General features: G+C 52.0%; 24 protein-coding genes across 24 annotated transcripts; 5 read left to right on the top strand and 19 right to left on the bottom strand.

The window, feature by feature from the left end:
• Window positions 1-2: 2 nt before the first annotated feature.
• BU25DRAFT_66644 (uncharacterized protein) lies at window positions 3-827 on the bottom strand. The gene is made up of 3 exons (XM_033712004.1): window positions 616-827; window positions 458-568; window positions 3-403 (listed from the first exon to the last, which is right to left on the bottom strand). Exons 1-3 carry the CDS (start codon window positions 714-716, stop codon window positions 13-15), a joined length of 603 nt encoding a protein of 200 aa, XP_033561191.1. The 5' UTR covers window positions 717-827; the 3' UTR covers window positions 3-12.
• Window positions 828-2,137: 1,310 nt separating this feature from the next.
• BU25DRAFT_421917 (uncharacterized protein) lies at window positions 2,138-2,893 on the bottom strand (the record flags this gene model as incomplete). The annotated part of the gene is made up of 1 exon (XM_033708124.1): window positions 2,138-2,893. One exon carries the CDS (start codon window positions 2,891-2,893, stop codon window positions 2,138-2,140), a length of 756 nt encoding a protein of 251 aa, XP_033561190.1.
• Window positions 2,894-3,014: 121 nt separating this feature from the next.
• Window positions 3,015-4,417, bottom strand: BU25DRAFT_66592 (uncharacterized protein). Its single transcript, XM_033712003.1, has 2 exons — window positions 3,758-4,417; window positions 3,015-3,708 (listed from the first exon to the last, which is right to left on the bottom strand). Exons 1-2 carry the CDS (start codon window positions 3,984-3,986, stop codon window positions 3,137-3,139), a joined length of 801 nt encoding a protein of 266 aa, XP_033561189.1. The 5' UTR covers window positions 3,987-4,417; the 3' UTR covers window positions 3,015-3,136.
• Window positions 4,418-4,826: 409 nt separating this feature from the next.
• Window positions 4,827-6,217, top strand: BU25DRAFT_411101 (Bicupin, oxalate decarboxylase/oxidase). The gene is made up of 2 exons (XM_033706461.1): window positions 4,827-5,629; window positions 5,681-6,217. Exons 1-2 carry the CDS (start codon window positions 4,849-4,851, stop codon window positions 6,049-6,051), a joined length of 1,152 nt encoding a protein of 383 aa, XP_033561188.1. The 5' UTR covers window positions 4,827-4,848; the 3' UTR covers window positions 6,052-6,217.
• Window positions 6,151-8,713, bottom strand: BU25DRAFT_411100 (uncharacterized protein). The gene is made up of 3 exons (XM_033706460.1): window positions 8,515-8,713; window positions 6,900-8,447; window positions 6,151-6,849 (listed from the first exon to the last, which is right to left on the bottom strand). Exons 1-3 carry the CDS (start codon window positions 8,566-8,568, stop codon window positions 6,271-6,273), a joined length of 2,181 nt encoding a protein of 726 aa, XP_033561187.1. The 5' UTR covers window positions 8,569-8,713; the 3' UTR covers window positions 6,151-6,270.
• A 289-nt stretch (window positions 8,714-9,002) lies between these two features.
• Window positions 9,003-10,184, bottom strand: BU25DRAFT_431633 (mitochondrial DNA replication protein YHM2; the record flags this gene model as incomplete). The annotated part of the gene is made up of 5 exons (XM_033708668.1): window positions 9,003-9,057; window positions 9,109-9,781; window positions 9,842-9,938; window positions 10,001-10,044; window positions 10,094-10,184. The coding sequence occupies 5 exons, from the start codon at window positions 10,182-10,184 to the stop codon at window positions 9,003-9,005; spliced, it is 960 nt and encodes a 319-aa protein (XP_033561186.1).
• A 905-nt stretch (window positions 10,185-11,089) lies between these two features.
• BU25DRAFT_458821 (mitochondrial citrate synthase-like protein precursor) lies at window positions 11,090-12,681 on the bottom strand (the record flags this gene model as incomplete). Its single annotated transcript, XM_033710237.1, has 4 exons — window positions 11,090-12,244; window positions 12,300-12,384; window positions 12,453-12,517; window positions 12,580-12,681. 4 exons carry the CDS (start codon window positions 12,679-12,681, stop codon window positions 11,090-11,092), a joined length of 1,407 nt encoding a protein of 468 aa, XP_033561185.1.
• Window positions 12,682-13,694: 1,013 nt separating this feature from the next.
• On the top strand, window positions 13,695-16,238 carry BU25DRAFT_66408 (uncharacterized protein). Its single transcript, XM_033712000.1, has 5 exons — window positions 13,695-13,953; window positions 14,038-14,383; window positions 14,436-15,496; window positions 15,544-15,748; window positions 15,800-16,238. The coding sequence occupies exons 1-5, from the start codon at window positions 13,837-13,839 to the stop codon at window positions 16,012-16,014; spliced, it is 1,944 nt and encodes a 647-aa protein (XP_033561184.1). The 5' UTR covers window positions 13,695-13,836; the 3' UTR covers window positions 16,015-16,238.
• A 224-nt stretch (window positions 16,239-16,462) lies between these two features.
• BU25DRAFT_440235 (cleft lip and palate associated transmembrane protein 1) lies at window positions 16,463-19,969 on the top strand (the record flags this gene model as incomplete). Its single annotated transcript, XM_033709161.1, has 2 exons — window positions 16,463-16,496; window positions 17,994-19,969. The coding sequence occupies 2 exons, from the start codon at window positions 16,463-16,465 to the stop codon at window positions 19,967-19,969; spliced, it is 2,010 nt and encodes a 669-aa protein (XP_033561183.1).
• A 213-nt stretch (window positions 19,970-20,182) lies between these two features.
• BU25DRAFT_66447 (alpha/beta-hydrolase) lies at window positions 20,183-21,515 on the bottom strand. Its single transcript, XM_033712001.1, has one exon. The coding sequence runs from the start codon at window positions 21,392-21,394 to the stop codon at window positions 20,396-20,398; it is 999 nt and encodes a 332-aa protein (XP_033561182.1). The 5' UTR covers window positions 21,395-21,515; the 3' UTR covers window positions 20,183-20,395.
• A 120-nt stretch (window positions 21,516-21,635) lies between these two features.
• BU25DRAFT_431627 (mitochondrial carrier) lies at window positions 21,636-22,619 on the bottom strand (the record flags this gene model as incomplete). The annotated part of the gene is made up of 2 exons (XM_033708667.1): window positions 21,636-22,531; window positions 22,604-22,619. 2 exons carry the CDS (start codon window positions 22,617-22,619, stop codon window positions 21,636-21,638), a joined length of 912 nt encoding a protein of 303 aa, XP_033561181.1.
• A 165-nt stretch (window positions 22,620-22,784) lies between these two features.
• BU25DRAFT_66509 (uncharacterized protein) lies at window positions 22,785-25,439 on the top strand. The gene is made up of 4 exons (XM_033712002.1): window positions 22,785-23,041; window positions 23,089-24,016; window positions 24,066-24,456; window positions 24,499-25,439. The coding sequence occupies exons 1-4, from the start codon at window positions 22,949-22,951 to the stop codon at window positions 25,325-25,327; spliced, it is 2,241 nt and encodes a 746-aa protein (XP_033561180.1). The 5' UTR covers window positions 22,785-22,948; the 3' UTR covers window positions 25,328-25,439.
• A 546-nt stretch (window positions 25,440-25,985) lies between these two features.
• On the bottom strand, window positions 25,986-26,918 carry BU25DRAFT_421906 (uncharacterized protein; the record flags this gene model as incomplete). Its single annotated transcript, XM_033708123.1, has 3 exons — window positions 25,986-26,106; window positions 26,191-26,393; window positions 26,655-26,918. The coding sequence occupies 3 exons, from the start codon at window positions 26,916-26,918 to the stop codon at window positions 25,986-25,988; spliced, it is 588 nt and encodes a 195-aa protein (XP_033561179.1).
• A 3,326-nt stretch (window positions 26,919-30,244) lies between these two features.
• Window positions 30,245-31,127, bottom strand: BU25DRAFT_66377 (uncharacterized protein). The gene is made up of 4 exons (XM_033711999.1): window positions 30,859-31,127; window positions 30,750-30,809; window positions 30,448-30,703; window positions 30,245-30,394 (listed from the first exon to the last, which is right to left on the bottom strand). Exons 1-4 carry the CDS (start codon window positions 30,989-30,991, stop codon window positions 30,304-30,306), a joined length of 540 nt encoding a protein of 179 aa, XP_033561178.1. The 5' UTR covers window positions 30,992-31,127; the 3' UTR covers window positions 30,245-30,303.
• Window positions 31,128-31,658: 531 nt separating this feature from the next.
• Window positions 31,659-34,867, top strand: BU25DRAFT_411092 (multicopper oxidase). The gene is made up of 5 exons (XM_033706459.1): window positions 31,659-32,833; window positions 32,898-33,002; window positions 33,059-33,190; window positions 33,246-34,334; window positions 34,382-34,867. The coding sequence occupies exons 1-5, from the start codon at window positions 32,087-32,089 to the stop codon at window positions 34,553-34,555; spliced, it is 2,247 nt and encodes a 748-aa protein (XP_033561177.1). The 5' UTR covers window positions 31,659-32,086; the 3' UTR covers window positions 34,556-34,867.
• A 107-nt stretch (window positions 34,868-34,974) lies between these two features.
• Window positions 34,975-35,973, bottom strand: BU25DRAFT_421903 (uncharacterized protein; the record flags this gene model as incomplete). Its single annotated transcript, XM_033708122.1, has 2 exons — window positions 34,975-35,497; window positions 35,786-35,973. The coding sequence occupies 2 exons, from the start codon at window positions 35,971-35,973 to the stop codon at window positions 34,975-34,977; spliced, it is 711 nt and encodes a 236-aa protein (XP_033561176.1).
• A 4,116-nt stretch (window positions 35,974-40,089) lies between these two features.
• On the bottom strand, window positions 40,090-42,737 carry BU25DRAFT_440232 (uncharacterized protein; the record flags this gene model as incomplete). Its single annotated transcript, XM_033709160.1, has 5 exons — window positions 42,632-42,737; window positions 41,964-42,505; window positions 41,343-41,927; window positions 40,455-41,312; window positions 40,090-40,119 (listed from the first exon to the last, which is right to left on the bottom strand). Exons 1-5 carry the CDS (start codon window positions 42,678-42,680, stop codon window positions 40,090-40,092), a joined length of 2,064 nt encoding a protein of 687 aa, XP_033561175.1. The 5' UTR covers window positions 42,681-42,737.
• Window positions 42,738-43,110: 373 nt separating this feature from the next.
• BU25DRAFT_342193 (uncharacterized protein) lies at window positions 43,111-43,281 on the bottom strand (the record flags this gene model as incomplete). Its single annotated transcript, XM_033702898.1, has 1 exon — window positions 43,111-43,281. The coding sequence occupies one exon, from the start codon at window positions 43,279-43,281 to the stop codon at window positions 43,111-43,113; it is 171 nt and encodes a 56-aa protein (XP_033561174.1).
• Window positions 43,282-47,138: 3,857 nt separating this feature from the next.
• Window positions 47,139-48,313, bottom strand: BU25DRAFT_421901 (ankyrin; the record flags this gene model as incomplete). Its single annotated transcript, XM_033708121.1, has 2 exons — window positions 47,139-48,124; window positions 48,232-48,313. 2 exons carry the CDS (start codon window positions 48,311-48,313, stop codon window positions 47,139-47,141), a joined length of 1,068 nt encoding a protein of 355 aa, XP_033561173.1.
• A 561-nt stretch (window positions 48,314-48,874) lies between these two features.
• BU25DRAFT_313863 (ankyrin) lies at window positions 48,875-49,801 on the bottom strand (the record flags this gene model as incomplete). Its single annotated transcript, XM_033702173.1, has 2 exons — window positions 48,875-49,311; window positions 49,378-49,801. Coding segments are annotated over 2 exons (861 nt in total), but the record flags the coding sequence as incomplete, so codon positions are not given.
• Window positions 49,802-52,840: 3,039 nt separating this feature from the next.
• BU25DRAFT_393499 (S-adenosyl-L-methionine-dependent methyltransferase) lies at window positions 52,841-54,460 on the bottom strand. The gene is made up of 2 exons (XM_033704700.1): window positions 53,814-54,460; window positions 52,841-53,757 (listed from the first exon to the last, which is right to left on the bottom strand). The coding sequence occupies exons 1-2, from the start codon at window positions 54,100-54,102 to the stop codon at window positions 52,868-52,870; spliced, it is 1,179 nt and encodes a 392-aa protein (XP_033561171.1). The 5' UTR covers window positions 54,103-54,460; the 3' UTR covers window positions 52,841-52,867.
• A 432-nt stretch (window positions 54,461-54,892) lies between these two features.
• Window positions 54,893-56,115, bottom strand: BU25DRAFT_393498 (uncharacterized protein; the record flags this gene model as incomplete). The annotated part of the gene is made up of 3 exons (XM_033704699.1): window positions 54,893-55,287; window positions 55,337-55,974; window positions 56,036-56,115. The coding sequence occupies 3 exons, from the start codon at window positions 56,113-56,115 to the stop codon at window positions 54,893-54,895; spliced, it is 1,113 nt and encodes a 370-aa protein (XP_033561170.1).
• Window positions 56,116-58,220: 2,105 nt separating this feature from the next.
• Window positions 58,221-59,436, bottom strand: BU25DRAFT_469294 (uncharacterized protein; the record flags this gene model as incomplete). Its single annotated transcript, XM_033710751.1, has 3 exons — window positions 58,221-58,892; window positions 59,027-59,306; window positions 59,405-59,436. The coding sequence occupies 3 exons, from the start codon at window positions 59,434-59,436 to the stop codon at window positions 58,221-58,223; spliced, it is 984 nt and encodes a 327-aa protein (XP_033561169.1).
• Window positions 59,437-59,565: 129 nt separating this feature from the next.
• BU25DRAFT_342016 (uncharacterized protein) lies at window positions 59,566-61,710 on the bottom strand (the record flags this gene model as incomplete). Its single annotated transcript, XM_033702891.1, has 2 exons — window positions 59,566-60,229; window positions 61,193-61,710. The coding sequence occupies 2 exons, from the start codon at window positions 61,708-61,710 to the stop codon at window positions 59,566-59,568; spliced, it is 1,182 nt and encodes a 393-aa protein (XP_033561168.1).
• Between the last annotated feature and the right edge of the window lie 357 nt (window positions 61,711-62,067).

Below are 62,067 nucleotides of genomic sequence, written 5' to 3'. Positions count from 1 at the left end.
AAAGCTGGTTATCTACAAGAAGAAAGCACCAACAGCGCCCAAAACAACAGCCACGAAGCCCTGCTGGCTCGCGCCAACAGCAGATCCGGCGCCGGCGAACTGGGAAGTAGAAGCGCTCGCGGACCCAGACGCACCAGCGCCGCTCGCTGTGGAAGCCCTGGAGGTGGAACGAGTCTGAGCAGGGGCGGTAGTAGGCTCGGCGACGCCAGAGGGACAGTGCCAGTGATCGTTGTGAGGCTCGCAAGTAGCAGCAGTGACCGCATGGGAGTGGTCGTCCTCGTCATTGTGGCTGTGAGATGCAGATGCAGCGGGAGCGGATGTGATGCTACCAGAGATGGCAGATGTGACGGCGGGAGCGGCTGAAGGAGCATAGGTGGGCTCAGCTACACCGGAAGGACAGTGCCTGGTCGGTGTTAAGGTTTTGCTCTTAATCATTCATCGTAGTACGGAACCTTACCAATGGTCATTGTGGGGCTCGCACACACCGCTGACAGTAGCGGAGACAGTGTCTACGGATGCCTCAGCAGCGGGTGCGGTGGTAGGCTCAGCAACACCAGCTGGGCAGTGCCTGCTCATGATCAGCTTGGCTCAATCGCTGATCCGTGAATGACTTACCAATGGTCATTGTGAGGCTCACAGCCGGCACCAGTAGCAGTGTAGGTATCCTGGGCGGCAACGGCCGCAGCGATAGTGAGGATGACAGTGGAAACCCTCATGCTGATATATTATTGTATGGTATGTCGTAGCGACTGTAGTTGTTCTGGAGTGTGCAACGAGGGACAAAACCGATCGAGTGTTTCGTGTGATGTAGAAACAAGATGTTTCCAACGGTTTAAATGTTTATACTCGTCTTCACACGCATGTGGTAGTACCGCAGAACGCTAAGCTGGACCCATAGCCAAGTCCGCGGGATGCCTTGGCAGTGGACATTAGGGTACTCATATTGCTACAAATCCCAAAGAAAACCAGCTAGTTGGCGAATTGAGGCGCAAACGGTTGACTTTCGTTGGCGAGGATGGCGGGATAGTCGAGCTTGACGTTCGACGGCGTGGGAAAGGATTGTTGGGCGCAAAGATTTGTCCTTGGCAGGTGAATGTCGTTGGTGGGATAGTCGGACAAGGCCGCATGTGGCTGGAGGGCTTTACATGGAGGCAAATGCTTCGCTAGAATACAGATGCAAGGCAATTATTCGTCTGGCGTGAGGTGTCGTGGCAAAACGGTACGCAGTATTCAGATGCTGACGCTAAAGGTTCCCAGCGAATTGAAGGTCTATATTGCTCTTAACGAAGCAATAGGTCGCATGACGCCCTGAAATACCATCTATCTGTTTATCTCAGTGAGCAGAAAAGCCAATGCAGGTACGAACATCTGCTCATCATGGTACTCGCTACGCGACATGAGGAAAGGTTTGATCATGCGAACAGGTACCGACCGCCAGGGTTGAAAATCAGTCCGGTAACTTAGCACGTTTACAGTCAATCGTCTCCTACAAGGCTGTCAGTATAACCGGTATGAAGGGGCATCGTTCGTCCTTTAAGATTGTGTGTAGGTAGAATCGGTATGGGAAGTGTAGGGCAAGGTTGAAAAGCCACCGATGCGCGAACAGAGCGTAGAGCTTCACCTTTGCTAAATCAGGAGACCTAAAGTCATGTCTTGATATCAAGAAAGCTGCATCTCGCCGTCGCCCTATAAATGCTATATCAGCAGAGCCTTGCGTAAGCAGAGAGATGCTCAAGGCTTTGACGTCAACGCTTTATGAGGTTCACAGCGCGGGAAGCGTTCACTAGCTGGTAGGGTGTCCATAACTGGGATAAGCATTTTGGGATGGATGCTGAAAGCCATCTTGTCGCTGATTGAGATGGTCGTTCCGTGGGCCGATGAGAAGAAGAGGTCTGGTGCCTCCATGCCAGTTGTTGTCGCGTGTGCACGGATGTTCCCCGCTTCTTCTAGCTCTCATCCCTATCACTCGTTCCATCACAACGGGCTTCAAAACGGAGTCGACAAGAACAGCATGCTGCTCCTGAACACGCACCGGTGGACAACGAATGGAAGGCGAGAACAAGCTGAATGTCAAACGACTTGTGTACATTGGCTGTGGCCTGAACGTATTCACGGCATACTTGATTTTCTGATCAGGTCAGACTCGATTTTCTGGCTCATCAAGCCTCAATTCACACTCCAGCACCCTCCTCTTCCTCCTAATCTCCATCCTTTCCTCGATCTCCTCCCTACTCTCCTCCTCATCCTCCGTCTCCTCGCCCTCCGCAATCCTCATCTCCGCCTCAATCTTCCACATCACATACCCCACTATCGGCCTTCCCCTCCTCAAGCGCATCTTTACACTCCTCTCGCTCCACCAATCGCACATGGCAACATACAGCGTCTCCAGCCCCACATAATCTAGCAACACCTTCCCAACTGCAGCGTAATCATCGAGGCTGGAGTACGTTACGACTATCTTGCACACGCGCGAGAGAAACGATGGTTTGAGCAATGAAGAAAGTTTTCGGAGCCGGGATGTTTCGGTGCTTTTCCCTGACGGCGTGAAGCGCGAGCTGAGGAAGATGATGTCCTGCGAGAAGTTGACGTAGAATTTCTTGTCCTCCTTCTCCGTCGCGAAGAAGTGAACCAGCGTACCGCCTTCGTGGGTGATGCTGAAATTGCGCGTTTCGCGCGAGGTGTGAAAGAGTGGAGGTAGTCGAGGGATGTAGCGGATCTTTGGGGTGTAGGTAGGTGCAGAGTAACCGTAAAGCTCGACAAAGCGCGTCCGTGGCGCTGGCGCGGCAAGATTTGATATGAGAGCGCGGAGGTTGGCAGGGAGCTTTGGGAAGGGATGAAATGTTGTGAGGGGACAGCCTGTGCTGTAGAGAAACTCGTTGTTTAGCGCGGCCATGACGGGAATTTTCTCTGAGCTGTGGGGTGGATGCGGCCAACTTTGAAGGAAGCGTGGAGGTAGTCGCGTCAGCGTGGTTGAGAGTTTGTAATGGAGTGGGAACGAGACGATGATGGAAAGATAGCAATACAAAATTGTCTGAGATCCATTGTGCGTGCGGTGCCTAACCGTCGGGAGGTCAAGTGAAAGAAAGGGATTTCCGCACCAGGAAACCAGGCCATCACCAATGACAAAGGCTCCTGACTATTCCTCATCCTTCTCCCCTGTCCAGAACATCCACGCAATAACAATCAGCATTTTCAACCCTACCGCAGTCCAAAGCGCTCCCGCGAGACCAACGCCACTGTGTGCCCACAGACCTCCCAGACAAGCACCAAAAAGAAGCAACAAGGGCGCGCCGATCCTCCTGTTTCTCTCCACGTTATCCCAAGTAAACAGCTTTGGATCAGAGAACAAATCGCAGTAGTTGCTCGTAAGGACAACACTCGTCAGACCATTGAACTGTAATGCGCGTGACGTTACAGCCTGTCCACTCGACTGGAACGCGACAGAAGCTAAGGGAACCAGAACCTGCCAATGCAGCTGGTCCTTCGCGTCGTCGCCGACCGTGACGATGACCGCAGCCACGACAATGAGAAGCAGCTGCGCAGAGTAGCTCGCAATGAGCACCCAGCGCTTCTTGGGCGAGAAGTAGCGGTGAAAGCGCGCAAAGAAGAACGAACCGACACAGAACGAGACAATCGAAGTGAGCGCCTTGACCCATCTGATGCCTTCAAAGGGCGCGATTAGTCCCAGACCGAGATACACAGTGTTTCCTGAGAATTTTGTCAGCGGTGTACTGCTTGCTCTAAAGTGCTTATTGACCCGTCTGCATGCTCACGAAGCTGCCCCAGATGAAGACGGCCGAGCTATCCAGTAGTCCCGTGATGATGTAGCCAAATAGCAACACGGCATCCGCCCAATTACGGCTGACATCCTGCCTGAGATGCCTGCTGAGGTGCGACGATTCCGAACTTTTTGCGACTCGGCCGAGCAGCGGGGTTTCCTCGTCGACGCCTTGCGCAGACGCGCCGCGTGGTGTGTTGTCGGGCATGGTATTGGAAGGTGTGTGTGAGACGTCTCGGAGTGTGGTGCAGGATGACCAGAGGTCACATATGTACAGTGACTAGCGGGCCGGACGGCGCGGGTCCAGACACTAAACAGCACGACCAAAGACGGTCAAACAGGTTCAAGCAAGGTTCTCCCACTTCTTCATCGGCTACACGGTAGATCTACAGGCACACGTCAGCTCAAGCTTTGGAGTAAGCTTCTCTGCCGCGGATGCCGGCAATTGCAGGATAACGCTGGGAGGCTGCTCTGCACCTTCTCGAAGAGGTTATACAGCTAAAGATGTGATGCTTTGGTGAGAATTGATAAGAGCGGAATTCATTAATCGAGTGCGGGGATGTTGGCGATGCGATGGATGCTGATAGCGGGCAGCCACAAGAGCCCATGTCAGAAAGCCTGAAGTGTCGTCATTGCATGTTAACCCCGGATCAGACGGGATGGAGCCATGCAACGGGCGGTAATCAAGAGGCACATAATTGCCGGCCGTGCGATCAAATAGCGAGAGCGCCCGCTTCTTGCTTCATACCACCAATTGAGTCCAATTGAGGAGCCATCATGCATCTGTCAAGCTTCATCGTTGCGCTGGGCGCCTGCGGTGCATTGGCGGCGCCTGTCGAACAACAGCCATTGCCGGGCAATGTGCGACACCACGCAGGCCCGCGAAAGGTCGTAGATCCGTATAAGCCTGAGAATCGCAATCCATATGACAAGAAGGTCGATGCGCAGGGCGACAAGTTACATCCTTTGCCATGGGTGAGTTGAGCAATTGCGAGGGACCCACAACAACACCAAAGCATTGAGGTGGAGCCGTAGCTAACATTGTCCAGCGAAACGGCGATGGTGCAGACATGCTGGGTCCTCGTAACAGGGACCGGGAGAGGCAGAATCCAGATCTTGTCCGCCCACCCAGCACCGACCATGGCAACATGCCCAACATGCGCTGGTCGTTCGCTGACTCTCATATTCGCATTGAGGAGGGTGGATGGACGCGCCAAACCACTGTCCGTGAGCTCCCCACCAGCAAAGAGCTAGCCGGTGTCAACATGCGCCTGGACGAAGGCGTCATCCGCGAACTCCACTGGCACAAGGAAGCCGAATGGGCCTACGTCCTCGAAGGTAGCGTGCGCATCACCGCTCTCGACACAGAAGGCGGCAGCTTCGTCGACGACCTCGAGAAAGGCGACCTCTGGTATTTCCCCTCGGGTCACCCGCACTCACTCCAAGGCCTCTCGCCCAACGGCACAGAATTCCTGCTCGTCTTCGACGACGGCAACTTCTCCGAGGACTCGACCTTCCTGCTCACCGACTGGGTCGCGCGCACACCCAAGTCCGTTCTTGCTGAGAACTTCCGCGTTGCGCCCGAGGTCTTCAGAGCGATTCCTGAGAAGGAGAAGTACATCTTCCAAGGCTCAAACCCGGACTCCATCGAGAAGGAGATCCCGAGCAACAGCCCGGGCTACAAGAAATCCAAGCTGCAGTTCACACACAAAATGCTCGCTCAAGAGCCGCTGAATACGACAGGAGGTCAAGTTCGCATCACCGACTCGACAAACTTCCCTCTCTCCAAGACGGTCGCCGCAGCTCACCTCACGATCCAGCCCGGCGCGCTGAGGGAAATGCACTGGCACCGTAAGTCCCTCTCTCACCACTACGATAATGAGATATACTAACCCCTCTTAGCCAACGCAGACGAATGGTCCTTCTTCATCAAAGGGCGCGCCCGCGTAACCATCTTCGCTGCCGAAGGCACAGCGCGAACCTTCGACTACCAAGCAGGCGATGTAGGCATCGTGCCGCGCAACATGGGGCACTTCATCGAGAACCTTTCCGACGACGAGGAGATCGAGGTCCTGGAGATTTTCCGCGCGGATAAGTTCCAGGACTTCAGTTTGTTTCAGTGGATGGGTGAGACGCCGCAACGATTGGTGAAAGAGCACCTCTTCGCTACTGATAAGAAGAGCGGAGAGAAATTCGTCAAAGCGATTGAGAATGCTGAGAAGGACCCGATCAAAGATACGCTTGGTGGTGATGACGATAAGGAGGAGTTGTAGATACCCAATATTGGAGAAACGAGACATGGTGTGCAGAAGGCGAGACACGATAAGGTCGTCATGGCGGGGTTCTTTAGAGAAGGACGTCGAGCCCAGAGACTGGTTGGTGCTGAACGAGAAGGGGAAATGTAATGATAGAATACAGCAGAATACAAACCAATACAACCTTTCAACGCACTCCAAGTCTGCAAATGTACCCCGAACGCGTCTCCATAGAACCTATACAACCAATTCGCCAACCTCCGGTGTCTCGCTCACCCTCCGCTTCCCCAGCTCAAACGCCAAAACGGTGTGATCCGTGAAATACATCATTACTCTCCACCTCCGCGTGCCAAGCTTTGTATCCTCTCGAACAACATCCTCATCGTCATCATTAAGCTCGTCTGACCTATCCAGCATACATTGGACCGGCCCAGCCGCAACACCGATTAGCCTCGCGCCTTCGACATCCCAAACTTTGTTCTCGTCATCATTCACAAATGGTAAGACGTATTCGAGGTGGAAGCTATACAAAGGCCGAGCCTGATTCTTGGAGTTCGTTCTCGTCAGAGCAAAGATGCCGGCGCGGCCGTTTGGTGAGGCAATGATGAAGACGCCCAGTTCGGGTATGTGAGTTGTGTAGCAATGTCTATCATGAGATCCGGGGATGAATGGGAACGGCTTCTCTCGCTCAGATGGGTGTAGGGGTCGGCGAATGGTGACGATAGGATCTGAGTGGTCACCAACATAGTCGAGGGGCCTTTGATAGAGGTATATGTCCTCTTTCGTGACTATCAGAAGCGGTGAAGTGATTTGAGACTGCAGCTATCAGTCAGACATGACCTTGAGGTAGGGGTGATTTCACAGACCTGTCTTGCCAAGGTGAAGGCTGTCGTAACTTCGCAGTACGCCCGGGTCGGTCGAATCGCGTTCGCAAAGGCCATGTGAGCTTGCGCAGTTGACGGTATGAACAGTTCATCATCTGTCCCACTGCCATCATCGTCCCACACGATGGTCGCGGTACTTTGATTCGGAGGCTGGAACCACACACCGAGAGTATTGATGACAGTACTGGGTATTTGAGGAGGTGGTGAGAATGGCGCAGGTGTATTGTGGGACGTGCCTCCATCGTCAGCAGGGGCACCAAGAGTGTTTTCTAATGATTGAATTGGCTCTTGAGGCAGCTGATCCGCATCCGATTCCCCAGTGAGTGCATCTGGTGCTGCCTCCGCTTCGTTTGACTGCTGGGATTGTTCAATGCCGGTAGGTTGTGGTGACGACGGTTGAGATTCGCTGTCATCGGAAGCGACCGACTCGGTCCCTGACACGTCCATTTCACTCGATCCAACACCTGACAAGCCGTCGTTGGGAAGGGCTATCACCGCAGGAGGAGTCTTACGCGGTTTGACGGAAAATCGATTCTTACACCCACTAACGTCCTCGATATAGGGAAGAGGGTGATCAGAGGGTAACGTCGAGTCTTGCAATGACGGGTCTTCGTACGCAGTGCTCGCCTGTAGAAACATGGTACTCCAGATTGCGTGTGGAAAATTGCTGGGTCTTAAACATGCGCAGCTGCCGGGACTGAGCTTCGGTGCCTTGGTGGGGTCCTTGACACTCGCGCAGAAGCCGAGCTGAATGGTTCGAACAGGCTTGGCTGGGTTGTACAGGTCCCATAGCAAGGTTTCGCCGTTGATCGAGCAACTTGAGAGCCACCGCCCTGACGGGTCATCACCGCTGTCGTTGAACGAGACTGAAGGGATGTTGTGTCGTGCAGAGAGTGTTATGACATGGTCTTGCCGTCGTGGGGAGGGAAAGTCTGCTGGATCTTCTTCACCGGAACAGTCTTCGAGCTCCGAGTCAGATGAATCAACAGAGGAGCCGTCTGGGGTCTTGTTTGGTTGCGCCAATGCATAAGCGATAACGGTGATTTTGTGGGTGTTTGCGCTGATCGCGATCATCCGTGCTTCCCGGTGGATGGCCAAGCCCCAGGCGCTGGCACCAACGTTACGGTGGAGGAAAGTTCTCACGGTCTCTTCGATCTGGAAATCGCTTTCGTCGTCTGATATCTCCGTCCGCTTGTCGAGCACACGCTGAATTTCCTCGGTGCGGTACCCGATCACATCGCCATCATCGCAGGTGATGAGAATGATCTCGTCTTGGCCAAGGTAGTCTACATGAAGTCTTGTAATCGAATGTGAGTCTTCGTAGTCGATCCCAGGCTGTAGAAATGGCGATGATGTGGGTGGGTGTAGTAACAACTCTGGTTCGCCTCGTATCGACTGATCCGGGAACTTGGGTTGGTAGACATGGATAGTGTCGTTACAGGCTACGAAGTAGAGGTTGTGACTTCGAGACAAAGCAGTCAAATCACATCGCCATGCTTTGATTTGTGGTCGTTCATGACTGTCGGGGAACTGTGAAAGTTAGTGCCTGTGTTGCGCGCAAGCAAACAACAGATGCAAGCTTGGATGATAGCCTAACCCTTTTGGAACCGAGCTGTACGCTCGTCGCCATACACGATATGTATTTCGACATCTTGCACCCACATTGCTGTGGCCCCGGAGTGGCCGCGATTTGATCGGTTGTCTTGCAAGAGGTGCGGTACGGTGAGCTTGGTGAGGGGTGGAGTGCGACGTTGTTAGCGTCAAATGTTACTTCCTGATTGGGTATGCCCACGCGCAGTCCAAATGTACAGTGAGTGTATATCTCAAATAAGGTGACTGTGTTGTGCATCGCCGAGACGTTTTTTTTTTTTCGCGAAGACAGACTCGAGGCAACAGTAATGTCGATTGAGCCATTCATGCATTATATCGGTCTATAGTAATGATCCCGTAATTCTATATTCAGGGATAAGCTAGGACGCTTCAGCGGTAATCCAACGCGTTTGCAGATGTGCAGACACATTGCCTCAGATCCTGTATATGATCCCAGCAGATGTGTGTTCGCTAGATCAAGCGACCGAACGCCGTCTAGTGCTTCGCAGTAACCTTGTCGCCGGTGAGCTTCTCGACAGCCTCCTTCGCCCTGTGCGCAAGTTAGTCAGGTCCATAAGTAAATCTATAAAGGGGAACGTACACATCGCCAAGAGCAACCATGCAGACTGTCTGCCAGATACCGAGACCGATCCTGGGGGTGACGCCGCGGTAAAGGCCCTTGATACCGTTGTTGGAGTAGATGTACTTCGCTGCCGATGCAACATTCAGGTTCTTTGGGCGGTTGGGGTCGACAGTCTTGGACTGGAGCTCAACGCGAATAACCTCGATGGGCTGGTTCCACGCGCTCAAACCACCACCAAGGGCAGAAGCGGTGATCTTCTCGATAACGCTCAGCTTCTCGCCGCCCTCCTTACCAGTAACCCTTCGGATACCGGTCTCAGCAACACGGGACAGACCAAAGCGCGAACCCCAGTTGGTGACCTGGCGCACAGCGACGGCGTTGACACCGCGGTTGATACCACGGATACCCTCGGTGCGCCAGATTTGCATGAATGTCTCCATGGTCGTCGGGGGCTTGCCGCCGGCAGCTGCGACCTTGTGCTTTGTGATCTCGACCGTCTTCATGCAGGTACAGAAACCCATGGTAGCGTAGGCCTGCGCAAGACCACCGGTCATACCACCAGAGATACCAGCCAGGAAGTCGGGCGCGCCGAACGACTTGGCGTAGTACTCGGCCTCAGACGCGACGAACAGGAGAACGGCACCCTTGGTGGAGGCTTCGATCCAGGCCCACGGAATGAGACCCTGGTAGACTGTTCACAACGGCGTCAGCCCGTGACCTCGAGCATTAGCAGCAGCGCAGCGCAACTCACAGCCATAAACTCCACCGCGGCCCCAGACGCGGGCGATGGCACCCGACATGCCCTCAGACCTATTGGCAGCCATGGTGGTCTTGACAACCTCCAAGGGCTATTCGTGGCATCGTTAGCTTTTGCGCTCCTCTTGCGAATGTTTGTTGCTTGCTATCGTACCTGTCCCAGAGTCGTTACTTCGAACAAGTTGAGACCAGCACCGACTGCGCGCACATTAGCTTCTGATAGACTGCTGCAATCGCCCGCACTCACGCAACAAGTTGCTGAACTTCACCGGCTTCTTCTCGAGCCTGGGTGGCCCATCGGCCATGGTGGGCACGCCGGTGGGAGGTGTGGAGCTCATCTCTGGGGTTGTCTTATCGAAGGAATGAGCCGGACCAAGGCAGGAGGGTGCTTCGTCGCGAAAGTGAGTGTGTGAGCGATGGAGAGAATGGAGAGGCAGAAAAGTGATGGGGACTGCTGCTCAAGCTCTCGGGTGGTCAAAGTGTCAGCAGCGCGTAGGCCGGCGCAGTATCGGGCCAGTTATTCTAGGTGTCCCTGAAGCTGTCGGGGATCTTGGCTGACTTCCGAGCTGCGGCTCGAAACGGTGAGGCTTGCGACGAATCAATTTGCGCGCATTCGAAGTTTATGTGACAGTATGCGCTCTTTGTATAGCGATGTGCATTTGGCCTTATGTCCACACGCTCGAGCACACCGTAACTTTCTTTTGCACACCCATCAAGGGCCACGTTGTGCTCCTGTCTGCTGCTGGAGCTCCCCGACGATCGATTGAAGGGACCTCGGGCACCAGCCCGTTCATGCGGGTCTGATTCTCAACAAACCCGCGGGCTTGCCTCAGCTCCCCCAACACTCCATTATTGCTTCGTACCACGCTCAACACTGATACACTGATGGTCCATGTCTTATCGTTGCTTTTACGCGCATTACCCGTGCCGACGGTCTCTCGGCCAGCAGGTGCAGCCCGCATTAGATGTTGTTGACATGCTGTTGCTGGAAACTAGTGCTTTCGTCAGTAGCCGCGGCGCTTCAAGTTACTAGTCGAACGTTAAGACATGATATTGTAGCAAGTCGTTTACTAAAAGGTATACTGAAGCAGAGACATCCAAGGCTATGATGCTTGCTAAGACACCGAATGCACCCAATCCTTATCCCTACAATCCCAATCTAGATAGTACACAGGCGTCTCTTTGATATCTCAAAAACTCCTCATATCGCTCCTCAACGGCCGCGCAGATCCTGACAATATATTTACAACTTGGCGCCGACCAGCTTGGCGTAGGCCTCGGTGGAGAAGGACTTGGGGCGCTCGATGGGGGCACCGACGGCACGGTCGATGATGAGCTGGGGAAGCACACCGAGAGCACGCGAGACACCGAAGAGGACGGTGTAGTAGTTCTGCTCGGTGAGGCCGTAGTACTGGAGGAGGACACCGGAGTGGGCGTCGACGTTGGGGTAGGGGTTCTTGGTCTTGCCGTGCTCGGTGAGGACACCGGGGGCGATCTTGTAGACCTGGCTGACGAGCTTGAACATTGGGTCGTCGGGCAGGTGCTTCTGGGCGAACTCGCGCTGGGAGACGTAACGGGGGTCAGTCTTGCGGAGAACGGCGTGGCCGTAACCGGGAACGACCTGGCCGGCCTTGAGGGTGGACCAGAGGTAGTCCTTGATGGCCTCGTCGCTGAGGTCGTTGCCAATGGCCTTCTTCATCTTCTGGAGCCAGACGAGGACCTCCTGGTTAGCCAGTCCGTGGAGAGGACCAGCGAGGCCGTTCAGACCAGCAGCCAGGGAGAGGTAGGGGGAGGAGAGAGCGGAGCCGACCAGGTGGGTGGTGTGGGCAGAGACGTTGCCACCCTCGTGGTCAGTGTGGATGGTCAGGTACAGACGCATGAGCTCGACGAAGTCAGCGTTGTCGGCGAAACCGAGCTGGTTGGCCAAGTTGTAGGAGTAGTCCTTGTCCTTCTGGACAGGGGCGACCTTGCCGTCCTTGTAGACGTTGCGGAAGATCTTGGCGGCAATGGTGGGGAGCCTGGCAATGAGGTTCATCGAGTCCTCGAAGGTGTGCTCCCAGTACTGCGACTTGTGGATGCCCTTAGCGTAGGCCTTGGCGAACTCGGACTCGTGCTCGAGAGCAGTGACGGCGAGCGAGAACTGGGCCATGGGGTGGAGGTCGCTGGGGCAGCGGTCGATGAGCTCCTCGACGAACTTGGGGACGTCGGAGCGGGCAGCCCACTCGGCGGACAGGTCGCGGACCTGCTGCTCAGAGGGGACCTCGCCAGTGAGGAGAAGCCAGAAGAGACCCTCGGGAAGAGGCTCCTGGCCGCCGGGGGCCTTGGGGAGCAGCTGCTGGCACTCGGGGATGGTCTTGCCGCGGAAACGGATACCCTCCTCAGAGTCGAGGACGGAGCCCTGCGTGCTGTCAGTCTGTCGTCATCCTGCTGATAACGGAGTGTTGCGCGCGTACCTCCCAGACGAGGGACTTGATGCCACGGGCACCGCCGTAGACCTGGTCGAGAGTGACCTCGCCGATGACCTTGTTGCCATGCTCCCTGTGATGCAATGTCAATGGCTGTTGCTGCTGTGTGCAGATCCATCCGCGGAGGGGCTGGCGACGTACTTGCGGAGCTTCTTGATCTTCTCGATCTCGCCGGGCAGCTTGGCGGCGAAGGTCTCCTTCAGCGACTGCAATTGGTGCTGTTAGTCATGGAACCAGGACGAGCAGCGGATGTTGGGCCGGCGCATACCTGGGTCTTGCTGGAGTAGGCGCGGAGGCCGGTGAAGGCGGAGGACCGCATGGGGGCGGCGGCGCGGAGAGCGCTCTGGCTCAGACGGAGTGCGGAGGCCATTGTTGGTGATGAGGTGTGGAGGATGGGCTACACGTCAAGATGGCGGAGGATGGCGGGTGGGAGCGAGCTTAAGAGGCTTGCGAAAAGTTGTCGGTGGAGCATGGGATCGAGCTCATCAAAACCGCCCGAGCGCTCTAACCCGTACCGGATGCGTTGCTACGCCGGGTCATCCCTCGGCACTCCGCCGTGCGAAGGGAACGGTAGAGATTACAATCTATGTTCTCATGTTCCAGTATTGTGTTCGTTTGTTTTCTTACTGCTCAGTTATCCATAGCCATCGAGCGCCTCAGATGTGCAAAGGCGGCTCTTGAACAGCAGGACATGACGGTCCTACGTAATGCGCGTAATGCGCCCAACAATGTGACTCGAGCTCGTTTCGCACAGCATTCTGCACCAACATGCAAGCATGCTTGCTGCTTGCAGCTCTGGCGCCCCAAGATGAGCTGTGGCAGAGCTTCAACAGTGAAACCACGTGTTTGGCACAGCATACCTGGCCATAGGAATCTCTCCGTTGTACCATTCTGTATAATCTGAATGGCGTACTGGGCTGCTATGATGACTGCATGAAACTATTACCATGTCAGAACCGCGATGCCGGACCCCAGTCAAGTGAAGAGCTCTCGAGCGCGGGTGAAAGCTGCCCAGCTGTTGCAGACGTCACGTGGGATGGCTAGCGCGGCTTCTTCAAACTCGGCACGACAGGGCCATTCCACACCTGCTTCCAAAAACGCCTGCGCGCTTCACATAGACCAGCAACCGCTCCTGCGACTCTCCACTGCTTATCTTGATACTCTGGAGGTAGCTGCGACTGTCCTACTGTCGCACGTGAAAGATCGCGCAACCAACTGCTCTCACCGCGTTGTCGCGTAGAAGCATAGTACCTACAGCATTTCTCCTTAGCTCGGCTCAACCACAGCGCACACCCACCGGACTCTGAACCAGTTGCTATATTGCGCCTTGCTCGATCAACTGCTTGTTCGTCTTACACTCTTCGTACAACCTAGACTGTTCCACCACGGCTCTTGACCTGCAGTTTCGAGTACAGTCTGCGTGTCTTGCTATATCGGCTCTTCAACACACTCTGCATTTACCTGCACACACCCGTCGAGACTTTCCTTTTCTTTATCAGTCTGATCTGATACACTAAATATAAGCATGGCAGCGATGGATGAGTTGGAGTCGCTGTTGCAGTCGCTCCAGGCTCTGAAGGCACCCGGCGTAACTCCCACCAAGGTCAAGGCCATTACTGCGATATGCGTAGAGAACATTCAGGTATGCCGGCTGCTGAGTCCTTTCTGGCGCATGTCGTCCTCCCCTTCCCTAGGGTCTTTACTAAGTTTTCGTTCTCACCTCTAGTCCGATTCGACCATCATCCAGAGGATCCTCCAGCAGTTTCAGAACAGTCCCGCGACACACAAGCTCGGTGTACTATACGTCGTAGATTCGGTCACCCGCCAGTGGGTAGAGAAGGCTAAGGCGGCCGGACAAGCAGTGTCTAGGAATGCAGCTCCCGGAACATATGCTGCAGGAGTGCAGAGGATGACAGATGTCTTGCCAGCTGTGATGAACGACCTTGTTCAACATGCACCTGACAACCAGAAGGAGAAGATCATAAAGCTTTTGGATATTTGGCAACGAGGACAGACGTTTCCTCTGAACATGCTTGCGACTTTCAAGCAGCAGGTGAACGGTGGCCCGCAGAGTAAGTGCTCTGCTTCTTCACATCTGGTGTGTGCGCCTGACAGATTGTCCAGATGCACAAACAGCGCCGAGAAGTCCACCAAAGGGTAACAGCTCTGCGCCAGCTCCCCATGCTCAGACTAATACGCAGCACACAGCCGCTCCCGTGCCGCCTCCATCAATCGCGCAGAACCCACAGGATCCCGGTGCCTTACTTGCAGCCCTCTCTGGCTTCGGACAGCAGAATGGTCATACTAACGCAGCGCCACCTGGTCTCCCCTTCCTACAGAACATGGTTCCGCCACCCCCTCCTCCCGGATTTATGCCTCCACCACCCCCGGCAGCAAGTGCACAGCCTGCTATGCCGCCTCCTCCACCCGCTGGCATGAATGATTTGGCCCACCAGATATTACAAGCTATGAGTGCAGGTTCAATTGCGCCAGATCAAGCCATACAAGTACTAAACGCTCTGGCGGTAGCACAGAATGGGGGAGCATCGTTGCCAACTGCGCAGCCTCCGGTAGCACCTCAGGCGCAATCACCGGCACAGCCTGCTGCGCAGAACGGTGGTTCACAGCAACGTTTTGAGCAAAACGATACCAAGATGCGAGATCGTAGCAGATCGCCTGACTTTCAACGTCGTGCTTCCCCCAACCGTAGATCACCACCGAACCGCCGCGAGAGCCCTGTCTATGGTGCTTACGATCCTAACGCAGCTGCTGATGGTAGTGCGGCGAATCGTGCTGACCGCAACGATCGAGGCCGCGGTCGTGGTAAGGCCCGAGGCGGTCGTAATGATCGTAATGAGTATCGCCAACGTACACCGCCGGCGCAACGGCGACAGCCAAGCCCATCTAGAAACGTATATGGTCAGTCGCGCTACATCGAATGGGACCAGAGTCTGCCACGCGACAATATCAGGGTACTGAGTCGCACATTGTTCGTAGGCGGTGCAGGCGGGACAGAAGGTGAGATCCGAGCCATCTTCAGCCGCTTTGGTAGGGTCCAGACATGTATCGTGAACCAGGACAAGCGACATGCATTCGTCAAGATGTTGACTCGACCTGATGCTGTTGCGGCCAAGGAAGGCATGGACAGTCTACAAGATCCTGTTGCCCAGTCAAAGGCTCGCCAAGTAGGTCGCCCTTTGGTCCCACGAAGCGTGATTGCTGACGCTTGCAGACACGGTGGGGAGTTGGTTTCGGACCACGAGACTGTAGCGACTACAACAGTGGCATTAGCGTCATTCCAATCTCACGACTCACCGATGCTGACCGCAAGTGGGCTCTGACAGCAGAGCACGGTGGGACAGGCGGCCGGCCACTGGAAGGTGGCATGGTTCTTGAAGAACCTGACATCGAGATTGGAGCAGGGGTTTCATCGAAAGGTGCGTTGCTGTCCAAACTTGGGAACATATATGCCGGTTAACATCACCTAGCGATTAGCAGACGTGTGCCGACAGATGGTGGACGCGGCGGCCGTGGTGGCTTCGGCGGTCGTGGCGGTTTCGACAACGGGCCCAAGCTCCGCAAGCAAGAGCAACGCCCAGCCCACGACCCTCGCCATGTCTCCCCACGGGCAGAGCAGGGCGTTGCGGTTCCACCAGCAGTTCCTGGCTTTGGCTTCCAGCTACCTGGCTTCCAAGCCCGGTAATAGTACAATCCGCTTGACAGCTCAGCATCGGTAACATGGCATCTGGAGTCGACCATCTCGATCTGCCAAGTCATGATCACAGCGGATATGTCTTCCCATATACGTTTCATACCTCGTCTTTAGACACTCGTGTGTAGTGGCCCCAGGCGACAGGTATATTTCAAGCTCAGCTGCATAGCGCTGGCGTTGCGGAGTAACGGCACCCCTGATGGAGGTGAGATATTATAGCATGCTTCATGGCTCCGGCTTTCTATTCGAGTTCATGCATTGTACGATTACGGTGGTCCACGATTCTTGTGGCATTCGAGCCTCTTCAACGAGGTTTCAGCGTGGAAATCAAAAGTGTTATTATGCTCGACTCTTGGGACGTATCATTTTTCAATTGTTTTGTGCGTATTCATGTTTTGCTAACTTCTAGGTCTAGTATGCGTTTTGATATATCATCGTCATGCCCCAACACCAGGCTCGATTGACCGCGCCTCGTACGCACCAACACCACAACCTAGTTGTCATCCCAAGTCAGCTTGAACCTCCCCGGCGCATTCTGATAATCCTTCAGGGTCTGCAACACCTCCTCAGCCGTCAACGCCTCCTTGATGATCCCCGCGTTCGTGGCGCCGACAAACCCACTGCTCACCGCATTCTTCACCCACTCAATCAACCCCGTCCAGTAGTTGTCCACGTTAAAGACGATTACAGGCATGCTGTGGATTCCCAACTGGTTCCACGTCGTAACCTCCATCAGCTCCTCAAACGTGCCATATCCGCCGCTCAGCGCAACGAAACCGCCCCCTGGTCCGCCCTCGATGACTTCCCGCGCCATCATCTGCTTGCGCGTGTGCATGTCCTTGACGACGGTTGTGCGGCCGTAGATTGCCTCGTCGATGGTGTGCTGGCCCGGGTTCGCGGGGTCGTGGTTTTGCTCGAATTCGACCAGAGGCGCGGGGATGATGCCGTGCACGCTGCTGGGGCCGGAGAGAGAGACGAGGGCGCGGGCTACTTGGCCCATCAGGCCGACTGTGCCGCCGCCGTAGACGAGCTTCGTGCCCGACGTGTGCAGGGCGCGGGCGAGGGCGCGCGCGGATTCCATGTGGACGGGCGATGTGCCGTCGGAGGCGCCGCAGCTGGGGAAATGTTAGCGAGAGTGGGGTGTTGGGGGGGAGGGGGGAGGGGGGAGGGGAGAGGGGAGAGGGAGGAGTGTACAAGACGCAGACTACGGGCTTCTTGGTGAGAGAGGTGCCATTGACATTGCCCGCGGGTGTGATTGTAGCCGCCATGTTGGAGTTGCTGCAATGGTGTTGTAGCGCGAGGTTGTGAATGACAGTCTTATATAGCAAGAGGATTGGAGTCTGGAGGTGACAGCGAGGGGTGCCCTTGCGGCCGCGTTCTAGTTGCACAATGTCAAGTGAGATGCGCGAGACGACGTGAATGGTGGAGGGCTAAAGGAGGGTTGGTGTGTATGTGTAGTATGTGCCTGTCAGCACAGAGTCACTGCATGTTGGGTTTTCCTGTCGGACGCATAGCTTCGACCGTAGTTTTGATAGCTGCGGCCACAACAGGCACTCGTTTCGTCACCTGCCGTCAGCCGCGGCCTCGTTGGCTGGACCCTGGGACGCGACGAGCTACCGCAGAGCTACCGAGGCGCTACCGAGGCGCTACCGCGGAGCTACCGCGGAGCTACCGCAGAGCTAGCCCGCTGTGGGACGACGAGCGGGCCCTTGGCATGGCACGATGCTCCGACGGCCGATGGGATTCTGGACGGCTTTGGGGACACTGTGACCTCTCTCCTGTAACCTCTCTCCGCAGCGCCATCGAGACGTTGTGCTTGACGTTGACTGGAACCGCTGATTCCGCACACAGAGCAACCATGCCGGAAGTACAGCAGGCAGAGGGCCAGCAGGAGGCGGGGCCAAATGTACGTACTCGCGAAGCTTCAGCCAGCAGTCCGCGACCCCTCCACGCGCTGCCTAGCTAACAAGACGTCGGTCTGCAGTTCCTCAAGACGGCCGCGCAGAGTATCGGCATGTTCCTGCTGATCCAGGGCGGCATGAAGTATTTCCTCAAGGCCCCCGCCCCCGCGGCACCCCAAGCAGGCCAGCCGCATCAAGGCGCTACCGTCGGCGGCGGCGGCGGTGCTGCTGTCTCGATCCCCGCGTGGGAGAACCGTCCTCACCAGCTCATCGATGGCGCTGAGTACAGCCGCGTCCCCTGGAACATCGCGCCCATGTGGCAGAACGGGCAGGAGCTCGACATCTCCATGTACATCTCGCCCTCGGTCGCCATGCCCGCGCTCAAGTCCATGCCCAAGGACTCGCTGCTGATCGACGAGAAGAGGTTTGTCTACGGCGACTACAAGCAGAACAGGGAGATCCATGTCGAATTCACTGTGCCCACCGAGGTCCAGCACAACGCCTCTCTGCTTGCCCACTTCTACGTGGCCAAGAGTGGCGCGGTGCTTGATCCCACCCAGCCCGGCTACGACCCTTCCAAGGCCTACCACTTCATCCGTCCGTTGACGCAATACCAGGCCAGGAAGAAGATCGCCAAGACCAGGAACTTGCTCAGCGACATGCCGGAGAAGGATGCCGTCGAGACGGAAGAGGAGAAGAAGGCAGGCAAGGTGGTCGGCAACTACTACCACCCCAACTTCACCATTTCCATGATCCCAGACGCCGGTGTCCTCAGCTACCCTCAGATCCAGCCCGGCCCCAGGAAGTTCGTGCAGCTTGAGGCGACTGGCCAGCGCGATGCTACTGGCCAGCATGGATGGTACTATCCTATCCTCTACACCAACACGTTTTGGCAGCTCAAGAAACACATGATTGAGCTCAACGAGACGGTCAAGACGCTGCCATTGAACGTCAACCTCAACAACTTGGCTCACTGGAAGTTCAACCTGTACGCCTCGGTCGACGAGAACCTGCGCTCGCAAGCTGCTGCTGCCGCAGCCGGCCAGTCTACCCCAGGTGGCGGCGACGGATCCGAGATGGAGATGTTCAAGGAAATCCTGATCGACAGCAACTCGTACCTACTCGGACTCACAGCCATCGTTTCCGTCTTCCACATGATCTTTGAGATGCTCGCCTTCAAGAACGACGTCCAGCACTGGCGCAAGAAGAAGGATAACGTCGGTACCTCGGTCCGCACCATCGTCGCCAACGTCTTCATGCAGACTATCATCTTCCTGTACCTCCTCGACAACAACGAAAACACCTCTTGGATGATCCTCTTCGGCCAGGGCATGGGCATTGCCATCGAAGCCTGGAAGATCACCAAAACAGCCAACATCCGCGTCCGCCCCACCGCCCCCGGCTCTCTCCTCCCCTACACCATCGTCCTCGAAGACAAGCACGTCGCGTCCGAGATCGAGAAGAAGACAGAAGAGTACGACCAGATCGCATTCAAGTACCTGTACATGGTCGCCGTTCCTCTCCTGATTGCCTACGCCATCTACTCCCTCCTCTACGACACCCACAAGAGCTGGTATTCCTTCATCATCACCACGCTCGTCGGCTCCGTCTACGCTTACGGCTTCCTCATGATGGTGCCCAGTCTGTACATCAACTACCGACTCCAGTCCGTCGCGCACATGCCCGGCCGCGCCATGACGTACAAGTTCCTCAACACTTTCATCGACGACTTGTTCGCGTTTACTATCAAGATGCCTACGCTGCACCGCCTCGCTACGCTGCGCGATGATGTGATCTTCTTCGTGTACCTGTTCCAGACGTGGAAGTACAAGGTGGACTACAGCCGTGTCAACGAATTCGGACAGGGTGGAGACGACGAGGAAGTCGAGGAGAAGGATGCCAACAGGCCGTTGCAGGCGCATCCGGATGGTGATAAGAGCCCCAAGACACCCAAAGCGGTCGAGAAGGCTGAGGGGAAGGCTGAGGAGAAGGAGACGGCTAAGGCGACGGGCGCCCAGAAGCAGAGTGCGAAGAAGAGGAAGTAAACTGGCGGTGATGCAAGTCCAGCAACCACAGGCTTGCGCCGCTCATCGTGGGGGATTTTGCGCTGTGTATCATGCAGAGACCGTCGATGAAGCGCTTAGCAGAGCAAATTGAAACGCTGGAAACGCAACATGTTATTCGCATACATTTCTGTGCCCCCACGCGCATCCGTGCCTGAACGTTGTGGTGTTGGCGGTGCTCATGTTGGTGAGACTAACTGGCGTAGATACCTTGCGTCAAGGTTGCACTGAAAATCGTAGGAACGCCAACAAAACACTCATGTACTTAGCACTCAGCTATGAGGTTACTCGTGCTCCTGCGAAGATGACACTAGCTTCCGTGTCCATCGCTGTCGTGGCAGGGGTGCGTGTAGGATTCTCGTTGCACTCGGTAAACCATCGACTACATCCCTCACTGACTCGCCAGACTCACAACGTCTGCAACCACTTCCCCAGCGCCTGCGCAGTCTCCTCTGGCGCCTCCTCAGGCACAAAGTGCCCCACACCATCTCCAATAGGCCACTCAGTAATCAAATGCGCGCCTTCACTCCACGGCTGACTCCACACCTCCAGGATCGGCTTCTTCGCTCGCTTCGGCAGGAACCCAGCACTGTACGCCAACAACAACGGCACCACGATCCGCCTCCCCTCCTCAATCGCCTTTTTCTCAAACTCAACGTCGGTAGTAGCACCGGCCTCGTAATCCCTCGTCGTCGCCTCGATGACCTCTGGGTGGTTGAAAAATGAAGAGTAGACTGCCAGCGCATCACCCTCCTTCATTTTCTCGCGGGCCGATGCATTCGTGCCCGCCCACCGCTCGATCATATCACCCGCCCATTTCCCCCCACCGTATGCCTGTATCATCGGGACAGCAATCGACGGATTCGCGAGGAAGGACCAGTGAAACCACCCCGTTGCCTTCTCCGCTTCGTCGCCAATCGCCCATTGCGAGTGCGTGGGCACAATGTCCAGCAACGCCAGACCTTTCACTGTGAACCCCAGAATCGGGGCGTTGGGTGAGTAGAGATGCAAATGATGCGCTACTCGGGCGCCGCGGTCGTGGCCTATCAGGACAATCGGAAGTACTTCAGGAGATCTGGCGTGACTGGAGTCAGAGTATTTGTTAAAGGAGTCGATGAGTTCCCGCAAGGCTGCGAGGATCAGCAGTCCGACGCTGACTTTGTCATGCTTCTCTGGCGCAGAGCTGTTTCCGTAGCCGGGCAGGTCGGGGATGAAGAGTGGATGTGGGAGGAGGGGGATGATGTGGCGCCATAGGTAGGCGCTGTTTGGGTATCCGTGGAGGAGGACGAGGATGGGGGTGTTGCTGTTGGCTTTGATGAGCTGTTTGTGGTAGCTGACTAACTTATGCGATGAGGTGGATTTCTGGAAGCCGAGTTCCGCAAATTTCTGCTCTTGAATGTGAGCCATGATTGTTGAGAAGTTCACTGAAGACCCGTAATTATTCACTTGGTACGAAAAGGCTGCATTATATCAATTGTGCTCGAGGTCGCAGCATCCTGCCTGAATCGTTGATTCATAGCTGCATTTGTCAGCGTGCTTACAATGGCGTGCTGCCTGACCAGACTGCAAACGCGACGATGATAAGGCGCGGATGGACCAGGAAAGAGGTAAACCGCCAACAATAAATTGAGACTCTTATTGATAAGCACTAACATCTGGCGCTGGGTATCGAAGTAAACACAAAAAGCTCATTCTCCAGTGACCCGCTCATCGCAGTAGCCACCTTCTCATACACAGTATACAAAATACTGCTGCTGAAAGCCAATCGGCCCACTCGCGACGTGCTGCCACTCCACAGACCTCGAAGACCGGTCTGCTGCACAACACTTCGGAATGCCTCGATCGTGCCAGCTCCTCGTGCACTCTGAGCCCAGGTTTTTATCGTATCAAACGGTTGGGTCATATACACTGTGACGGTACCTGCCAGAGCACCAGTAACGAAAGCTGTGATGCCATTCTGTGGCAAGTCATGTCGTCTTGAGAACTCCCTGATGACGTTGTACGAGCCCATCTTGACGCCTTGCGTACTCGACTGTTTCAAGATGGTAGGTACCAGTCCATGATAAAGACCACGGATGCTCTGGGCACGGATGATAGCCTCGTAAGTGTGAGGTTCTCCCCGATACAGCTTCATCTGAATCCTCGCGTTGTCGATAAGCAAGGTCTTGAGGCGCTCGGTTGGCGTCACTGCAACCACACTCTCGGTCAAGCCGGCCAGAGATCCAGCAAGGATACCTCTCAGAGGTGTCAACGCTCCCGTATCGTCGGCGAGGCGGCTGCGGAAGTAATTGAACGAGAAGAAGCGGACACTGACTTTGAACGCGGTTCCGAGAACAAGAGTCGAGCAGCCTGTGTATATTGCCCCTATGCCGTCATTTCTTGCGACATTCAAGATGACTGCAAAAGGGTTGTGCCTGCATCCTGGAACTGTCTGCAGCTGCACTCGGGTTTTGGCGTACTCCAATGGATAGGTTGCTATGGCTTCTACACCACCGGCTATGGCGCTGGAGAACAATGAAACAGGAGCCGAAGTCGTCTTCTTCGCTGTGACAGACAGTTCAGGTCTTTGCGGAATCTGCACCGCTTGCCCTACCCTGCGGAAAGGTGATGCGGGACTTTCAACTGCGGCCATGATGAATGAGCAGTTGTGGTTGGAAATGACATTGCTATATCCAGAGAGATTGATACTTTGCGCGACATCTTTTGTGACACCAACGTGCACAGCATCCTCTCGGCCATGATAATGGAAGTGATGGTTCCGCGTTGCGCCGTGTCGCGCATCAGTAAGGTTACGGTTGCGAAGTCTGATGGCAGGCACAGCCGAGCGTCAGCCCGAGCCCGTGCGTTGAAAACCAACCCGCGGCTCTCCCGCGGCAATGGACCTTCCTCTTTACCCTTTCGCCGCACCCGCACTTGATACAACTTACGCCGCGGTTGTCAACCTCCCCTCTTCTCGTCTTCATGGACGGCAGCAACCGTGCCGCTGTGGCCGGCGATGCGCCGCGGGTGCGCAAGCGGGCACCTGAGGCGTGCACTTTTTGCCGCCGACGAAAGGCGCGTGGTTGTTTATGCGTGACTCTATCGCTGGCTGACCGGAGCAGATCAAGTGCAGCACTGAACGTCCTTCATGTGCAAATTGCAAAACCCATGGAATGACTTGCAACTATGAGCCTATCGACGATGCTGTTCGTGCACGAACTGCTCGTCCAAGCAAGGTGCCACGGAGGGAGAATGTCACTGAACAGACCGCAGCTGCAACTACCCACAGGGCAAAATCAGTGTCTGATGACAACTCTACTCGCTCAACTTTAGACTCGGCGAGTCGAGCAAACAGTGTGTCTCGTATCGTTGTCTCTTCGAATGGCATGCCCAGCTACCACGGCCGTACAAGCACTCTCTTCGAAGAAAGCTATCATGACCGTTCCACCCCAGAAGCCAACTCCAGAATGCCCGAGGAATGGGTAGAGAAAGGACTGATTGCTGAAGCTGCATGTCAACGTCAGCTTGAAGATGTCAACTTTCGTCTTGGAAAACTCGACTTCGACGGCGTGGAGCCTGAATTAGGGCAGCACTTATTGTCCCTTCATTGGAATCGACAACACCATTCATTCCTTATCACATATCGGCCTGCGTTCATGCGAGACATGGCATGCAAAGGCCCGAACTTCTCTAAACTCCTCTTGAACGCCATCTTCTTCAGCGCGTCGAAATTCAGTCCGCGTCGCGAGCTCCGAAGGGACGCTGATGATGTGCGGACTGCTGGCTGGCAATTCCGTGAACGAGTCCGAGGGCTACTAGGTGGTGCTTTGGACAAGAGCGACATTACTACCATACAGGCATTGTTGATCATGTGTAACTCCTTGTTCGCACTTGGAGATGAGCGCAGCGCAGCTTGGCTGTACGCTGGTCTAGCGTTTCGTATGATTGTTGACTTGGGCATTCACGTAGACAAGGCGGGCCTGGCTACTCACCGCAAGTTCTCGGACGAAGACCTTGAAGTTCGAAGACGCGTCTTCTGGGCTGCGTTTGGTAAGTTGAGTTGGTTCCATTCACGCGCACGTTCTGACCACGAGTATAGTCGTCGACAAGATACAGAGTCTGTATCAAGGCCGACCAGTCACCATCAAGGAGTCTGACACACTGGTACCTATCAAGTTCCTGGACACCTACGAGGAGCTGGAGCATTGGACTCCTTTGGCCTACTTGACACAGGCGAATGTGGCTTATTCTGGATCGCCGGCATATAGCATCTCCACTTTCAAGCACCTTTGTCAACTTTCAATAATCTTGAGCGATATACTGAGCACTATCTACACAGAGCGTAGTTCCGACAAAAGCTCCGCTGAGCTGTCTACCAAATTGGAAAGCATTCATGCGACATTACAGGCTTGGTACCGAGACTTGCCTGCCCACCTGTCTGACGTGAGCAAACTACCGACGACTCCACCTCCACACGTGCTGAGCCTGCTGTAAGTGCTACAGCCTATACTATTACACCGCTGAGCTGATAGTAATAGCGCCATGTACCATGTACTCATGATCCTCTTGCATCATCCCTTCGTCGCTGACGGCCATCTCTACAACACTTCTCGCAGCATCTCGGTCAACTCATTGAAGTGTTGTGCCACAGCAGCAAATGACATTGTCCATCTCGTACGGGTCTTCGACAAAGCGTTCAGCGTACGAAGAGCTCCATATCTTATTTCGTATGCGACATACGTTGCCGCAACTATCCATGCGCGCATTGCAGCAAAGCGTGGCCCCGGCTCTGATGCCCACAGCAGTCTCGCTGCTTGTCTAGCCGTCTTTCGAGAAAACCAGGAGACCAACCCAGCCGTTCGGCGCGCCAACGCTCTTGTGCAGAATCTAATGAAGAGACTTGGGGTACGCATGCACAGTATCGATGAGTGCCGCATTCATAAAGGTACCAGTGGTAGCAATCAACGTCAATCTCCTGAGACGGTCTCGAACACATCGACTGGACGTAGGCCCAGCTTACAAGGTCTCGATCTTGATGGCATTATACAGAGCTTTGTGCGCGAGCAGGAGAATGCCCAAATGACCCAAGTAGGAACGCCCGACCACAGTGCCATGAACACGGCAGCACCTACACACATGCCGCCGCTAAGAGCTCCTACCATTGGTGGGAACATGCTCGATGCTGGCGGTCACGACGTGAACTCCATCACTTACGACTACAACGGACCGTGGATCGGTCAGGTTCAACATCAGATCTATGGAGACGCCTCAGTACCCGTGGACGACTTGTACTACGGCTTCAATAGCGCTGCTTTGGACAGCTTCCCTATCACACCATTCTTGGAGTGGAACACTATGTGAGCATCTTCTCAACAGTCTCGACTCTGTAGAGTATCTAGAGATGATCCAGAGATGCAGTGGCAGGTATCTGAAGTTCCCCATGGGGAACTTGATGTGCACGCGGCCCGTAAGTACTGAGCCAGAGTTGTGCTCTGCTTCTGAAGCGAGCCAAGACCACCAGTCAGGGCTGCAAAGCAAACAAGATCACTCAGAGGCGAGACTTAGCGAAGCTCATCAAACTTGGAATGCTTATAGTGACCCAGTTGTTTGGTTGTCGAAGTTTCCGGAGCGGGTCTTGGGGCCAAGTCTTTGCCAAGGGCGAGCAAAGAAGGAAGAAGGGACCCCGCTCTACTTTGGGCTCAGCTATATTACCTCGAATTTCACTAAAAGCCTCGCAATAGAATGTGTCAGCCGCAGCTGAGATGGGAACCATGAGCCTTGGGGATGTGTCAATGATCATGGGCGTTCCGCCCAAAAGCGGCGGGCCGAATACAGCAAGTTGTAGAGAAATAAATAGGAGCCAAGCAGAACAAGCAAATGACTACGATCAATTGAGCAGATTTGATGAACAGAAACTACTGACTGATTCCAACAATCACCCAGACTTCAAACCACTCGCTGCGCCCCCACCGTACAATTTTCTGAGCGGACAGATGTAGAAGTCTAATCAGAAGTGCCATCACATCAACGCAAGTCCCAGTCCAATGATGCCCAGCAGCGCGCTACGGCCTAGGTCAACCTCGTTGTGACCAGCGGCACCAGTGGATTCGACAACTCCGCTCGAGGTTGCTGTCGGCAAACTGTCGCCGTTCAATGTGGTGACAGTTCGAAAGCCCGTACCTTGACTCGGTGCTTGACTTTACAAGCTATTAGAGGACACTTACTGCGAACTTTCACCAGGTGCTTGTGCTGGAGCAGTCTGAGATACTCCAGGAGCCGGTGAAGATGCACCTGGCCCAGTATTTGGCGGCGCTTGTGATGCCCCAGTAGGTCCAGGCGCGTTGACTTTAGTCGAAGCCTGCTTTGGGTCAGGCACCACAGGAGATGATGATACCTTATTCTGGCCAGCCGTCAATGTACCCGTGACCTGCGACGGGGCAGTAGGCGCTGTCGGTTCCCTATCGGACCCCAAACCTGATGTTGTGGGGGATTCCTGCGGAACAGACGATGCGGTGACAAAACTCGAAGGCGGACGAGTAGATTCGTCGACTCTAAAAGATGAGGTCGGCGTTTCGAGGGTCCTGATCGTCGTATCGGTCGTCGAATTGGGTGGTAGTAGAGTTTGGGGTGGATTAGTAGGAGTCGTCGGTGTGGTTTATCCACCAAGACAAATGTTGTCAACCTTTACCAATCCTCCCGGACCCGTAACATTGCAGGTTGAGAGACACCCGGCGTCATTTGTCAGAGTGGGATCGACGTTGATCGGGTCCAAGGGAGGAGCAACAGATGTTTGAGATGGTGGATCACGTTCGGGATCAGCAACTGGCGTGGTAGGCTCAAGTGCCTGCGAATCGGTAAACCAACCTATGGTAGATAATGGTGAAACAAGTACCAACATCCTCAGAAGCGTAGAATAGGCCGGACGCCTGAGGGATCCAGTGGTTGAAAACATGGTAAGTTGGAAGAAAGTCTTTGGGAGAGTTTTGTTTGATGTAGGCGGACTAAGAGTGTCGCAGTATCAACAGCGGCCAGCCTACGAGTATTTATATTTGGGCCCTCGGGTTTCAGTTGCCAACATCTACACGGCGATTCCAGTTTCGTGACTACCACACAGCAAGGATGGCGGGCTGCGACAGTAGGTCTGGTAGCAAGCTCCCAGTCGCCGATCTGGCGGGGCAGGAGCCCTCCTGGTCTTCTTGAGGCATCATTCCTTTTTATTGCGGTCTGTCTCAAGAGTATCGTTCAGCTGGCTGTAAGGCTGACCTGATATAGCACAGAAAAGGTACGATGGAACGCGGGAGCCCGGAAGCGTCTATCCCCAAAACATAGTTCTTGGCTCGCTTCGGAAGTGTACCATGTTTTAGGAGGACCTCATCTCATGGCAGTGATAACAACTCTGGGGTTCACTAACCACGACGGGACGAATCAACCGAGTTCGCTTTTGTTGACCAGATACATGCGCAGAGTAGAGCCGCAAGAGAGCTGGAAGCGAGGGATGTGAACGCCCAGCTGAAGTCCCGTAGCCTCGAACGGATCTCTCTCCGTCCGAATCGTGCATTCAGCCTTCCTTGAGGTCCAGTGGCAGAGGAATGGATCATGAGACCGCATGATGAGCTTAGAAGCCGTTCGTCGCTTCTGGTATCGAGCATCTAAGTGGGAGATAAGAGGAACACACTGGCACTTCAGCTATTACATCACTCTGCAAGATGAACAACCGAACGCGAACTTCGTCTCCTCTGTTTATTCAAAACTTTGGATGATGGCCGGGGAGCCATGGTTCTTGGTCTACGTAAGTATTCAAGGTCACGCTGCACGCCTTGACATACTGCAAAACAATCTAAATACAGGGTAGTGGGACAAAGTCTCTCTAGTCTTCCAAAAGAAACGAGATCCAACGTGCAGCTCAGCGTACTGAATTGTCTAGGTTCTATGTGCACGCGAGCACACCGCCGCAGCAGTTCCACGTCTTTTCATCGTTCGACGAGCAAACAATATACCTGCCCATTGACGAAGACTGCTTGCCGAACGGTTTCAATGTCTCCAATTGTTGGGCATCACGGGGCGTCGAGGTCTTTGATTCAAAGCCTGGCATCGAATTCCAGAAGAATGTATTGTCAACCTGGGATAAGGTTGGCATCTATCGTGTGCACATGGGAAATAAGCATGGCATCGTTGGCGATGCCTATTTTGGATACAGTACTGTTGAGCTGTCAACAAGCCGTTCTGTAGACGTGCCCACGCTGGATCACCAAGTCCTCGCTTTATATGCGACTGCAGACTTCTGGCAAGGTCGATTTGTGTCGGAGGGAGTGAAGATATCCACCGATCGCCATCTGTTTGCTAGCGGTCCGTTGCAGTGTTTGCTAACGATCCGCTGCACTGATTGTCCAGCTCATTCGGTTAGCTCGGTTTGCTTCCCCAACCCTTCACTGCTATCCCCTTCTACTATATAGTCTCGATGTAGCTGCGTGTGCAGTGTCGTTCCAGAGGCTGTGGTCACTGATTGTATTGCTATCTGTTGTTGTTCGGTGATGTTCTTGTACAGGAGCTCTCTGCTCAGAGGTAAGTGCACTTGCCCACCGGGCAGTGCCTTCTACAATAGGATTTCATGTGACCTAACCCACGTAGTTACACTCGATCTATTCTAGCCAATAGCTCAAAAGATCAATCAACACAATCAACTCACTTCAACAACTTGGGCTATCAATGTATTTAATGAACTTTAGCGACACTGAGCAACCGCACTCGTTTCTCAGTCGCCCCGAAGAAGGAGGTCGCATCCCCAGCCTATTGTTTGGTTACCATGCTGGTGCACCGTATAAATTCACCAGGATTCCCGGAAGTCTGGTCCTTGGCGGCTACGACCGTTCCAGGAGATCGAACAAGACGTTACTCGTGTCATCATCGCAAGACCTTTATGTTGGTCTTCAGAGCATGTCAGCCAGACTGAGCAACGGTACAACTACAGTACTACTTGACAGAGGCATTGTTGCTATTCTGGATCCCAACGTACCTGAAATATGGCTTTCTTTCGCTGTTTGCGACACTTTGGCCTCAACGTTTGGCCTTACGTACCATCCAGAATCGGTCTGTTTTGCACAGACCGACAGCATACATCTGTTGCGGTACTAGTCGGTCCATACGAGACCCTATTACCCTTACTTAGACTGTTCTGGATTAGCACGTTCCAGAGTCAGTATAGTCGCTTCTCCTCACTAGATAGCAACTCAGCGCAGTATTCCATCGACCCGATAGTCCTACGTTGTCATTTGCCGTAGCTATCAGTACTCTACAGCGGCCCACGCCGCTACAACATCTACTACTGCAGGATTCAACATCCGCATTGACCTTCACACTCAGACTGTCAGTATTGGGAGGTCAGACCGTCAGGATTGAGGTACCCTTCCCTGCGTTCGACCTGCAGGCTTCATATCCGATCTTCGCCTCCCCAACAAATTACTTCCCTTTGAGGAGAGCAGCAAACGACAGCCGGATTACATTGGGGCGAACATTTTTTGCAGGAGGTATACCTCAGTGCAGATTGGGAAAGCGACGTGTTCAATATCAGTCAGGCGGTGTTTAGCGCGTCTATGCCCAAGCCTGGTCTTGTGACGATCGAGCCAAAGAAGGACAACGAGAAGCTGATCTTGACATCTAAGGGTTCGACGAAGCTATCTTCGGGATTTCTTGGCGGCATCTTTGCAGGTGCAATCCTTTTCGTTCTACTCCTGGGCGGAGTCAGGTGGTGGTTTTGCCATCGTAAGCGCAAAGCGAAGAATCATGCAGCAGAAGTTGAGATACAGCCAACAGACGAGAAGCCTGACTATTCTTATTTTGCAGCGGAGACTGCTGAAATGTCGCCGGCTAGGGCCAAGACTGATTTGGAACTGGAGGGGAGAGTAGTAGGTGAATTAGCTGCACAATACGAGCCAAGCCGCGTACACGAATTAAGACGCAAAGATGTATATGGAATGTATGCGGCGGAACTTGATTGCGTTGAGCCGGTATACGAGCTACCTTCGCAATGTGTAGATGCATGATGTTTGATCGCATTTGTTCAAATGAAATTGCTATTTCTCCAGTCTTCAAAGTGATAGAAGTTATGTGTTTTTCGAATGGAGTAGTTGCTCAATTTGTCAGCCCGCACCTTCACTGCGTCCATTCTTCTATAGGCTACGCGCCTTCCTCTTTCCGACTAGCGCCCATAGCTCTCTCTTAGGGTACATAAATACCACGTAGATAGCTGTCAATACGTCACGATTCTGCTCAATTTCTCCCCATTGACACAATTCATCGCGAAAAGGACTAGCAATGAGCTCATTGGGCAGCGGGTACGTTCAGCCTGATGGAGTCGCAGGCGCTGCAGTTCGCAGTGAGATCGGCATAATGCTTTCACTGGTCTCAGACAGCGATGCATCCCATTTGATCCTATCTATCATCAGCAGAGACATCGACGGAAGGGAAGGGACTGGTGGACTGACTGATATATGCCGGTCTCGTTTGTTGGCGATGCGACAAAATACATCTCGATGGACCCAGCTTTACTATTGTACGCGTATCCTCCGAACAAGCCAAAACCCGTGACAATGACGCCGTCTGAGACGTTTTTGTAGTTCGAGGCAAATCCCACTGTCTTGAGATCACCTTCCCCCGCGCCGATGCACATGGAGGGATTCGAGGTCCACGTTACGTTGTCGATCGGATATGCTACGAATCTCGAATCATCCGTGAGAGAAACTGGAAAAATCAAATCTGATGCTTTGACTCGTCTCAATGAACTCACAGGTCACGTTAGTGGCTTGAGAAGCGAACGAGGGAGCGCTGTCACCGACGTATGCGTAGCCTGATCTCTAGGTGTAAGTCTGGGCACCGTAATAACGCGGAAGACGGACCATCAGCATAGAACAGTCTCATGCCAGCAACAAGTTCATTGCCATAGGCATATAGACTGAAGCTACTCGGTGCAGACACAACGAGGTCAGCGAAAGCAAGGAAGGAAACCAGTAAGGAGTGTGAGAGTTGCATGATGGCAAGTTTGAAAAGAAGCGTAGACTATCAGACGTACACACAAGGGATAAACAGTGATAATGTGACAGCCGTATGACATATAAAGTACCCGTGGATTCGTCACCCAGATCAAGTGGTGAACAAGCCACCGAAAGCTTGCTCTTCTCCCTTTTCCGTGCTACACCATTTGGAAGGTATCTAGATCTTGAGCTTACGAAAATGCTGCCAATCGATCCACGTGCATCCCGGTCAGATGCAGAGCTTGCTCCTATCTGAGTTTGACACTTCTGGTCATGCCATGTCTGGAATGTAGCTCGTGAGCCCCTGGACTGTTCTGTTTCTGGACGGCTTGTCACTCGAAACAGTCCGGCCAGATGGCTGCAGCCACATTGCGAAGTGGAGATGCGTGACCAGACTTGTTGTGGTTGAAGATGCCCCAAAATGAACATGACGCGCGTCCGGGATGTCGAGGTTTGCAAAATAGACATCGCACACACGCGTTCACACAAGCGGATACGAGACGAAGCGAGGCACTAGTGTGCATGATTCGGGTGAGGTCGTGGATCGTGGGGAACTAGCGAGCACGGACATCATTGTCCCGTGACGGCACGCGTGCTTCTTCCAAACCATCTCCACAACACCTGCACTACGACATCTATTTTTTGTGAGATTTTCGGTGTTCGTGCTCTGGAGTAGTGGCCGCCGCTTTGAACTTGCCTTTAGTCTGACTCAACGAACCGAGTCTTGATAAGACTATAAGATGCACTAAAACTTAAAATGGGCGCAATCACTCCAGAGACGCCACCAGTCGAACAGTACTCGACACTCGTTTCTCTTTTGCATCGCGGCTAACTGCAAGATGCATAAACCCTATAGAACTTTGAGGATTACGTAGCGCTTTACGATTGAGGCACCGCGTAATATAGCTCGACTGCTTTGCGGTTCCATGATCGGGCGGATTAGGCTGGTCAGGATTTATATCCCCAAGAGGGGGCAGAACGAAAGTCATTCATCACACTCGTTCGATCGCATTGCTTGACATTCGTTTCGTACTTCTAGTTTGTCTCATTCGTTTCAGTCTTTCCTTCTATCCTAATCCGAGCGATAGCCGTCATGAGATCTCTCCTCACATTCATTTGGTTGGCGGCACTTACAACCGCAATTTCAACCTTGGATACTGAAGATCAACTCGATCCAGTTCTTGATGCCAGATCCACGCCAGCCTTCTCCCCTAAAGCGCCATTTCATACGACATCTAATCTCAATAAGGGACGAGTAGCCTACCATCCGTTCTCTGATCATTTTTCTTCACTTCGTCACTACGCATCACCTGGTCATAGCCCATCGTCTGGGCAGAACCCATCGTCTGATCACAACCCATCGTCTGATCACAACCCATCGTCTGATCACAACCCATCGTCTGATCACAACCCATCGTCTGGGCAGAACCCGTCGTCTGACCACAACCACTCGAACGGCCAAAACACACCGTCGAAGGAGAAACAACCGTTGAATCATGTCAAGCCGTCGAGTTCGACTAAAAGATCAAGCTCTACTAAGCCAACTACGTCTCCGAAGACGACTATATCTCGAACGACAACTACGTCAATCAAGACAACTACCTCCACCAAGCTATCTACCCTCCCCGGGTCGTCGGATTCAGCCACATCGTCAAGTTACACCGAATTGTTGAGCTCCTTCAAATCTACAAGCTCAATCAAGCCAACATCCACTTCCAGCAGTGCGATCGCAATCTCCACCTGTGCTGGCAATACAGCAGACGAGCGCACAAAATGGTGTGATTTCAGCATCGACACGGACTGGAACGAGGAAGCACCTAACACCGGTGTCACTCGGGAGGTATGTGAGATCTCGAACGATGTACCAAAAAGCTCTGACGCTATGCTGACTCTGATCTCGCTAGTATTGGCTTGACATCACTAATATAACGGTCTCACCTGACGGTTATGAGCGCATCGCTCTTTCTGTCAATAATTCCATTCCGGGACCGACTATTGAGGCCAATTGGGTAATGACAGTTACCAACGAAACACTGGGAAGAATATAGTTCTAACATAACTTCAGGGAGACACTGTGAAGATCCATGTCAAGAACAGCCTCACCAACAACGGCACTACCATGCACTGGCACGGGCTAAGGCAGAATTATACTGTTCAGCAAGACGGTGTTCCGTCTATAATTCAATGCCCCGATGCGGTAAGTCTCTATCTTACCCCACACCTCTTGATGGCCAATTTGCTGACCATCTCAGCCTGGAACCACACACACATACACCTGGCGCGCCACTCAGTACGGTACTAGCTGGTACCACTCCCACTACGCGCTTCAAGCCTGGGCGGGTGTCTTTGGACCTATCGTGGTTCATGGCCCTGCAACAGCCAATTACGACATTGACCTAGGTCCCATCATGGTCACAGATTGGAGTCACAAGACAGTCGATGCGCTCTACACGTCCGCTCAGACAGATGGTCCACCTACTCTGGATACTGCTCTGATCAACGGAAAAGGCACCTTCAATGGCACCGGTGAACGTTATGAAATGTCTTTCGAGCCCGGCAAGAAGCACCGCATGAGGTTTGTCAACTCAGCCATCGATACGGCTTTCAAGCTTTCTCTTGATGGCCACAACATGACAGTTATTGCCATGGACTTCGTACCAGTGGTACCATTTCAGATCGATGTGTTGGATATCACAATGGGTCAACGCTACGACGTCATTGTTGAGGCTAACCAGACGGCTACGGACTACTGGTTTCGAGCTATCCCCCAAGCGTCGTGCTCCGAGAATGACAACACTAACGATATCCGGGCTATTGTACGGTACAGCAACAGTTCGACTGCAGATCCAACAACCACAGCATGGAACCAGACAGACGCCTGCGTTGACGTGAGCTATTCTTCCTTGGTGCCACACGTTTCTCACACTGTGGTCAGCCCAGCACTGCAAGACACAACACTCGGCATCACCGTCGGCAAAGATAACAGTAGCTTGTTTAAGTGGACGATTGGCATGGATAGTATGAAGGTGATCTGGAACAATCCGTCACTCTTGCAGATTGCTGAAGGCAACGCGACGTGGGAGACCGCAGAGAATGCGTACCTGCTGCCCAACGCCAACCAATGGGTGTACTGGGTGATTGACACACAGCTACCAATCCCACATCCGATCCATCTGCACGGCCACGACTTTTACATTTTGGCTCAAGCAGCAGGTGCGACATATAATGCGTCTACAGTGACCCTGAATCTGGCCAACCCGCCGCGACGAGATGTGGCCACCCTGCCTGCAAGCGGATATCTGGTCATCGCGTTCTATACCGACAATCCCGGAACATGGCTGGTAGGTGACTTGTTCTTCCGTCCTCAGAAAGAGCTAACATGAAGCAGATGCATTGTCATATCGGCTGGCATGTTGCTGAAGGACTGGCCGTACAATTTGTAGAACGCCAGAGTGAAATCGCTGCACTACTGGACACAGCTGAAATCAAGTCAACATGCGCTGCTTGGGACAAATTCAACTCAGATACTCTTGATATTGAACAGGATGATTCCGGGGTATAGACGTTCGGGATCCTCTCATGTCTCGAGAAACTCTTAGAACTCCGGCCGCAGGATCAATGCGTGGTCATATTCTGTGACGGCGTGGGCTGCTGTAGTATACTGATAGCTACGGTGAACGATAGTGTAGGACTATCGGGTCGATGCATTACTGCGCTGAGTTGCTATCTAGTAAGGAGAAGACGAATATATACTGACTCTGGAACGTGCTAGTCCAGAACAGTCTAGTCTAAGCAAGGGTAGGGTCTTGTATGGACCGACTAATACTGCAACATTTTCAGTCTGCACAATGTTACAACCTCTCTTTTTCCTGAACCCGATTGTCGACAACCTTTGCAATGCCTATGTTGTTCTACTCTAAGTATATGAAATACCCATTGCCCTTGATGTTCAGATCTGCGAGCTTAATCCAGCCCGGGCTATTACCTGACGCAGTGATCACGGGTCGCATGTACGCTGGCCTCTCCAGTCAGGCACAAGTACGGTACACTCGGGATCTTCGGCAGCTTCCGTGCAGGTTCGGCTTGCAGGCGGCAGTTACGAAGAGCAAGCGTGTCGTTACCAACCACGACTTGCTGAAGTTCAGAGGTATTGGCTACAGCAGGCTCGTAGTCGGGAGGTGTGTTCGTTAAACCCCGGGGTCGAGTCGCGATGCCTGAACCGATAGTCGAGCCGTAGTTCCAAAAAGGCAGGGTGGAGTATTTCAAGTTGATGTTGCCTGCGAAGTTCTCAGGGCAACCGTTTGACAGGAAAATTGGGTAGGAAGCTCTGGAGGAGTGGGAGATTAGGAAGATCCGATCAGTGAAAGCAAGCCGCACCTTGCAGCGCGCATCGACAGTTCGCCCAGGGTGAAGTTGCTGGTGAATGGTATCATGACCTTGCAGAATGCGTCGAAGAACAGATCCCCGATCTGTCCAGTGCTGGGCCATTGCGTATGCAACTTTACTTATGGATAGGTTGCGAGTAGTTCAGGAGCCGTGAATCCAACCTGAATGCCTTCCTGAGTCGTCGTGTTCCAAGGCACGTAGCCGCGAGTGTCCATCTGGCTGCTACGTCTTGCAGACGTGTGATCGAAAAGGTAGACTTGATAGCCCTTCTCGAGGAAATAGCTTACAAACACAGTCCGCCATCGGGGTGTTGGGGCACGTTATCCCCGACACAGCTCCGCCATGAATGAACTCCGAAGGCTTCGACAGTGTGACACCGATGGAGGGAGTCAGCTACTTGACTTACAATTGATCAAACGTGAGGTTGCCAGTTTTGATGTTAAGAAGACGATTACTGACATAGAAGATGTCTCGTCGATGCTGGGCTGCACAGAAATATATTTGAGGCTGATCGCTGCAACGTTGTGTGCTGTTGTCGGCAGCCGCCGCAAGGCCACCAAGTGCCAGTAGAACAAAGCTGAGGGTATGATGCATGGTTTGCGCTCGAATGTTGAGGTATCGAGCAATGATTGCGCTCCGATGTTTAAAGTTTTGAGATAATCGACGATTAATTACACTCTATCGGTACTTGACTATAAACAGTGTAAAGCTCAACAGCCCCATTACGATTTGTGGAGCACAAGTCATGACTCAAGAACTTTCTCGCTGCATGAAGCCTATTCTGGAAATAATGCCAATGATGGCGGAGATTCTCGACGTTCAGATACAACAAGTGAAGGCATGACCAACCATGTTACGGGTATCGCTGGATCAACTTCTCGTCGGAGCGTTGAAGACCGACTCACTTCCGATGTGATTCTCTCTGGCAAGCATGGGTAGAATATGTTGGTCTATAGCCATATATACAGCTACGTCGGGTGCTAGAAAAAGCTGCACTCTAAACCAGCCAAAAGTCGAGGAATATCAACAAAGTTGCCCTCTTTGCCACGACACCACGCAACAACGGCTTTGTAACGACACAGGTAAGAGAGGACTCCGATATGGGTTCAAATCCGCTACGAGGTGTATGGGAGCACTGGGATAGATAGAACTAGGAGTAAACCTCTATTCCTATAGGTCTTGTACGAAAGGATACTCAAAAACTATCTACCATAACTATGTACACTGCCCTGCTTATATACCTAACAGCTCGATGTAGCTCGGGGGATACCGGTACGTAGTAGGGTAGGGATCGGTTAGGAGTCGGATAGCAATCGTGTGAGTAGTATGAGGAAGAACGGTTGGTACGGTTCTTACAGGCTTGAGATTACTTTTTAGAAAAACACAGGATTGTAGAATGAAATAGTCTCTACAACTCTGTATTTTTTTTAGATTTTTTTTTTTTTTTTAGATTTTTGATATGATGTGGTCTTGTGCAATTATTTTGGTTGGTAGAAGTACACTTTTTGTGAGTGCGGCTTATTTTGTCACCCAAGTAACTGCTCGCATCTTGTCAATGCTCAGATTCGTTCTGGCTCGGTTTGCGACCAGTGCATTTCCGGTCATTTAAGATTGTTGCCACTCCGGTATTTTGGCCCAGTCTTTATATGCGAGTAGCAGCATCCGGACATAAGGGTTACAGTGTTGCAGTACAGTAAGAGGTCATGTTACAGTACTGTATGAGGTTGAATAAAAGGACCAACTGGACCAGACTCCTTCAAACAGTATCAGTAACATAACAGCTTCACAGTCAATTCTTCTTTCCGTTCATTCACAGTATATGAACACGCAGTTCGAGTTCAATACAACTTCAGTGAACCTTAATATCCATTTGCCCAATACCGATTATCTTCAGTACCGTAACACATAGTCTATCAGGTCTGCTCAATACTGCATCTGACGGCTGGGTTCCTTCCAAGCACTGGGGAGCAACTGAGTTGGCGCATCGAGAAATATTTGGGGGGATGCGGCAGGAGAAACTGGGAAACGAGCAGCCTGACGACGACGAGCCGATCAAACGTGAAGACGACCTCAGAGAGATCTGGCCATTCGACTTGAAAGAATAAGATTCTATCTAACCGTCTACCAATGCACCTTTCCCTTGTGTCATCCAGTGTTTCTGCCTAAAGTTTGGCTGAATAAGCATTCCTATGTTGATGTCGTATCTGCAGCCCTTCTTCCTTGCTAAGAGCCTGCCTGTGTTAACACAGTAGAAACCAGGTTGCTAGTGATAGTGGGGACGAAATAGTTGAGGGCCCGTTGCTTACAATAAATTTAGCGAAGTCCTTTGTTTTAGTGTCAGTGTATCGCCTGATAATTATCGCTCCTGCTTCGCCTCCTCCTGGCTTGCGTCTCTTCTGAGTTGAGGCTGAAGCACATGGCAACGAAGTAGTCTTTGTGATCCTAACTTGAGTTTCGAGATGTCGTAAGTCCTCAGATGTTTGACAAGGGAGCTGTGCCACCTTTCATTGTGAACATTAGCCGCCCGAATTACAATTTGAAAGCATCCATCTTGTCACATGCACGGCCAGATTTCTTAGAAAAAGTAGTATTTAAGCAACATGTTGTTATATCACGGTTCGGGGTGCTCTGTCTGTCGTACCTCACCTGTCATGAGAGTGACCGCCACGTCACACTAGCGTTGTTTACAGCTACCCACATATATATACTGTTTGTAGCTTCACCCAATACAACCTGAGTACAATCTTCAACTTCTTCCTTTGCGTACAGTTCACTGAACTCCGACATGTTACCATCCAAGTTTTTTTTCCAGGTCCTCAAAATATCCGATCTCACATCAGATCGCTCGAAACTCATACTTCCGCTTTCTCAACTATTCGGATTTTCAGCAAATCGTTTTCGTCTTTCGGAAGCACATCAATGTACATATATTCAACAAGCCTGCCCAGCCAAAACTTTTTCACGAGTCTAACGATGTCTAAAGCAATTGGAGCCTTCGTTCAAAAGGCAAAGGCACTCAGCAGCGCCGCCTCCAAATTCATCCCTGGGGTAGCAGACGGCAACGGTATCTTAACATCCAAATCCAAGGACACCGAGTTCTAGTGCCGCATCGACGCAGGCCGATACAATCCCGCTATTCAGGAGCTCGATGTTGTTCTACAGATTAACTCGCAGGCGAGGAGCCCGGCATTGAGAGATTGGGCTAGGGAAAAGTCGACGCATGACAAATTAGCTACAGAAGACTTTAATACATGTTGTGGTATCGGTTGGTCCGTACAGTGTCTGACTATACCCCTGACCACTACCCTGGACTAGTGTGTTACAGGTCAGGTATATAGTCGTCTCCTCCTAGCTAGATAGCAATCCAGCGCAGTATTCCATCGACCCGATAGTCCTACGTTATCGTTTACCGTAGCTATCAGTATTCTACAGTGGTTCATACCGCTACAACTGAGGCTCCTCAAGCCCTATTTTGATATCTGACACCCAGATCATCTCACGCATCATTTGGGCAATATACTGTTCGCGGAAGAGTTGCACATTGGACAGGGCGTGACAGTGAAAGGCGCTATTATCATCAGCACTGGAATCGTACAGTATGACCTTTGCGTGACAGTATCCCACCGGGTGCTACAGGTTTTCCCTTGCAAAGGAGCAGCCTGTGATGGCACTTCTAGCCTTACGCGGAGTCATAAAAAGGTTCTGCGTAGCAGAAAGCTGATCGGAGGGGGATTAGATCAGTTGCCACTAGCATTTTGTCACCTCAGCCAGTCAGACAAAACTATAGTGTCTCGCTTAGGGAGGTATAACAACTTTCTTCCTTTCAGAAATGTTGCATAATTGCGATCCTGAGTGATGCTGTCATAGTTTGAACAAGTGATCCATAATCCCCAGCAATCAAAGACAAAACTCAAGGGCGCCAGACCCTTTTAGTCCAGTCCATGAGCCAATGCAGCACAACCACCACCTTGAGGGTGTCAAAGCAGTTCCGCATACTTGCAATCATGGATTGCTTCCTGACACCTAGTCTTTTGCTGGTTTTGATTACGATTAGCAAAAGCCAGTCATAGCCTTGCGAGATGGGCACAGGTATTGCCGACCAATCCTGGTCCATGGCTATTTGCGGAGTTCGGCCTTCTTCACAGAGAAGCTCGCATCAATGCAACCAAGCGTCTATCCAGGTCCCTATATGAGACTTGCCGTCTGTGCATGACTTCATGGGGTTTAGTCCCAACGTTGGCATCGGGCAGATTCTGAAACAGGGGATGTCATTCCAAGACTTTACAATGTTGGCTGCCAATGGTCGGAGCGAACTATATGCGTGGGACATAGTCGAGTGTTGTTGGAAGGCATACGACAGTCGATGATGCGACCAGGAAGGTTCCTATGGCAAAGCGCCGGAGGGTTTATACGAGCGGCTTCTCTGAACAGTGTTGTCATTATCATACAGCCACCACTTTATAAACGTATGTGGAGTCTCGGATAGTGCCTTGAGTGAGTGGGTAAGTGTGAAAGGGTTGAGATGATTTGATTGATCTTGAGAGCTATTGGCTGAAATCAATCGAGACTATATAGTAGAAGAAGATAGCAGTGAAGGGTTGGGGAAGCAAACCGAACTAACCGAATGAGCTGGACAAACAGTGCAGCGGACCGCTGGCAAACACGGCGACGGACCGCTGGCGAACAGTAAGCCAACTAGTCCAATTCCTCTCACCATCTCAAAGTTCCTGTTGCGCAAAACTCAGAGGAATTAGTTAGCAGCTACGCCGCACTTATTTGTATAGTATCCAAGTCATTGCACCCTTGCTGTTGTCCTTGCCTTGATCGTCTCGCTTGTGCCGCAACATCAGGCGCAATGTATGAGATGCTGCAAGCACCTGCCGGTTCCTGACTGCGTTAGGCCTGGTTTCTCGAGCTTGATCTCAGTCCGCCCGAAGTTAGTTCAGAAGTCGCGTTATGCCGTTTTGGTGTGATCTGCCCCCTTCATGCGAAGGTGCTTTCTGACACGCACCAGGAGCGCGCTTCCTCCTTACATTGCCTGAGACGCCGACCAGCGCCCCTCGCCCGTTCTCCACCTCTGCTCGCTCGAAGTCAACTACCATCACTCGGCGTGTGTCAGCATCCCACAGCATGTTCCGCAGCGCAAGGTCGTTCTGCGATACTCCAAGCGCACGAATGGCTTGAGCCGAGTTGTCGGCCTGCTGTAAAGCGAACGGCTTGTCAGCCGAAGCCAACTGCTTGTCCATGCGCTTGCCTCCATAGCTAAGGAACATCATGTGCACCAGCTCCGCAATGCCCTCGTAGTAGTACGGCACCTCTAAGTCGACGTTGCCCAAATACACTGGCACATGCGTGCCCTGTATAGGACGAAGAACATCGTAGACAGTAGCTTCCCACCTGAGACGATACACAAAGTAGGTCGGACAAGCTTTGGCGACTACGGTATATCCATGCGAGTCCAGCCTGACACAAAAGGGGACGCCACACGCTCCGTGAAGCCCTATCGGATCACAATTCCGGTCCAGGTCCCTAGCAAGCTGCTTGCGGATGCGCTTAAGAAACGTCGTCAGGCTAATCAGGTGATGGTGTGTGCCATGACGCTTCACATTTGGACACGTAAAGTCAAGCGAGCCGCCTTTTACGAGACCAAGCATGCAATTTTGGGTGCAATACTGTCCGCCATTTCCCACATGGCGCGACTGGCGATCAGGCAAAGAGTCACTGGCACTGGACTGCGTGCGAGATGGCTGCCGCAGCGACGGCGGCTGTCGGCTTGACATATCCGGATCAGGCTCTTCGTCGCTGGCGCTGTGCTGTTCCTGGTACTGGGAGCAGTCGGACGAGCCGACGCGTGGTCGTCTTTGTCGAAGCCTGACAGGTGACACGCGAAAAAATCTTGTATCTCGAGGCGGCCGATACTCTGTTGACAGCGCCTCAGGATATGGGATGTCGTCCACCAACACCCTGTACACGAATTCCCAGCTCTTCAACCGAGCACAGGTCTCCTCCCGCCACTTCTGACTTCGAGGAGGCGTTTTCAAAGCCTGCAGCGTAAAAGCCAGCATCTGCCCAAGAGCGGTCAGGTGAAGTCTGTTCGGACCGTCTGCATCTGGCATCCATCCGGTGATGTTGCCAACGTCGCCCTTTGGTACAGACAAAAAGTAGTAGACAGTCGTGGGATCGTGGGGAATGCGCAGGAAGATGTTCGCTTCGCCCGTGCATATGCACCCGTATTCCACGCCGACCTGGACCATGTAAGAGAACGCTTGCGTGACGATTGCAGCTATCAGGCGGCGGAAGCGGTCCCGCGTGCACTCGCCTTCATGGTAGTCAACGACGTCATCCAGGTCCATGTCCTCTAGCCCTTCGTAGATGTAGCCGAGCGGGATCTCGTGTGGCATCTTGTAGTCGATAACGAAGGCGGCTGAGCGGGTCTCCTCGCTCATATTGTAGACGCAGAATTGATCAGCCCGGGGGCGAGAAGATCGCGACGCACCATTGCGGACAGCAGCCGAAGGTTCTGGTAAGGGTGATGCGTCGGCCTTTGCCTGCAAGCGCGGTGACCGTCGTTGGCCGCCCGACACCGAAAGGTTCTGAATGCCCTCTTCCACCTCTCGCTCTGGGCTCAGTTTGTTGGCGTGGTTCTCGAAGCTCATAGAACCGCGTAAGCCGAACTTGCGCTTCAGCGCTCGGTTGTTGTGCATTTGCTTGATAATCCAGGAGACCGGCTCCTCAACCGTGGTCCACTGGAATAATAGCAGGTCTATCTCATCCCTCATCGTATGATATCTGGTGGCCTTCCTAGTCGCGCTCAAGGCATGCATTGAGGTGAAATGCCGCTCCAGGGCAAACCCCGACACCATGATTTCCTCCCATATTCTTTCTTGACGCATGGGGAAGTCATCCCAGAAGCGAAGTCGCTGAGGGCGGAACTTGTTATTCGCGTTTGCAGGGTCGCCTTGCGTCCATAGCGGTGCATCCATCTGGACGGTCAGGCTTGCGTGCAGGTGGCAGTGGGATGCGTCGAGAAATTCGAACAGTGTCGTCTTGCGGATACTCGCCTCGAGGTACTCTAACGTATATCCTGCGTATTTGTGCTTGAGTTGTTCACGTTTCTGAGCTTCCTCTTCAGCCTTGCGTTGTTCATGTTTCTGAGCTTCCTCTTCAGCCTTGCGTTGTTCATGTTTCTTAGCTTCCTCTTCAGCCTTGCGTTGTTCATGTTCATGAGCCTCCTCTTCAGCCTCGCGCCTACGCAGTGCCTCGAAGTACAACTGTTTGTAGTCGGGCGACAGATCTGCCATAGCAGCAGGATAAACAGGTCTGCTTTTGATAAGAGAGAGCAAGTAAAACGTTACAATATTACTGCAGAAAAAGATGAATGTGAGCGTCAAGATATGAGACGAGCCGCTTGTTTTAAGGTTGTAGCTATCAGTATTCTACAGCGGTCCACACCGCTTCAGAATGTAAACATCAGAACGCCGGTAAGCACAGACCATGTGATGTGACGGGATCGCCGCGGCCCCACCTCGCGGCTGCCCCTCAGCCGCCCTGACACTAGCCACCTGCCAATAGAGGCAAGTTCCCGGGCCACAATCGTGGCTACGTGAGCTTCTTCTTATCACGGTTAGATACTCACAAACACACCCAACGCAAGCACAATTATTGCAGCTAGATGTCCAGTGGTGTATCGCACACGGCACAATAAGCATGAGTCCTCGACGTCTGCATACACTAAATGCCATATCCCATAGCCCTCAAGATGGCCTTGCCTTCCTGTACTTCGTCATCTTTCCAAATTTGAAGACCGTAAGATTCGAGCAAGTTCTGGAAGTTCTGGAATCCTGCGTCTTTTGCTGCAGCAATCAAGCCAGTGATGCTCAATTTGGAAGCGTCTGACGACATTTCTTGTGACGGTTTATCATATCTGGCAGGGGCAATGACCGATTAATTGCCTTTCCACAGATCAGTCACAGAAAATAACGCAACCCTGTACATTGCCAGTACAACTGCGTCTGAACCTTCTCCCCTGTTTACATCACCCACGTAGGGAGGCGTGCGATGATGCTCTTGCGGTACGATGAACCTTGGTACGTGGATATTCCGCGCGTCCAAGGCAGGTCTGCTTCTCGGAAGAGTTTGTCCAACTCTTCTGGCCTGACCGGTAACTGGAATTTGCCCATGAGAACAAGTGTGCCACCCCCGCGGACATAATGGAGATTAGAAACGCATGCGGAGGCTTAGGCGAGGCCAATGCTACGGGGTGGAGCTCTTCGGAGGTTCCGCCGCCGAGCCGCGAAGACGAGGTCGTCGCCCTAGCAACTCTGTCACTACACTAAGGTTAGCAACACTAGCAGCGTCGCGCGATCTTAACTTCGCCTGTCTTGCTCTCCTGTCACACGATGCCTATAGCCGCGTGACTCAACGAAGAAACGCTTCGATCGATTGCGCCATCTTCAGACGCTTGTCCCAAGTTCATTCCCTCCTGGCTTTCGCACGTGCCTTCGCCTCCATCATCAATCAAGTCCGGCAGGAAGTGAAGCAGACATTACACCAAATACGCGCCGAACAAGCCGTCTAGCCGAGACTCATCTCCGTCTAAGCGGCGTCGACTCGAAGAATACGGGCGTGCAGCATGCACGATTGAAGACGTCAAAGACACGCCGCGCCCGAGGTCTAACATCGCCGTCGAACCACCATCGCCCTACAATTCTACCTCGAGCCACACAAGCCAGTCTCCTCTTTCACACTGACCAAGGAGTCTGAAGAAGAAATGTGCTTTACGAAATATGGCCAACCTCTCCCTGCTACCGAACCCGGTAGTGATGAGATCCATTGATGATGCTACCGCAGCCCTTCCGATTGAGGTTGAGGCTATCGTCTTGCGCTTGAGGCGAATAGGCCGGGGCCTTGAGACTATACCGCACTCAGCAAGGGTCAGCCACTCTGTCACAGCCTTGATCGCTATGCTGACGGGTCCGGTCGGCATAGGATGTGATGGTCTCGATGTCCTCGGACAGATCGTTTCGTCAGATACTCAATGACGAGTATGCATTCGTGGATGACGCAAGTCGAGCATCTCTCGGATGCGGCTCATCTACGCAGTACGTCTGCACGGAATTCCAAGATATTAGCTACCTTCGGGCTCAGCATGCGAGACAGCGTCCTACTGGAGTAGCTGCGAACTGGGAAAACCGGCATTAACGGCTTCCTATCCACCAGAAGTGCACCAAGCGTTACCAATTTGCACCGCAGATGCGCATTGAGACATAAAACCATTAATTAATGTCACTTCCTCTTCGTCTGCAGAAGACATATGTTGCGGTATTAGTCGGTCGATACAAGACCCTATTACCCTTGCTTAGACTATTCTAGACTAGCATGTTCTAGAGTCAGTATATAATCGTCTTCTCCTCACTAGATAGCAACTCAGCGCAGTATTCCATCGACCCGATAGTCCAACTTTATTGTTTACCGTAGCTATCAGTACTCTACAGCGGTCCACACCACTACAACACTGCTTCAGGTACGGCATTGCTCGTTCTCGACCTTCGCCTTCTAAAGCGAAGTCTCTCTCATCCCTAGAGAAGGTTCGCCGGTTGAGGTGCTTAAAGCTAGACTGCAGCTAATCTGCAGACTCTTGCAAAAATGAATACCATCGCCGATGCTTTGCAATGTCATCTTTGATACTGCCAAGCTCGACTTTTGGCCACCAGTCAAACATGAGTTTGCGTGTGGTTTGCTCAATTCTTGTTACGGTTTATGGAGTAAAAAAGTCATGTGTTGGTGCAGTGCTCTTGACTGCACGAGACATACGTCATGTAAACAGGACTGCCGGGGGAGAGGCAATCATACCACACTGAACAAGAAAAATACAATATACTGATTTTACTGCTTCGCGCGGTTTCCCCTTGACCTACTGCCTTGCGCGGTTACACCTTCGTTTATTGCAACTACTCCAATAATTTTAGCAAGCAGATAATGGACCGTCTGGTGGAACTCGTGCATGTGAAGGAAACACGACAGATCGTCAGGGTTTTTTTGCTCTCTGTGGCACTGCATCTCTCAAAGTGGGCAAGAAGCAGATCCCAGTTAATAGTTGTGTAGTCGCACCGACGCGCCTTCCAGCACCGAGCCCTTTCTTTAGTATCCCGCCAAAGCTACTACGCGTGCATCACTGTTCTCACCATAGTAGACCGATTATAAAGCTGAAGAATGCGCTACCCCAAGTCCTTAACTACACTCAGCCTTATCCGACGTCGAAAACGACACTCAGTGCTACTACTACTGGGCTAATGCTCCCCGAAACTTTGTTAAAACTTCCCGAAACCCGTCCGTGACTGCCCAGAACCTTGGCCAAATTTCCGAAAAACGCGACCTGTATTACAGATACTGTAGAAGAGTTGTGATGGATGAAGTGTTTGTGTTGTGGTTGATTGATCTTAAGAGCTATGGCGGGGATCCATCGAGAATATATAGTAGAAGGGAAGAGCAGTGAAAGAGTGAGGAAGCAAACCGAACTGATCGAATGAGCTGGTCAATCAGTGCAGCGGACTGCTGGCGAACAAATACCCCATGGGTGATGTGGAGGTCGACATTCACCATCAGCTGGTATTGCAATCCATCAAAGGGCAAAAGTAACAGCTCCGACAACAAAAGAGTGACTGACAATCCACCCCTCGCAAAGTGCATGGCGACGTTGCTTGTCCTTATATTAGGCCTCCCGGGCCCACAGGACTATCCAAATCTGGAAAAAGTTTATTCCTGTACAGGCATACAGCGTGTAGCTGCTTACAAACGGCTTCCCGGCCTTGCAAAAGGACGGACAAAAGCGTGGGCTTTTTGCACAACAGTCTCATGGAGTGCAACCTTTTTGAGACAACGAACGAGCAAGTTCGGCAACAGAATCATACAGAACTACAAATCATCTAAGACAATTCTGTTCGATCGAGATGCCAGTTTGGGCCAGCAGAGCGATGTTATGAAGTTGCAGAGTTAGCAAGGTTAGCAAGCAGGAATTTTAGGACTGTAAGGATAAAAATGACACTGCAAAGAGAAGAATATGTGAGCAGCAGCATACAGTGCTTAGCGATTGCGCCTTCCCCTCGGACAAAGTTGTAACAAAGTTTGCGCCACACCACGGGCAGGAATCATACTGGCATATTTTACGCATCAAGCCTAGCGTCAGCCCGTCAGTACGCGTGCAATAAGCAGCAAATACAGCGCTTTAGCACAACGCTTCACGAAGCGTAAGGCTAGCCCACGAGACGCGATAGTTTCACAACATCGACGAAACAGTGCTGTACTTCTGCATTCGCCTGCGACAGACGGCAGTGGGGCGAATCAAGACCACACGCTCGGCCCAACCCATATGCTGGCGACTTAACAATTCCATCGCGAGGCAAAAAGGTACCAGGTTCTGTACATTAAACTCAAAACCCATATCGCATTTTACAATGTGTCGGAGGGAGTGAAGATATCCACCGATCGCCATCTGTTTGCTAGCGGTCCGTTGCAGTGTTTGCTAGCGGTCCGTTGCAGTGTTTGCTAACGGTCCGCTGCACTGATTGTCCAGCTCATTCGGTTAAGTGCAGCTTGATTCCCCACTGCTATTCCCTTGTACTATATAGTCCCAATCGATCCTTCTCATAGCTCAACGGATCAATCAACATCTCAACCCTTCCACACAATGCAATGAGAGTAGCGATTGAACCATATCTAGAACGACGAACAGTGCATGGAAAACACAATAATGACTATGCCTAGCCCACTATAGCTCTAGAAGCTGCTTGACTGACACCTGATTCCGACAAAAGCCTCGTAGTTCTATTCCAGCGCCCAGGATCATGTATTCGTGAGTCGTGATCTTTCGATGCCATCTCTACTGCATGCTGCAATGCCGCTTTTCCAGATTCGTCCTCTGCATTCATCTCAACGCCGACAACATAGAGAAGATAATGCAATGATTCTTCGTTAATGGATCCGCTGATCGCAGCGCAGTGCAAGATTGTCCTGCTTTGTGCATCTTTCTTTGCCAGATCGACAGAGTATTCCCTCATGAGCTCCAAAGTCTGAACTCTGCGGTCCAATGTCGAAGCGTACAAGTGCCCTAGATTTTGTCCATTCTTGTCGACATACGAAGAGCTTCCTTTGACCGAAAGCAAAAACTGGCAGATGTCGAAATTTAGTCCAAGCCAATGCCCTTTGAAATAGCTCGCCAATGGTGACTTGCCGAATGCGTCCAACTCTGAACCATCCACCCCCTTGTCAAGCAGCAACTGTAGCGTCTCATTTCGAACCCTAGAGGTCGTAGACAACAGATGGTGAAGCGAGATTCTACTCCAAGTGTCCTTCGATGCCACTAGACTTGGTTTTGTTGCCACAGCTGTTTCTAGAAGGACGCTAATTGTTTCATGGTTCCCACTCCGTGTGGCGTGGTGAAGGGCGTTGAGCCCCTCATTGTCCATTGAGGCAGGCTCGACTTCTAGGGAAAGTAGAACTATGACCGCGTCGTGATCGCCGGCCCGGCTAGCAAGATGCAGTGCGTTTTGCTGCTTCAAGTTCCTTTTGAAGGGACTTGCTCCTTCAGAAACTAGTCTCTTGACCATCCGCACGCTTCCAGACTTTCCGTACTCGACGCAGTGCAGAGGGTGCTCATTCTGGTAGTCTCTAATCGTCAAAATGGTCCTAGCATCTGCGAGCAGCGCATCGAGCACGCCTTCGCGATGCTTTGTTTTATCAGCGTGAACTACATCGACTTATCTTCTTCAAAGTCCAGCAAGTCCAACAAGCGTTCGACCCTCCAGTGAGGGTAAGTCCAATCGTCGTCATACTTTGGTCCGTGCAGGGTCTTACATAACGTAAGATGTATCGGGAATTCGTTGTATCCGGATAGAGCGTTCGGATCAGCGCCACGCTCCAGAAGGAACTTGGTCATGACTGAATTGCCAGTCAAGGTCGCGAAGTGTAAAGGCGTCAGACCACCTGGAATGCACGAGATGTCGGGCTCGGACTCCGGAACCAATAACCGGTAAGGAGTGTGTCACGGTTCAGGGCGCTCTTGCCTGTCGAATCTCACCTGCCATGAGATTGACTGCCACGTCACACTAGCGTTGTTTACAGCTACTCACCTATACATACTGTCCGTAGCTTCACCCAATAAAACCTCAGTTCAATCCCTCAATATTTCCGCACATGCGTACTGATCACTCACGATCCTCAACAGAGTGTTGGTCTTTACGGTGTCCTAAGGCCACGGCTCTCGATAGACACCGGCATCAATGGACAGACCACTGTCAAGAAGCAACTCTACTATGGATTTGTGGCCAAACTTGACGCTGTAATGTAGTGGAGTCATGTTCTCAATGTTGGTCGTGTCTGTCGGAACGCCTTCTGAGAGCAGAAACTCGACAAGGCTGAGGCTACAATACGCGTTGTTGGTAGCATGATGCAGAACACTGTTCCCCTGGCTATCATATTGTGAGACCTCAGCGCCGTTATTGAGCAGGAGCTTGACAATGGCTGTATGGCTCTCAGCCGCAGCCGCATTGAGAGCGTTGCTATAGAGACTGCCCTGCTTGTTGACATCAGCACCATTGTCAAGGAGCAGCTGTACCATTGCCTGGTGACCTGCAGCCGAAGCTGACTGGAGCGCATTGCCGTGTTTGCCACCTTGCGCGTTGACATCTGCCTTATTGTCAAGCAGCATTTTGAATATCTGCCCGTGATCTTCGTATGAGGCTGCCTGTATTGCACTGCCGCAGTCTCCACTCTGAGCGTCGATATCGGCGCCTGCTTTGAGCAGCATCTGCACCACCTGCTTGTGGCCTTTGAGGGCAGCTGGGTGGAGTGCGTTGCCGTAGCGTCCACCTTGTGTATTAACCTCAGCGTCTTGGGCCAGGAACATCTGCGTGATTGTACTCAGGCCCAACAGCGCTGCGTAGTAGAGCAGGGCAGCTACACTCTTCAAATTTCTCCTTAGATCTGGTTGCATGCAAGGACTGTCCGGATCATACAACTGGATCCATGTGAGGTATGCAGGGTTTTCCATCGACATGAGACCCATCACTGGCTGACTCAAGCCTTTCATCTCTCCTTCTGTTTGCCCAAGATGACTGCTCCAGAACTCTGCCGCATACCGTGCCAGCGCCGATGCCTGAATGACTTCTTCCGATAATGGTCGCTGTAACTGTAGTAAATACTTCAAACAACCATCCATTATCACACCGTGACTTCCGGTTTCGTGCATCTTGTATTGCTTTGCTGGACCCTGTTTGATCCTATCAGACACAAGGTACTCCTGGACAGAATAGTGTGCCAGAGCGATAATCTGTTTTGCGGGGTCTGGATTTCTTTCGGCTGTATTTGCCGAGATTGTGACCAAACTTGAGCAGATGTTTAGCGCTTCTAGCGGATCTTCAAGCACTCAAGGGCTGAAATCACGGTTAGGTTCAAAGAAAAAAGTTGAGGTTCTTTTGGTATGGCTTGATAGAGATGACTTTCCTAAGTACAACAGTACCCTCCACTAAGCTGTAGGTGCTGTGGTTGTGGCACTATTTGCTATTGAAGATATGGGGGTTGGTGGTGTAGTTCCCATTACAGTAAGGTTGCTCCAAGACTGCGCTAACCCCAAAACAAATAAAATGCTGACACCTCACATAATGGCCTGTACACCAACAACCACTTCATAATATTGCTGTATTTTGCACAGGGCAGGTACCTATAGGCCTACAGTATCTATTGCTACCAAAAACAACCTTTTGTTGAAGTCATGTCTTAAGCAAAGCTTGTAGACACTATTCAATTGGTTCTTGGGGATTGTCACGGTATCCTCTCCAGATCCCCTGACAATATCCGGATCCGCTCCGTACTGTCCCTGACCATACGCACCAAATCCCCAGCGTCCTTACACGCCTCCGAAGCGGACGTACAACCTCCGGTCACCTCTGGAGCGGACCTGCAACCTCCGAAGCGGGAGTATTAGAATTCTGCAAGCCCTGCTCTGGGACTTGCAACCCCGATACCTATCCAACTCAGTTCCGATTATTAACCGGTAACCGAACGAACCCACATGTAAGTATATAGACTATTGCTGGTAGAGTTCTGTTTGGTACACAACGTCTTGTACCTACTTAGATACCGTACGTAGTAATTGATTTAGACTCCCAGCAAGTCCTAAAGGGCCTACTTGTAGCATCTTCGTGACAGTCATCTAGTCAAAGACCATGGCAACTGGGAGCAATGAGTAGTACTGAGTATACTGTCTAACTCAACAGCAGGTGAGATTCCAATAACAAAGTTGATTGACAAGGTTGAACACAATGCCATAAGGACAGCATGTCTACTTGCTCTATACTTGATCAGGAGGATGGCTAAGATTGCTCAGTACTGAGTATAATGATCATACCAAGTATACTGCACATACCAAGTATACTGGCATGGCCTAACTGCTCAAGTTGCTCAACTGAGATCAATGATCATACTGAGAATCACCAATGCGGCCTCACTGCTTGGGTTGATTGATACTACAGTTCCTCAGCTCCTCTTGTATTGCTGCATAGTCCTGTTTGTTCAGTGTTATTGTGGGTTGCCATTTGATTGTAACAGAGTGCTGCAGTTGAGGAGAGAGCCGTTGCCCTGTCAATTAAGTGTGAGGAGAGTGCCGTGACTCATGTGAGTGAGAGCGTGAGTAGAGAGCTGTTGCCCTGTTGATTGACCATGTGGAAAGAGCTGTTGTCCTGTTGATTGACTGTGTGAGAGAGCTGTTGCCATGTTGATTGAGCGTGAGGACAGAGATTGACCATGCAAGAAAGCTGTTGCCCTGTTGATTGACTGTGTGAAGAGAGCTGTTGTCCTGTTGATTGACTGTGTGAGGGAGCTGTCAACCTGTCAATTGAGCGTGAGGAGAGTGCCATCTCCCTGTTGATTGACTGTGTGGAGAGAGATATTGTCCTGTCAATTGAACGTGTAGACAGAGCTGTTGTTCTGTCGATTGACCATGTGGGGAGAGCTGCCTATTGACTGTGAGGAGAGAGCCATTGCCCTGTCAATTGAGCATGTGAGAGCTGTTGTCCTGCCAATTGACCGTGAGGAGAGAGCTGTTGCACTGTTGATTGAGCGTGTGAGAAAGCTGTTGTCCTGTTGATTGACCGTGTGGAGAGAGCAGCCGATTGACCGTGTGAGAGAGCTGTTGTCCTGTCAATTGACAGTGTGGCGAGAGCTGCCGATTGACCGTGAGGAGAGAGCTGTTTTGTCTGTTTGATTGAGCGTGTGGACAGAGCTGTTGTCCTTCAAATTGACCGTGTGGACAGAGCCGTTGTCCAGTCAATTGACTGGGTGAAGAGAGCTGTTGCTTGTCAATTGAGCTTGAGGAGAGAGCCGTTGACCTGTCGATTGAGTGTGAGGACAGAGCTGTTGCCCTGTCAATTGAGCGTGTGACAGAGCTGTTCTCCTGTCAATTGACCGTGTGGAGAGTGCTGCTGATTGACCGTGAGGAGAGAGCTGTTGCACTGTCAATTGAGCGTGTGAGAACTGGTTGGGAGTGCAAAATTGCTGTTCGTGTATCATAATTGGGTAGGTGACGTTATCACAGCTCTTTATCACAGCTCCATGCTGACAATGTCGGTGGGGCTAGTAGAGCCAGGGTGTGGCTAGTGAGTTAGGTTTAGCCACATGTATTCAAACGCGTGCATCACAACAACCAGATTAGCTACACAAAATCCAACGCTAAATTCGGAATCAGCGTACGATTCTGCACAAGATAGTTTATTAGGATAGATTTATTAAGCTCTCTAATGACCGCGAATCGGCCAAACGAATCGGGGGTCAAAACGTTCCGTTTCGGGCAGAGAAACCCTAACGCTAAGCCTACTCTGGCACGAATCGGGGTGCGATTCGCGTATCCTCTCGGGTAGGCTTTCCACCACGCTCAGCCAGCAAATCGTTGGCCATATCTCGCACCATAGCTCTTGTGGCGCCTATTCCTCGTTGATCAAGGTGAAGTATATGTTGAACAAGCGCCTCCTCGTCCAGCTTGGTCAGTTTCTTTGAGTTGGGCTCGCGGCCGCGTCGAGAGAGGGCTCCTTGGCGTCGTCGACGGACAGTAGTTCGAGGTACGCTGAAGGCTGCAATAACGCGTCTTTCGCTCTCGTCGCGATCTCCAATTGTAGCTTGAATAGCAAGCTGCAGTGTGCCTTTAGTATAAGGTATTTGCACGTTGCGTTGTGATGGCATTATTGTGTTAGTTGGGTAGTAGGTACATTTCGCGAAACTGGACCGCTCGCTTGGGTTGGACCGCTCACTTGGGTTGGACCGCTCACTTGGGTTGGACCGCTCACTTGGGTTGGACCGCTCGCATGGGATCTACGTTAGTATAATTTATATGAGGCGATATTAATTGCTATATTTTGTTAGCTAACTTATACTACTGCACTTATATTGAGTGTGAATAAAGCAATTGCTATTTGCGTTATAAAACGGCACATCCTAAAATTCAAGCTAGCTCTGCCTCAATAACACTTTCCACAGAGTGAGGTGGCCTCCAGATGTTAAGCACCTTTAATCCCGCACTCTCCACCAGCTCCCGCCACTCAGCCTCCGTCCTCTCCTTCGCACCAAGGCACGCCATCATGGTGATATCGGACGTCGTCACACGAGCGAGCGGCTTCACAGAGCTAACCAAGCTTTCGTGAATGAGAAGCTTCGAGTATCCGGGTTCCATAGCTTCGGCAAGGTGAGAAAGGATCTGCTTCGCCTGTGTGTCTTCCCAGTCGTGCAGCACGTTGTGCATGAAGTAGACACGGGCACCTTTCACGGGCTGTGGTTCAAAGAAGTCATGAGGGTGGATGGAGATGGTGTCGTCAATAGTCAACTCTTTGAGAATATCGGGCAGGTCTTGGAGCACCAGACTGCCCCCAGGGATATCAGGGTGGCGCAGATGGAATTTGGTCAGGTCGTGGCCCTTGCTACCACCGACATCGACGACTAAGGGCCGGTCAGGCTTGGACTCTTTCACAAGAGTCTCAGTTGGGTAAACATCAACCCAGGGCGTCAAGTTATGCTTCGAGTGACTCTCCATGGCATCATTGAATTCCCTTGCGGCGACAGGGTTCGCGCCAAGGGACTGGAACAGATTTTCATTTGAGCCTCTCATGAACTGCCAGTTGCAGTCGTTGGGGTTAGTAGGGACCTTGTATCCCGTCTTCTTGAGGTAGGCTGGCAAAGTCCTGAACATGGGGGAATTGACGAAGCCATAAAATTCACCATAGACGTTGGCGAGGGCCTGATCCTCAGCGAGAGCGCGTACCCATGGTGTAGGCTTATAGGTGTCCTCGGCGGTCTCGATGGCAAGATTCTGCCCAGAAATTTGCCGAATCATGCGTCCTACATTGCCGTCAGAATGCTCATCATGAGTTAAGCAGAGCAGATATGTAACCTACGAATAAGCACTACATCGGCACCCGTTAACTCGGCCAGTTCCGCGCAAGTCTTCTCTCCGCCTCCGGTTTCGATCCATTTGCTGAAGACACCCGCGTCAATCAACGTCTTGACGCATGCATTGGTGGCCGGGTTGACCCAACAGTGCTGCCAAACAATGTCCCACGGCTTATGTACTTTGCTTAAGGCCAGGGTCAGCGCGTCCATGGCACGGACGCGCTCTGCTTCGTTAACGAAGGAGTTCGCGTCGAGGCCCTCCAGGGCTCCGATAAGTTGGTCTGCTGATGCCATGTTGGAAATGGGAATTAATTTTTGGGGAAAGATGCAGGAACAGCGGAAACGACACGCGGTCTACTATTTGACAAAGGGAAATGTTCTTATCTACCGTAAAATTCTGGCCATATCTACAGGGTTTCAAATACTATAGTAGTTAGTAAATTTCTTGTAACAGATAAGCGCTTACTAAGATCCATTTTTCTTATATGTACTTTTCCTAATACGTAATTTGTCCTCAACGACCCTATGTAACCGGTATGGCCAAACTTCTACGGTATCATTTGGTCACACGGCTACTCGATAGAGTAATTAGTCCCGGATTACATTGAAAAAGCCGTACGATTTAATGCCATGCGGGTTGAATTGGTTAGCACTGATCAGTTGAGGACACGGTATCCGAAATTTGATTGAGCAAGGATATCTCAGGGGTAGACCCACTCACGTACTTCTCACGCCACTTTTGGCATGTCGTGCTTGGCATGCAGCCCCTCGGACTCGTGCGAGCGACCTTGACAGGGCCTACCCGTTGGTACATATTGTAGCAGTTGAACTTTGGTGTTGCTGAATAGTCTGTATTGAGGACTCGAAATAACGTTTTCACTAAGGGAAAGTGAGACTTTCTGTGGAAATATGAAATTCAATGTTGCTTTTGGTTCCCGCTCAAGTCGCCCTCTTTCACAGTTCCCTCAACAACATCATTTCAACAACACCAAAGCTTGCCCAATCAGATCATCACCACGACGCTGCTGCCCTATCCCTCGCGTAGATGCCTAGAGGAAGTACTGGCCCCCACACTGACACCAAGCTACGTGTCACGATCGTCAATTGGCTTCGCCCGTCGGTCACCCTTTGCGCTCGTGGTCACCTTAAACTCAAGTGTCTTGTGGATCTGGTCCGCGCCGTGGTAAACGAGCGGAATGTCATCGATGCTTTTACCTGCGTGGCTCGATGTCCTCTCCTCGTCATCCAACTGATGCCCTTGAAGTTTATCCCATCTTCCGCTGGTGCTGGATAGCCCTCGGTGGGTGGCGCTGCTGCGTCGTCCCTGGCTGGCGGTCCTACTGCCATTGCCACTGCCACTGAGAGTCCGAACTTTGCCTCTGGCCAAGCGGAAGAGCGGGCCCAGTGTGGGCAAAGAGGAGCATACCACGAGAATACAACCCTCTCCTAGACCGAGTATATCGAGAAGCGGGACCGGGTCTAACAAAGTTAGTTCTGTGCTGAGAAACATGTGGGGTGAGTAACTCACAAGTCGGGTTCTCAGCCAGTACTACAAAAATTTCCCCAAAGATTGTGAGTTTGTAGATGGTGAGGATGAAGGCCAGGATACTGAGGCCCAGCGCGATCGAGACCAGGATGCGGTTCTTGAGTGGCATGTTGAGGCGCATAATGAATGGAATCGGGTACACAGCGAAGAATACATCTAGGAAGGCAGAGTAGGCCGAAGTGAAATAGCCCAAATCTGACATGACCTTGGTACTGGCACATTTTCCGCCTGGTATGGTTCTGTTCCAGCCGAATTCAACCGGATCGCATTGCTTGTACCACCAGACCGAGGTAGCCGATATACAGGCCTGGGAGCTGAGCGCGAGGCCCCAGAATAGTATCGTCGTCTTGAGGCCGTAGTTCAGAATGCGTTTGAGAGTAGCGATGATGGCGAACTTGGGTAGCGAAAACGTCCATATCAGTACCGAACTGATGATTACATTCCACTTGAGAGCTCGCGGTATCAATGGGGGATCGATGGCCTCCATTCTTCGTCCAAGACCGTACTGGGTGCCGATTGTGATCAGGATGCAGGTGACGAGCATCACAACGACGCAGAATACGGTGATATAGTCGTCCATTCCGAGGCCACCGCCTTTGCTGAATATGCGAGAGCTGACTCTCAACGCCACGAAGACTACAAGACAGTTAGCTGCCATTCGGCGCAACATAAGAGGGCTACTCGCAAGCTGTGACTGCGAACATAGACCAGCAAGCCCTATCAGCGATGGTGCCATAGTCTTCCACGTCCCATAATCCCATGATGTTGATGATTGGTGTTGCAAAGGAGACGAACGTTAGACAAACTTTGGACCCTCCTGGCGCGATAAAGTGGGCTCATTGTTAAATACACTGCCGTGGGATGCGGCGTAGGATGGGGCGTAGGATGCGTCCCATGTAATGGTCAGGATCCTTCGCTAGCCCCATGAAGTATCGATCTTCGCTACATAGTTGGCTTGTATTATTCAAATTGTCAATGAATACCGTGTACAGAGGGTCGACAGGTGATCGGAAGCTCCTACAGGGGAAAATAGCTGGAAAATCGTTTTGTACAGAAAATGTTGAATGACTCAAGCCAATCGAAACACAACGATCGCCAGCTACCTTCCAGAAAGGTCAAAGGATTCCTACCCCAGGGGTTTCCGATGCCCTGGCGAGACTCCGTATCGAGGAGTCCGTGTGGTTCATGACTCATTTAACCGACATCCAGCTCTCTCCCAGAACAAAAGCAACATGTACCACGTTTGGCACAAACACACACAAATACACACTTCAAACATAAATGCTTCAGTGGTGTCCCCAACACAGACTCGAGATACCTAGAAAAAAAAATTCTCTGTTGCTAAAATTTCGCCACCCAAAAAAACGCCATGCTAGCTCAAGCAAACTGTGCATTGATTCGTCAAAAGGTGTCCTTTTCAAACCCGCAGTGTCCTACGGTATTACCTCATACCTGCTTGTTTGGAATGGCTGAGGGTAAACAGTAGAGACGATCCTTCTTTCCACCGGCGGCGGTACGGCACGGTGCTTCTCTTCTCGACGGGCATTCGAAGCGTGATTCGGATAGCAAGCGCTCAACCGTCGAATGTTGACCAAGTTGTCCGTTTATCTCGGTACGTAATGCGACTTGGCGGGATCAATAGCAGATTTGCACCAACGCTGCCAGTAGTGTCGTGTCGTAGTTTGCAAATGTGGGGGAGGATAGACGAATCAAGCACTTAAGGATATGTGTTGTAGCGGGATCAGATTCCAAGTCCTCTAGGGATCTGCCTTTTGCACGCTTAGTCTTGAGATAAGAAGACCATACTCTTTACATAGTTCTAGGAATTCAGGTACAGGTATTGACTTTCTAGACGTAACAAACTGTCAGGTATCTGCTTCGTTTTGGAGACGCTTGCGAGACTATAGGGAGGTCAACCTTTCGTCCGGTCTTTTGGGAGGTAGGAAGTGCATCTCTGGGAGTTCGCTCTTAGCAAATGTTGACTCTGTCAGAGTATACTGTCATTCGTGGCCTCTCTATTGACACAGTCTTTCCATCAGATGAGTAGGTTCAGAATAACAAAAGATTGTGTCAGATCAGGTATGTAATCATAACAGTTTGCCCGTTTCAACCTAGAATTTTGACAGCTCCAGAAGTCTACCAACCTTATATAGTGGATTGAACTGCCAAGAAATCTGGCTAGTTGCCGTCATGCATCATCTCGTGATGTCCTTACTACGGGGCAGCTTAAAGCTTCAAAGCTTAAAGATTATAGAGACTTTTAAGAAGTTGTAGTTACTAGATTCTTCAAAGCAGCAGCCCTAGGCGTAGTACGAATATAGCATATTAAGAATGCAATAGATCGCTTACGCATCACGGTGAGATGCAGCCGTGCGAGGCGGTACTTTGCGTTGCCACCACCAGCAGGGAGGATGGCCGACCCGTTCCTGCCCTGGCCTTGTCCTGGAGGCGACGAGGATTCTTGGGACAAATGGCATTTCATGGTTGATCTGCGTACGTGTCATGTCTCCCAGATTTAGCTCCCGCGGTGGGACCCACCCCAGAATGTTGCCATTATGCGTCCGTGCTACAAGCTATCGTACTGTTAGGAAGAGACTGTGCGGCAGGCATAATCAGAAATTATCTTAGCAAAAGTCTAACACCGTTGCGAGCATGATAGCATGGTTCGCCAACCAAGACTACCTCTGCGAGGAGTCTGCCTGTGCTAGATTGTCCGCAGTAGGTCTCACACCCCGCTGCAGTGGCGTAGGGTTTTGGTGAGGCAAAGCGTTAGCGTTCGCACGGGGACAGCTTTGCACAAGCGAGCGAATCAGCGCTCGAGAAACTGGAATGAGGGCGGAGTGGGATTGGCCATGTAGCTATAGCGCTACCGGGTGATACGTCGTGAAGATGAACGAGCTGATAGACGCAAGAAGCGCCTCCATCTGAGCTCTCCTGTCATTGCCGTCAAGCGCATCCCACGGCCTGATAGCACATCCCTTCTGTTCCGGGTGAACGTGAACAGCTCACGCGCGTCTTTCATCCTATCTACCGGCCGTGGAGCGTCGCTCTCAGCTTCGCTGTTCTCACCATCTTTGCTGTCCTCCTTGCTGCCCTCTTTGCTTCCCGCCACCTCCTCACTGTCAGAATCGACTCGTCGCTGCCTTACGCGGGAAATTCGATGCTCTTCGTCGCCCAGCACACGTAGAAAGAAGCACACGAACCGGACCATGTAGCTTGCATATACGGTCTGACTCTCCGGGTTCTGCAGTCGCGCCAGCGGCCGGGGGTCGACCTCGCTCTGTTTTGCACTTCGCAGCCAGCGCCGTATCTCTTGCGGAAGCGTAGCCAGACCCCTTACGCTTCTCTCAACCAGCGGCTCAGTCAGCTCAGCAGCCAGCTTGATCTTGTGTTCGCCATGATCGGGTGCGCGGGCTTGATGCGCCAGATGGGCGAGATTCCGGTCCTTGAAGAACTCCAGCCAGCCTGTACGCTTGAACCAACCCGTCTCATCAGTCCTCGCAGCCTCTTTGAGTGTTTGCAGCTCTTGCTCAATTTCCTATTGTGTCAATTTGTACTCAGCGAGCTGTGCCTGAACGACGTTTCAACCGCGTCATTTTTAAGATTTCCAGCATCCACCAAATCAACAATGAAATATTTTTGCAGCCCCCCAGTGCGAAAGAAGCTCTGTACTTTCACAGTCTTGTACAGCAAGCTTTTCTTCCCTACCCACGCTTGCTGGTGTTTTTTAGTGCAGTGCCTACGCATCTCATCTTTGTTGATAGTGATCCACCTGCACGTCTCGCACTGCGCACCATCAAGCGGGTTTCCCAGCTCTTCTATTGGCTGCGCGGGCTCTTCTGGGAGCTCAATTGCGCTCGGAGCGACAGTCTCGAATTGACTGAAGCATTCAAGTATCTGTCGCCGTAGCGTAGCAGATGCAGCATGATATTTGCGGAGATGCGCATCAAGACTAGTCTTTAAGAAAGCAGAATACGCTGTCGCAGTTATTAAGTAATACCTGCAAGCTTCTTTTGCGGTGTTGCGCGCTGCTGTTTATTGTGTTCGCACTCTGTTACAGTGTTAACAAACGGCTGTCCCATACTGGCTCCATTGCCTAGAATCATCTATCACAGAGAGGGTAAGAAATTCTAATAGACGCACGTTGCTATAATGTCTACTACAATCAATACCACCCTCTAAATAGATGCTAGGTCTTTCTTCTTCGCTTCTTAGGTATTGAGGTTCGAGCACCGCGAGCTTTCGAACTGGAGTCTTTGGGCTTTGCTGGTATCTAGCTCTGTTTCTGAATTGCATTCCACGTAGATACGACTATTCTGTCGCCCTGTAGCTTGTGTTTTTCTTGACATTGCGCGTTCTTTGACAAGATCGTTCAATTGCTGTTGCATAGCATGGATTTTTCTTGTTAGAGGGCTGACACTCTCGGTCTCTGTTCGTCGCTTCTTCCCTCTTTGCCGCCTTCGCTCTTGGGTCCGTGTAGGCAAACGTTCGTCCGGAAACTCTCCATCGCTCGTCTCTGGTGTGACACACTCTGAGGTCTCTGAAGCGATGTTGTCTGGGCAGTAGCTGACCCGCAAGGTACCACTTGGGGTATCGTGTGCGGTTGCTAGACTATAATCGAGAACGTCTTCTTCTCGGGTTAAGGTAAATTCGTGCCACATGTGACTGTTCACAAGGTTGCGGTCGATGAGATCTGGCTGGAGTTTGGTAGGAAAGCCATGCTCGAGCGCGTATGCACTAGCATGTGTGACGGGCCTGTGACCTGTTTGGAAAGCAAGGAGTTGGAGGAACCCGTTATAATCTTTAGGTGTGTTGGGTTTGAACGAAGCAACGAGGCTTGGGAGATGCTTCTTAGCAATGCTCGTTGCGGTTTGCCTGTACAGACTGGTAGTTGTTGGAGCAGCGCAATCAGCTGTTGACTTTCTCAAGCTTGAGTGGGCCTGACCTGAAGAGAAGCATGCTGTTGCGCTCTCGTGTGTGCTGAACAGGTGAGGGTTGGTTGAGTTCTTCGATTGCGCTCCTAGATTTCGGCTGATGTGACTGCGGAATGGGCGGATATAAACAAGGTGCAAGTAAAGAATTTTCTGTACTAGAGGGCAGGGAAAGCGCACAATATAGAACGAGTTGTTTGTGTTGGTGTTCGCTTTGTTGTACGCAAAGACGAGTATCACTCTTTTTTTGTAGATTAAAAATGTTCCGTCGCACGGAGATCGTGTCGGCCCAGCGTAACACCTTGAACTCTTCTCCGCGTGCTGGCATGCCGGCTGTCATGTGCATTGCTGCATAGAGTAGACGAACAAAACTGTCGCTTCGGTTCAGATACTGCTTCTGCTTCGTTCTCCCTCTTCTGCTCTCGGACGAGAACCCGCCTTGCTCTGAGAACGCTAGTTTGTTCACGGCGCGGAAAGACCCTTGGAGTTTGTTGGCCGGGTCCGCTAAAAAAGAGAATCCCAGGCGGTGAGTCGCAAGATTGTCTTGCACGGCATCGAGTTGCACATCTGGCCACCATCCAAAGAGAAGCTCTTGTGCAAGACTTTGCAATCAAACTATAACACTGTGTATGGTTCCGCGGAATTGATGCATATTGATCTGTGAATCCGCAATATGGAGTGTCATGCCATCCGACGACCAGGATATGTTTGTTCAGGAACCTCGCGACTAGCAATCGCTCTTCCGTGCTGAAGCCTTTCAATAAGGTAGCCAGCTGGTGCAAGGCTTCCTCGTTGAAGATATCTGGGTCGGATATGTTCACGCAATCGCTGTGCTTGGTCAACGTAGATTGTACGCTCAGGCCAGGGAGTTTTGAGATGGTTGTACGGTGCAAGTGGTAGGGCATACTCGAGTATGATGAGACGTCCCACCCACAGGAGTGCCGATATGAACGGTGTATAATCATAGGGTTTACGGAAACACAGTTCTGTAGGATGGATCCCCAAGACACCAGAGAAATTCATGATAGCGCTACGGCTCATGTTTCCATCGTGCGACAAGTCTATCCAGAACATGACTAGAAGTTGGAAGAGATTCTCATGGACACCGTCTAGTGACGGCTGTAGCAGAACCCCGCGGTCTGCTTGCTGACTGACAATAGAAAGATGGTCCCAGATATGGTTCATCATGGCTATCTGAGCTGGAGTCAGCTGCAGCCCTGAGATGTCGTTTGTGTGCTCCTTTATGGTACGCGACAGTACCAAGACTCGGAAGATGTAACACAGACACCGCTCGTGGATGGAGTAGTATCTTCGCCGGGTTTGTTCGCGTTGAGGTAGCTCGAAGGGGTAAGGAAGGAAAGAAGGCGTCCAGCTCCGCAGCAGCAACGCAAAACACGTGGAGTCTGCATGAGCGTTGCTTTGCATCGCTGGAATACGATTTTGCTTGCCTATGAATGGGCAAATGGGGGTAAGGGTTAGGAAAAAAGTTGTTGACATTGTTGGCTGATATTGTAGACCAAGTCTCAGGGATCCCAAATCTGCCCTTCATTTGTTGTGAAGTGCTATGGTTGTGGAGTTATTGCTGATGGAAGCTTGGATGTTTGGGGTTGACAGCCGAATTGGGTAAGGTTGGCTGCTTATTGCACTAGTCTCAATTGGTGTTTTTGGTGAACTCCCAACAATACTTGTTATTCTGTCAGCATTTCTGCCAAATATACCTTTGTAAGATGTGCAATGCAGCATTTATGTGTATCAGATACATGCCACAAATTTTCTTTGTAT

The sequence above is a fragment of the Macroventuria anomochaeta genome (assembly GCF_010093625.1).
Source record: "Macroventuria anomochaeta strain CBS 525.71 unplaced genomic scaffold BU25scaffold_18, whole genome shotgun sequence".
In the NCBI taxonomy this organism is placed as follows: domain Eukaryota; kingdom Fungi; phylum Ascomycota; class Dothideomycetes; order Pleosporales; family Didymellaceae; genus Macroventuria; species Macroventuria anomochaeta.
This window is presented reverse-complemented; position numbering and strand designations above follow the sequence as displayed.

What these genes read in the sequence shown, in the direction of transcription:
- BU25DRAFT_66644 (XM_033712004.1), bottom strand. Translation starts at nt 716, where the DNA reads ATGAGGGTTTCCACTGTCATCCTCACTATCGCTGCGGCCGTTGCCGCC. An exon ending in GAGCCTCACAATGACCATTG is followed by an intron (nt 569 to 615) that starts GTAAGTCATTCA and finishes GATCATGAGCAG; the next exon opens with GCACTGCCCAGCTGGTGTTG. An exon ending in GAGCCCCACAATGACCATTG is followed by an intron (nt 404 to 457) that starts GTAAGGTTCCGT and finishes AACACCGACCAG; the next exon opens with GCACTGTCCTTCCGGTGTAG.
- BU25DRAFT_66592 (XM_033712003.1), bottom strand. Translation starts at nt 3,986, where the DNA reads ATGCCCGACAACACACCACGCGGCGCGTCTGCGCAAGGCGTCGACGAG. An exon ending in CTTCGTGAGCATGCAGACGG is followed by an intron (nt 3,709 to 3,757) that starts GTCAATAAGCAC and finishes CAAAATTCTCAG; the next exon opens with GAAACACTGTGTATCTCGGT.
- BU25DRAFT_411101 (XM_033706461.1), top strand. Translation starts at nt 4,849, where the DNA reads ATGCTGGGTCCTCGTAACAGGGACCGGGAGAGGCAGAATCCAGATCTT. An exon ending in GAGGGAAATGCACTGGCACC is followed by an intron (nt 5,630 to 5,680) that starts GTAAGTCCCTCT and finishes AACCCCTCTTAG; the next exon opens with CCAACGCAGACGAATGGTCC.
- BU25DRAFT_411100 (XM_033706460.1), bottom strand. Translation starts at nt 8,568, where the DNA reads ATGTCGAAATACATATCGTGTATGGCGACGAGCGTACAGCTCGGTTCC. An exon ending in TACAGCTCGGTTCCAAAAGG is followed by an intron (nt 8,448 to 8,514) that starts GTTAGGCTATCA and finishes TAACTTTCACAG; the next exon opens with TTCCCCGACAGTCATGAACG. An exon ending in CCTTCACCTTGGCAAGACAG is followed by an intron (nt 6,850 to 6,899) that starts GTCTGTGAAATC and finishes TGATAGCTGCAG; the next exon opens with TCTCAAATCACTTCACCGCT.
- BU25DRAFT_66408 (XM_033712000.1), top strand. Translation starts at nt 13,837, where the DNA reads ATGGCAGCGATGGATGAGTTGGAGTCGCTGTTGCAGTCGCTCCAGGCT. An exon ending in TATGCGTAGAGAACATTCAG is followed by an intron (nt 13,954 to 14,037) that starts GTATGCCGGCTG and finishes TCTCACCTCTAG; the next exon opens with TCCGATTCGACCATCATCCA. An exon ending in GGTGAACGGTGGCCCGCAGA is followed by an intron (nt 14,384 to 14,435) that starts GTAAGTGCTCTG and finishes CAGATTGTCCAG; the next exon opens with ATGCACAAACAGCGCCGAGA.
- BU25DRAFT_66447 (XM_033712001.1), bottom strand. Translation starts at nt 21,394, where the DNA reads ATGGCTCACATTCAAGAGCAGAAATTTGCGGAACTCGGCTTCCAGAAA.
- BU25DRAFT_66509 (XM_033712002.1), top strand. Translation starts at nt 22,949, where the DNA reads ATGGACGGCAGCAACCGTGCCGCTGTGGCCGGCGATGCGCCGCGGGTG. An exon ending in CGTCTTCTGGGCTGCGTTTG is followed by an intron (nt 24,017 to 24,065) that starts GTAAGTTGAGTT and finishes CCACGAGTATAG; the next exon opens with TCGTCGACAAGATACAGAGT. An exon ending in CCACACGTGCTGAGCCTGCT is followed by an intron (nt 24,457 to 24,498) that starts GTAAGTGCTACA and finishes CTGAGCTGATAG; the next exon opens with TAATAGCGCCATGTACCATG.
- BU25DRAFT_66377 (XM_033711999.1), bottom strand. Translation starts at nt 30,991, where the DNA reads ATGCAACTCTCACACTCCTTACTGGTTTCCTTCCTTGCTTTCGCTGAC. An exon ending in GAGACTGTTCTATGCTGATG is followed by an intron (nt 30,810 to 30,858) that starts GTCCGTCTTCCG and finishes CCTAGAGATCAG; the next exon opens with GCTACGCATACGTCGGTGAC. An exon ending in TCAAGCCACTAACGTGACCT is followed by an intron (nt 30,704 to 30,749) that starts GTGAGTTCATTG and finishes TGATTTTTCCAG; the next exon opens with TTTCTCTCACGGATGATTCG.
- BU25DRAFT_411092 (XM_033706459.1), top strand. Translation starts at nt 32,087, where the DNA reads ATGAGATCTCTCCTCACATTCATTTGGTTGGCGGCACTTACAACCGCA. An exon ending in ACACCGGTGTCACTCGGGAG is followed by an intron (nt 32,834 to 32,897) that starts GTATGTGAGATC and finishes TGATCTCGCTAG; the next exon opens with TATTGGCTTGACATCACTAA. An exon ending in CGACTATTGAGGCCAATTGG is followed by an intron (nt 33,003 to 33,058) that starts GTAATGACAGTT and finishes ACATAACTTCAG; the next exon opens with GGAGACACTGTGAAGATCCA.
- BU25DRAFT_393499 (XM_033704700.1), bottom strand. Translation starts at nt 54,102, where the DNA reads ATGGCATCAGCAGACCAACTTATCGGAGCCCTGGAGGGCCTCGACGCG. An exon ending in TGCCGATGTAGTGCTTATTC is followed by an intron (nt 53,758 to 53,813) that starts GTAGGTTACATA and finishes ACGGCAATGTAG; the next exon opens with GACGCATGATTCGGCAAATT.